The following is a 61936-nucleotide window of genomic DNA, read 5'->3' as shown; positions in this document are numbered from 1 at the left end:
CCGTCCCACGGGGCCCCAAGCTCTCCCCAGCCGACTCCAGGGCAACCCCCCAACCCTCTCTCTCGCAGGACTCCGCCGTTGAAAAAGATCCCTCCTCCTCCGTCCGCTGAAATCGTCTTCCTCTTCCTCAGTTCGCAACTCCTCTCGAAAATCTTCGGACAAGGGGGGGGAAACTTCCCGTGGACCTTGCGCCCCGCAGGGCTCCCCAGGTCCCCGCCCGGCATTTGCCCTACGGCCCACGGAAAAACCACGGGTCAAAAACCGTGGGCAGGCGGTCTTCTTTATGAAGTCTTCGGCTATCGTTGTTGGTGACGACACCGTAGAAGCTCTGCTTAGTGTTTCTCTCTCTCAAAAATCATAGAAAACTTCTTTCTGCGAAAGAACAAACATTATACGCAGAAACTCGAACACACAAAAAAAAGTTTTTTTTTACACAACTTTATTCCCTTCTATTCCTCCTCCTCTTTCCTTTCTCCATTATTCCTCACGCTCCTATCCTTCCCCTCCTCAAATTGCTTTTCAAAATCCCTCCTTTCCTCAAAATTTCCTCCTAGTAAAATTTTAACGGCCTTCGCCCTCTCTATGGCCAACTTCAGTGAGGTAATCCCTTCTAGCTGAAGAGTTCTTTTAACAAATCCGTCCGAAAGGGAAGAAACAAATTGAGCGCACGCGATCTTGTCTCGAACCACGTAGGGGCACTCAGGATAAGCTAATCGAGAAAGCCTTTCGAGCTCTGCTCCGAAAGAAGCCAGATCCTCACCATATCTCTGTCTACGGCTCGTAAACTGAGTATAAAATTTTGTGATAAACCTCCCTCACCAAAACGAAGCTCTAATTTAGATTTTAATTCCCCGAAATCAAGGCTCTCTAAATTTTCCACTGACTCTAATACTGCCCGCGCCTTTCCCCTCAGATTTGTGGCCAACGCAACGGACTTCGACGTGTCATCCCAACCGTTCGCGCGCGCGATCAAAAGGAATTGCGAGAGAAATTCTCGCAGCGGGGTCGTTCCGTCAAAAGTGTCGGGCTTTAGCTTATAGCCCAGCTCCGAACGCGCGTCGTTCGCTCCCGGAAATGCGGTACAAGCCGCCGGATACGCTTGCGCGCCGCTCACTCCCGGTAACACGTCATAAGCCGTCGGATACGCTCGCGCGCCGCTCACTCCCGGTAACACGCCATAAGCCGACGGACCCGCGCGCCCATCACCCGCCCCGGGAAACGCAGAACGCACCCCCGAACTTCGTATTTCCTCGGTCGCTCTATTAATAGAAGGACTTAGCTGTACAGAGCTTCGGAGACGTTGTAGCTCCTCATCGCGGCGCCGCAGCTCCTCCGTATGCTGCGCCTCCCTCTGTGCCCGCTCTTCTCGCAGCAGCCGCACTTCCTCAATTACGCCCTGTAGAGTCGCCGCTAACGACGTCACTTCCGGGGCGTCCGGCTGCGGTGTCCTCGCTCGTGCCCGCTTCCTCAAGGAAGGCGCCGATGAGGCCATTCCGTCTGTCTGAATCACTGTCACTCTCCCGTTCCGCGGTCGCTCGTCTGATCCCGGACGAGCCCCCAAAATGTTACGCGCGCACTCGCGAACGCGTACGCGTGCTTCCGGGATCGCAGAAATAACCACTCTCGTTATTACAAAAGAACTCGGGTTTATTAAAGCTCAGAACGGAATACAATAAAGAGATCTGGGAAAACTGGTCCGAACGAAACGAGTCACCAGATCGATCTGACAGGCGGTAATTAAATCAATAATTGTCCCGTTGTCAAAGGACCGCTTCGCGACTTCTGCGGAATGACCGCTCGCTTCAGCTCGGAGTTAAGGGCCGTTTCAGCGCGGGCGTAACAATATGATTATTTTCTGCAACAAAATATTTGCAATAAGGCGTTCACAACATACATAAAAATTCCACAATTGTCGAATGTTTTTGTAAATTTGCTTTCAGTTCTCGGTTGTGTCTTTCTGAAATATTATTTGTTTTATGTGTTTCATTAAATATAGAGAACGAATTGGGCTTAAAGCCATTGATCCACGTTTCCTTGTAATAGGAGAAAAATGGTTGCAACATCTTGCAATCCTCAAAAATAACATGTGCTATTAGGTGGAAGCCTTCTACTATTAATTTTTCAGGTAAATATGCCAAACATATTAATAATTTTGTTGCCGCCCAACCTAATTCTTTTTCTTTGCCTTTCAAAATTCCACGTTTATCAGCATTATGCACCAATGCCTACAATGCGAAACTAGCATGAAAAACATTGGATGCGCATTGTATACACATTAATGTATATGTATATTGTTATTATATTTTTTATTACCTGACTGTAATGGAAAAAGCAGCCAATTACTTTCACGTAGGGAAAAACAATTTTTAATGCCTTGTGTTCGGCTTTCTCGAAATCACATATCGCTGTATCTGGTTCAATTTTTATAATATTTACAACAGTTCTTAAAATGTCTACATAATTTTCAGTTTTTCGTCCTTCCATTATTGCATACACAATTGGAAATGTCTGAAATTTAGATAATATGTAGAATGCCTTTTGCAATTTAATACTGTATACATTAATTAAATCATGAACTAATAAATTATTTGTTTTGCTTACTCTATCATTGTGTCTCATTACAATAGTCCATAATTGACTGTTGGTATTTTTAATTGTGGTACTGTTGCAAATGTACCATCAACAAAGATGATAACTTTTTTCTTATTAACATTCATAAGTTTTTCCGTTAATACTTGATCAATAAAAATAATAGCTTTTGTATTGTTATTTTTTATGACGAATTCTACAACTAAGGAGGTGTCTGCCGCATCTAGCTTTAGTAATTGCCTCCAGTTATCTTTTTGCAAACAACAATGCAAATTATTCAAATCTTGTGGAATCTGTCCAATATGTTTTTTTTTATGTCGTTGAATAGATCTTTCTATGTTCCCAATAGTCGTTCCGTGCAGCAAATGATCGTATCTATGTACATTAGTTACTTGTGTTTATAACAGCATTTACTGTCTACTAAGTCTACTTCATCGCTTCATACTCACTTTGTAAGTATTCTTTTTTTAATCATTCTTGTTGTTTCATACGATGGGGAAGCTTCGATTTGTTTTTTCAGTTCGCCCAATTCAGGTACAGACTTTTCATGCCGTTATGTCTCCCACTTGTAATAAATTCATTATTTTTTATTGTTAATCGCGCTGTACATTTTACGTCTTTGTTTTTCCGGAAACTGCATTCGTAATATCTGCGAGAAAATTATTCATAATTAAATGCAACAAATACAAGGATGCGTTATGAAACTCAACCGGACAACCTTTCTGTCCATTGTACGTACTTAGTATCTCCGTTGGAGCTGTTATAATGGTAATTATATCCCTCGTATAACAGTTTTGGCATTTGAAGCCTTGCTGTATTATATTTTCGCCTTTCTGCCATATTAAACAATACAGCAACAACAAACACAATATAATTAACACTTGTGCCTGGGAAAGATTGCACACAACAATGGAAAAAAACAAAAGCATTCTTAAAACAGCAGGCATATTTTTTCCCGCCTGTATATAAACGACTATTGGAACATATATTGTATTTGTTGCATTTAATTATGAATAATTTTCTCGCAGATATTACGAATGCAGTTTCCGGAAAAACAAAGACGTAAAATGTACAGCGCGATTAACAATAAAAAATAATGAATTTATTACAAGTGGGAGACATAAACGGCATGAAAAGTCTGTACCTGAATTGGGCGAACTGAAAAAACAAATCGAAGCTTCCCCATCGTATGAAACAACAAGAATGATTAAAAAAAGAATACTTACAAAGTGAGTATGAAGCGATGAAGTAGACTTAGTAGACAGTAAATGCTGTTATAAACACAAGTAACTAATGTACATAGATACGATCATTTGCTGCACGGAACGACTATTGGGAACATAGAAAGATCTATTCAACGACATAAAAAAAAACATATTGGACAGATTCCACAAGATTTGAATAATTTGCATTGTTGTTTGCAAAAAGATAACTGGAGGCAATTACTAAAGCTAGATGCGGCAGACACCTCCTTAGTTGTAGAATTCGTCATAAAAAATAACAATACAAAAGCTATTATTTTTATTGATCAAGTATTAACGGAAAAACTTATGAATGTTAATAAGAAAAAAGTTATCATCTTTGTTGATGGTACATTTGCAACAGTACCACAATTAAAAAATACCAACAGTCAATTATGGACTATTGTAATGAGACACAATGATAGAGTAAGCAAAACAAATAATTTATTAGTTCATGATTTAATTAATGTATACAGTATTAAATTGCAAAAGGCATTCTACATATTATCTAAATTTCAGACATTTCCAATTGTGTATGCAATAATGGAAGGACGAAAAACTGAAAATTATGTAGACATTTTAAGAACTGTTGTAAATATTATAAAAATTGAACCAGATACAGCGATATGTGATTTCGAGAAAGCCGAACACAAGGCATTAAAAATTGTTTTTCCCTACGTGAAAGTAATTGGCTGCTTTTTCCATTACAGTCAGGTAATAAAAAATATAATAACAATATACATATACATTAATGTGTATACAATGCGCATCCAATGTTTTTCATGCTAGTTTCGCATTGTAGGCATTGGTGCATAATGCTGATAAACGTGGAATTTTGAAAGGCAAAGAAAAAGAATTAGGTTGGGCGGCAACAAAATTATTAATATGTTTGGCATATTTACCTGAAAAATTAATAGTAGAAGGCTTCCACCTAATAGCACATGTTATTTTTGAGGATTGCAAGATGTTGCAACCATTTTTCTCCTATTACAAGGAAACGTGGATCAATGGCTTTAAGCCCAATTCGTTCTCTATATTTAATGAAACACATAAAACAAATAATATTTCAGAAAGACACAACCGAGAACTGAAAGCAAATTTACAAAAACATTCGACAATTGTGGAATTTTTATGTATGTTGTGAACGCCTTATTGCAAATATTTTGTTGCAGAAAATAATCATATTGTTACGCCCGCGCTGAAACGGCCCTTAACTCCGAGCTGAAGCGAGCGGTCATTCCGCAGAAGTCGCGAAGCGGTCCTTTGACAACGGGACAATTATTGATTTAATTACCGCCTGTCAGATCGATCTGGTGACTCGTTTCGTTCGGACCAGTTTTCCCAGATCTCTTTATTGTATTCCGTTCTGAGCTTTAATAAACCCGAGTTCTTTTGTAATAACGAGAGTGGTTATTTCTGCGATCCCGGAAGCACGCGTACGCGTTCGCGAGTGCGCGCGTAACATTTTGGGGGCTCGTCCGGGATCAGACGAGCGACCGCGGAACGGGAGAGTGACAGTGATTCAGACAGACGGAATGGCCTCATCGGCGCCTTCCTTGAGGAAGCGGGCACGAGCGAGGACACCGCAGCCGGACGCCCCGGAAGTGACGTCGTTAGCGGCGACTCTACAGGGCGTAATTGAGGAAGTGCGGCTGCTGCGAGAAGAGCGGGCACAGAGGGAGGCGCAGCATACGGAGGAGCTGCGGCGCCGCGATGAGGAGCTACAACGTCTCCGAAGCTCTGTACAGCTAAGTCCTTCTATTAATAGAGCGACCGAGGAAATACGAAGTTCGGGGGTGCGTTCTGCGTTTCCCGGGGCGGGTGATGGGCGCGCGGGTCCGTCGGCTTATGGCGTGTTACCGGGAGTGAGCGGCGCGCGAGCGTATCCGACGGCTTATGACGTGTTACCGGGAGTGAGCGGCGCGCAAGCGTATCCGGCGGCTTGTACCGCATTTCCGGGAGCGAACGACGCGCGTTCGGAGCTGGGCTATAAGCTAAAGCCCGACACTTTTGACGGAACGACCCCGCTGCGAGAATTTCTCTCGCAATTCCTTTTGATCGCGCGCGCGAACGGTTGGGATGACACGTCGAAGTCCGTTGCGTTGGCCACAAATCTGAGGGGAAAGGCGCGGGCAGTATTAGAGTCAGTGGAAAATTTAGAGAGCCTTGATTTCGGGGAATTAAAATCTAAATTAGAGCTTCGTTTTGGTGAGGGAGGTTTATCACAAAATTTTTATACTCAGTTTACGAGCCGTAGACAGAGATATGGTGAGGATCTGGCTTCTTTCGGAGCAGAGCTCGAAAGGCTTTCTCGATTAGCTTATCCTGAGTGCCCCTACGTGGTTCGAGACAAGATCGCGTGCGCTCAATTTGTTTCTTCCCTTTCGGACGGATTTGTTAAAAGAACTCTTCAGCTAGAAGGGATTACCTCACTGAAGTTGGCCATAGAGAGGGCGAAGGCCGTTAAAATTTTACTAGGAGGAAATTTTGAGGAAAGGAGGGATTTTGAAAAGCAATTTGAGGAGGGGAAGGATAGGAGCGTGGGGAATAATGGAGAAAGGAAAGAGGAGGAGGAATAGAAGGGAATAAAGTTGTGTAAAAAAAAAACTTTTTTTTGTGTGTTCGAGTTTCTGCGTATAATGTTTGTTCTTTCGCAGAAAGAAGTTTTCTATGATTTTTGAGAGAGAGAAACACTAAGCAGAGCTTCTACGGTGTCGTCACCAACAACGATAGCCGAAGACTTCATAAAGAAGACCGCCTGCCCACGGTTTTTGACCCGTGGTTTTTCCGTGGGCCGTAGGGCAAATGCCGGGCGGGGACCTGGGGAGCCCTGCGGGGCGCAAGGTCCACGGGAAGTTTCCCCCCCCTTGTCCGAAGATTTTCGAGAGGAGTTGCGAACTGAGGAAGAGGAAGACGATTTCAGCGGACGGAGGAGGAGGGATCTTTTTCAACGGCGGAGTCCTGCGAGAGAGAGGGTTGGGGGGTTGCCCTGGAGTCGGCTGGGGAGAGCTTGGGGCCCCGTGGGACGGTGCCCGAGAAAACCTGCAGCAACAGCTCAGGTAGGGGCAGGAAGCCGTTCTGGGTCCCGGAAGCTTCCTTCCTGGGAAAGCTGATTGGGAGCCTGCCCTGGAGCCCACAAGGAAGAGGACTGAGTCCTGGACTTCCAAAGTGCGGTTGGGACCGAGAAGAGGACGACGCCCGGTAACCTGTGGCAGCAGCCCAGGGTAGGGCAGGAGTCGTCCCGGTACCCTGGAATCGCACGACAGATTGCCTAGTCAGGAAACTGCCCTTCCGGATTGTCGGGACGACAATCTTGGAGAGGGAGGGCAGTGTTACGCCCGCGCTGAAACGGCCCTTAACTCCGAGCTGAAGCGAGCGGTCATTCCGCAGAAGTCGCGAAGCGGTCCTTTGACAACGGGACAATTATTGATTTAATTACCGCCTGTCAGATCGATCTGGTGACTCGTTTCGTTCGGACCAGTTTTCCCAGATCTCTTTATTGTATTCCGTTCTGAGCTTTAATAAACCCGAGTTCTTTTGTAATAACGAGAGTGGTTATTTCTGCGATCCCGGAAGCACGCGTACGCGTTCGCGAGTGCGCGCGTAACAATATACTTCTCAACATTAAATATTATTTACAGCGTACCTTACCGAGCATCAAAAAACTATACACAGTTTTTTAAGGCACCCGAAATTCTGGGCGAGAGTGGAGCGTAAAAACGTAAAAGAAAAAGAGGACACACTGAAAAACATTTGGCAAGAAATAGAAAGAGATATAGAAAATGTAGATTTATTATTAATGTTGAATAGACTGAGTGAACTTGTCGGAAAAAAAGAAATAAATATATTGTAATACATTCTATTGTTATTTTAATATTCCATATAATATCAAAGGCTTGTGCACGCATAACACATTTATAAATATTAGAAGTTAAAGCTAGTTGAAGTTTGGAACGTTCCTGGAGCGATTTTTTAAAAATAATTTGTCCCATTTCTAAAGGAGAAATAATTCCGCAGGGTGTATCGGTTCGGTCTCTTATGTATTTCGTATTTGTCACTCAGAAATGTCTCTGTGCCAAAGGAGAAATGGGACAAATCATTTTAAAAAAATCGCTCCAGGAACGTTCCAAATTTCAACTAGCTGAAGTTAATTGTGTTGAGAGCAATATGGAAGATTCGTATTTATACGGACTCGCGTTAAAATTAATTGGCAGCTTTTAAACAGCATAACATCACATTTCAAAGAGTATCCGGACGAAAATGTTTAAAGGTGTGTGATAGACCAAAATAAATCATGCACACAGATCTCTGGTCATCTCTGGTTCCACACACTTCTCCGTTGGATGCAACCTGATGGCTTGTTCGCTGTTCAACCTCATTCCAATCTGAGTCCTGCGAAAGTGACTGCTTTCGACGGGATCGACGTGGCTCAATACGCGTCTATATGTATCTCCTGGAAGGTTCTGCCTTGCTGGCTGGATCGTTTCTGTTATGAATTAATTCCACAAGTTTTGGAGAGCATTATATCCCAGAGCTGGAACAAAAAAAATTAATCGAAGGAAAGAATCGATCCAACATAAAAAATTATAATGCGCACATACACCCAGAGAGCAAAATATGTTAATTTTGAACTCATATTGTATTTATGCACCTTCGAAACATAAATAATATACATCGATATGGGTTTAGCTACTTATCTGACATTTGTCTGTTCTTCATTTTGCTCCTTTCTATCCTCCTTTTCACGCTAGCTCGCACAGGTTTTAAGCTACACTTGACAATAATGACAAATTTGTTCCAATTTGAAGAACGTCGAAGCTGCAATTAACAGTGAATTGCATTTACCTAGACATGTCACTGTGAATTTCATATTGTTTATGTACGTAATATTCTTATAGAAAATAAATACTGATTGTAATACATTGGCCAGTGATTAATTATTATTGCTCATTAATGTTGTTACAAAAATAATAAAATTGCAAAGCAACAGTAATTTGTCACTCGTCAATTTATTACAGCACCAGTATTAATTTCTTATTATCCTACTGTATAATTTATCCACACATCTATACATCTTTTTATTTATTTTATAATACAAGTTTTCTCACCTTGTTATTGTACGATTTTTTATTACATTTATTTTAATTACATGCCACGACACACATATATCCTATCTAAAAAAAAATGTTTATAAAATATTTATTATTTTATATACGGCGAGCACGCATATGTCAAAACACGCGCTTATGGTGTCGGCTAACCAACATATTACTACTTATTCAGTGTTACAAATCCACGGAAGTTTAATTTGAGTTACCTAGGGATTTTCGTTCGTGCCAACCCTATCCCCTCTCTTTTTATGGAAATTGTCTTGTAACCTTCCCGCGCCAGCGATTGTGCCAAGATTGTTATCCGCTTCGTCGTCGCTCAGCTGTGGGCTATGAACGGAGGCGGCGTTGGCAAGCAATAATGACGGACTTGCACGGACTCGAAGTTAATAAAAAAAACCAGAGTGTTGCGAATGTTACGTCCAACCTCGGGATTAGGATAAGAAAATCTGGGAAGCGAAGGAAAGGCTAACCAGAGGGGTCGGGGTAAGGAAGGACGCAACTAGACGCTTAAGAATACTGCTCGCAGGTACACGCTCTGAGGCGGGTGGCGCGAACCGAACGCACTTTCGATAGCTCAGGAAGGTCAACGTCCGTAGGGACGCTAGGACGCCTTCCGTGAGCGGTGCGATCGTCGGTCCTCTTTTAAGTCAGGGAATTTAATCCCTTTAACTCAGGATCGGACCCCGTGCGATTTCGAGAGGAGGATGGTACTGAGGGTGAGGACTTATTTAAAATAAAGAAACATTTAATTAAATCTTATAAACAAACTAAACATTTATTACAATAATATAAGCTAGGTGAACAATAAATGAGAATCAGGCAAAATAAAATTGAATACATTTATAGGTGTGAATGTCGGGCATGTGTGTGTGTGTGTGTGTGTGTGTGTGTGTGTGTGTGTGTGTGTGTGTGTGTGTGTGTGTGAATGTCGGGCATGTGTGTGTGTGTGTGTGTGTGTGTGTGTGTGTGTGTGTGTGTGTGTGTGTGTGTGTGTGTGTGTGTGTGTGTGTGTGTGTGTGTGTGTGTGTGTGTGTGTGTGTGTGTGTGTGTGTGTGTGTGTGAATGTCGGGCATGTGTGTGCGTGCGTTCGTGCGTGCGTGCGTGCGTGCGTGTGTGTATGTGTGTGTGTATAGCTACCGCGGGTGTTACATTGATGCGGGGGTGATCGGGCAGGATCTTTGAAGGGGAAACCAATTCGATGCACATCCTGCCCGCTATTATTACAATTAGGTTAGGATTGGAGTTACATGAATTTAGCTAGGTGTGGTGTATATGTGTATTTGGAACTAAATTAGGCCGTAATTAAGAATAAAATATAAAGAAATGTTTGCGGGGTGAAAACAGAGGGACAAGAATTTATGCATGAAAAATAATTGTTAATCTAAGGTGACTATTTCGGGATCGACCATTTCCTCGAGAATGTCAATGGTCGAGGCGGTTGACGGCGTGGGGGATGGTGGTGTGGAAAGTTCCCCGGGGCGAACCGGCGAATATGAAGGTTCGAGCAGGGAGGCAGGATCGGGTGTATCGGGGACCACGCGATAAGGAGCCACGCGACAAACAGGGCGAATCGGGGAACAGGAGGGTTCGAACAGGGGCGAGGAGTCGGGAGTATCGGGAATCACGCGGTATGAAAGGGGGCGAGAGGGCGAATTAGGGGGAGGCAGCGATGGCGGCTCCTCCGGGTGAGCGGGTGGAGGCGGTGGAGTGGCGAGACGCGGAGGATCGGCGTTGATTTGTTCCTCCCTTTGCGCCCGCTTATTCCGCCGATTCCTCTCGTGTTTTGCGGCGTTTTTCGACCTCTTGCGGGTGGGACCGCCCGAATCCACTACAAGTTAGCGGATTGTTAAGTATTAAGTTCGATAACTTCGGGGAAGTCACCTCGGGTTTTGGAGGTTAAAGGAATCAACAGAATACCTTGAGTCCACTGACGAGTCAGCTAACTCGAATTAATAGGGAGAAGGATTATTCCAAGTCCACCGATAAATCGGCTAATCTCGAAACAATAGAAGACTATCCCGAGTCACCTCGGGTTTTGAAAGTTAAAAGAATCAACAGAATACCTTGAGTCCACTGACGAGTCAGCTAACTCGAATTAATAGGGAGAAGGATTATTCCAAGTCCACCGATAAATCGGCTAATCTCGAAACAATAGGAGACTATCCCGAGTCACCTCGGGTTTTGGAAGTTAAAGGAATCAACAGAATACCTTGAGTCCACTGACGAGTCAGCTAACTCGAATTAATAGGGAGAAGGATTATTCCAAGTCCACCGATAAATCGGCTAATCTCGAAACAATAGAAGACTATCCCGAGTCCACCGATAAATTGGCTAATCCCGAAATAATAAAAGGATTATCCCGAGTCCACCGATAAACCGGCTAATCTCGAAACAATAGAAAGATTATCCCGGGTCCACCGATAAGTCGGCTAATCCCGAAACAATAAAGAAAGATTATCCCGAGTCCACCGATAAATCGGCTAATCTCGAAACAATATAAAGATTGTCCAGAGTCCACCGATAAATCGGCTAATCTCGAAACAATAGAAAGATTATTCTGAGTCCACCGATAAATCGGCTAATCCGGAATAAACGAGATGATCAAAAGGAGTTAGAGGGATGTGAGGGTTAGTGTATGACCGAGAGACTTCCCGAACACGAGGATAATAATATAAAAAGGGGGAACCGCTATATATGTATATATATAAGTATAGGACTTACTACTTAATGAGTTTCAAATGTGAGAGCGGCTCCTTCCCGAATGGACCTTGTTGGAGGATGAGTCGGGGCGACTGATCTGCTGTCGGATTTCTTGCACTGACTCTAAGTGCGGAATCGACTCAAAGACGGAAGAGATCACGATTATAATGCTGAGACTGAAGCACGAGACTTAGGCTTGAGACGTTTGAAGAGAGTCGAAAGCTTTTTTTTTTTTGAGAGGCAGTGCCGCAATGTCAGGGTTTATATAGGAAAATGTAAGGAATGGAACAGAGTGTCTACTATGAATTATATATATTTTTGATAGTATCTGGGGTGTGATAATAAAAAGGCCCTATCAACCATGCCCATGACTGTGCCTCTTTTTTAGGAAACAGGATGTTGCGACAAAAAATTAAGATAACGGCCTGAAAACGTCGGTTTGTGGAACCAATCAAATTCCAAACCGTTGCCGCCTTTAATCAACGTTACATCTAGAAAATTTAATTTGTCTCCCCCCAATTCGACAGTAAACTGCAACTTCGGATGATAAGAATTAAATGCTTGTAAAATTGTGTCTTCTTTCTTTTTAAGCACTGCACGTACGTAAAATTTTAGCCAAATCGGGGATGACAACGTCGTGCCCTCCCCTTGTTAGGCTTGAGACGTTTGAAGAGAGTCGAAAGCTTTTTTTTTTTTTGAGAGGGAGTGCCGCAATGTCAGGGTTTATATAGGAAAATGTAAGGAATGGAAGGGATGGGTTTCGTGTGGGATGTGTCTGGTTTTCATTTTGGGAACTTCTGGTTGGCGGGATGTTTCTAATTTTTGTTTAAAGGATTTCTTATTGGGCGAGATGTTTCTCAGCCAAGAGCTGATTCCTAAGTCTTCGCCTATCCTAGAGAGCTAGAGACGGTTTTCGATTTTTCCGGCTGTTCATTGGTGAGTCGTCTCGTAAGGCCCCCACTGTCTTATCGGGGGTGCAACCCAGCGAGTCTTCCAGTGACTCATTTGTTTTCGACTATCGCCGATTTCTCTTTTTATTAGGGTCCCTTATTTATCTCGCGACCCTGCTTTCAGTATCGACAGACTAATGCATTCCATCTAATCTTAATTGCAGTTTTATTGCAAACAGAAACTTCCGCCACGTGCTCTTACAAGATTTCCAAAAGCACGTTTTAGATCTCGTCTCTATTTGTTGGAACATTGCGCGGGCAATTTTGAGCTAGTCGCGCGATGCAATAAAGATCCTAAGCAAACTCCGTCTGGGATTAAGGCCCCTTTTGGCGCGTCGTGGCGCCGGGTTTATAGTTATGGGCCAGACAAGGTTGATAAAGACCGATCACGTATGCCGCGTCTGTCAGTAGTTTGTCATCTGGAAGGTTGCTTTTAGTTGCCCAAGCAAATAGGTATTTTGATCATAAAAAAAAGGAATGTGAGGGGATCAAGGCTCACTCGCCGATCGATAACCGCCCGTACTCAGTTTACTTATCTTAATCTTAAGGCCTATCTTAGGCGCATAGGAATTTCCGCGGAAAAGGGAAATCGTGGAGTTCGCAGGACGTAACACGAATGTAGAAAAGTTATTTTCAAAATAAGGCCAGTGAACCAGTGCCGCAAATGTATAGGGATGTGGCTAGATTATGAAGAAGTGTTTAAAAAATTCGACAGAATCTGGAAAATCACGAAAAGGAGTTGTATCCGTGAATACATAAGAAAAATATATAAAATACATAAAAAAAATGTTGAAAATGTTTATCTCGCGTTCCTGACGGTCAATTACTTTTAATTTGTATAGACGTGTAGATACCGCATTTATTAATACATAGTAAAATTTTTAAGGATTCGCTTAACTTCAAATCTAACGACAGACATTTACCAGACCGCGTGGCCCTCGGTACTCGGCTCGGCCAACGGAGTAAGTAGCCTCCTTCATTCCAAAAATAAAAAAAAATATTTTACATCTGTTTTGTTTCAATAAGGATTGGGTACACATCATGCTCCCTAATACGTAAACACTACTTACGAAAAAAGGTCATGTCACCGTGACAGTCCGACTTTGAGTATCGGGGACCGCGCGAAATTTATAACCGTAAACTCTACTGTAAGTTAAAAACACGACACGCAATATATTAATCCACGTATCATGTAATAATTTTTTGTATATTGATTAGTTGCTGAGGAGGTCCAATCATAGTACCGAAACGTATGAATAAACTATTTTCAAGAAAATTCTGCGCACTGAGTACCGCGCTCGGCTCATATACAGGGTGTCCCATTTTAACTTGGACAGCAAAATATCTCAAAAACTAAGCTCCACATACAAAAATGTTTCAGACAAAAGTTGTATGGTTTCAAGGGGGACATAAGATGGTACCATTGGTTTGACCTTGAACAGTTTGTTGAAGGTCACGTGAAGGTGACTTTCAATTTCTTAAATGGAACGTACCTTTTCTCATTACATATTCTTGTAGATTATCTCGAGAGCTTTCCAAAACACTATAATTAAGTGTACTTCTACCAAGTACTTTTCGAGTTATGAGGCCCCAAAGTAGTACTTTGCAGTATATTGGCACAAAGTGCAAAATATCTTGTATGTTGTATTGTTATGGGGTCAAGTTGATCCTTACGTATCATTCAGGTTGATTTGACTGACAAAAGCAAGATCGAGGTCTAGCCAAAGCAAGATCGAGGTTGATCCGGCTAGCAAAAGCAAGATCGAGGTTGATCCGGCTAGCAAAAGCAAGATCGAGGTCTAACCAAAGCAAGATTGAGGTTGATCCGGCTAGCAAAAGCAAGATCGAGGTTGATCCGGCTAGCAAAAGCAAGATCGAGGTTGATCCGGCTAGCAAAAGAAAGATCGAGGTCTAGCCAAAGCAAGATTGAGGTTGATCCAGCTAGCAAAAGCAAGATCGAGGTTGATCCGGCTAGCAAAAGCAAGATCTGGACTATAAATGTTCAAAGTGCCCTCCTTGATTATTCAAACACAAAGTTAATCTTTGCCTGAAATTTTGTGTGATTTCTACAAGTGTTTCCTGCGTAACCGTACGACAAGCTCTCCTTATTCTATCCATCATGTCAGCTCTTGTTGTTGGAGCTATTTGATACACAAAATCTTTTGCATATCCCCAAAAGTAAAAATCAAGAGGGTTCAAATCAGGAGATCTTGGAGGCCACAATACTGGACCGTTGCGGATGATCAGACGATCCTTAAACCGCCGTCGAAGAAATCTGCTAACACGTTGATAGTAATGGGCAGGAGCACCATCATGTTGGAACCACATTCTTTGTCAAACATCTAAAGGAATTTCTTCCAAGTAACCAGGTAAGTCGTTTCGGAGGAAATCCAAATACATTTCACCATTGATCGTTCGCTCAAAGAAATGTGGTCCAATAATATAGCCATTTATTATTCCTACCCATACGTGAAGACTCCATCGGTGCTGATTCATTCGCTCTCTCATCCAGTGAGGGTTAACGGGCGACCAATAATGACTATTATGCCTATTCAGACTGCCAGTACTGTGAAATGTAGCTTCATCACAGAAACAAACGAACGAAAAGAAATCTGGATTTTTATTTAATATATTCAGGGCCCACCTACAAAAATTGACTCTCAACAGTCGATCATTCTCACTCAGTTCCTGAACAAGTGTAATATGATAGGGATGATAATTAACGGATTGTAACAAACGATGAGCGGTTGATCGAGGAATCCTTAATCGACGTTCGATATGCCGAGTACTAATATGAGGATACAGATGAACCATACCCAAAACAGCGAGAAGCCTTGGGTCATTATTATTAATGTTTCGGTTTCGTTGTCTTTGGCGACGATTTACTATTACACGAGATTTTCTCTCAATATTTATAATTTGTTGCGGTCCTGGATGACGACGATTGGGATAACGTTGAGCATAAAGACGTGAAGCATTTCTGTAATTTCTATGGCTTTCGCCAAGAACTGACAAAATATCAACTATTTCATTTGGTGTATAGCCTGCCATGGTACACAACTTCCTATTCAAATACAAGGTAGTTGACAAGGTAGTTATCGATCATGAATGAGAAAACGATAAGGAATTATGTTTACGTGTGTGCGGGAATATCTCATTTCTCACGGCCTCGAGTGAGAAATCTCTCGCGCGTGCGGAATCGGCCATCCGTCGCACAGATGACGCGCGCGCAATAGGCCAGTTTCACGCACTTGTAATATAAAATAGTGTGTGTACACAAATAACTATTTCCTTACGTGGCCCTTGCTCGCATTACCCTTTCACAGAAATCTTGAAATAACCAATTCAATAAAGCGAATATTATCTGCTATTTTTGAAATATTTTTTGAAATGCATTGGTAATTTGACAATATCAAATTAGCAGATTGTGAGAGGCAAAGAGACTCACGTTAATCAAGTACCCCAAAAAGAACGGAATTCTACTACGTTCACGTAACGAGTGGCATTCACTTGGAAACACTATGGATTGTACGGTTCCACGTGGGCGGTGTAAAAACTGAGCGGTGTACAACTTTTACCTAAGTCACGGAAGACTTAAGTTACGAACATCAAGTCTAACTCGTGAACCCTTCGTTGGAAGCCTCGCAGACCACAAAGGTATCAACCTCGATCTTGCTTTGGCTAGACCTCGATCTTGCTTTTGTCAGTCAAATCAACCTGAATGATACGTAAGGATCAACTTGACCCCATAACAATACAACATACAAGATATTTTGCACTTTGTGCCAATATACTGCAAAGTACTACTTTGGGGCCTCATAACTCGAAAAGTACTTGGTAGAAGTACACTTAATTATAGTGTTTTGGAAAGCTCTCGAGATAATCTACAAGAATATGTAATGAGAAAAGGTACGTTCCATTTAAGAAATTGAAAGTCACCTTCACGTGACCTTCAACAAACTGTTCAAGGTCAAACCAATGGTACCATCTTATGTCCCCCTTGAAACCATACAACTTTTGTCTGAAACATTTTTGTATGTGGAGCTTAGTTTTTGAGATATTTTGCTGTCCAAGTTAAAATGGGACACCCTGTATAATTGTTACGTCCTGCAGACTCCACGATTTCCCTTTTTCGCGGGAATTCTTGTGCGCCTAAGAGTGGCCCTTAAGATTAGGATACACAAACCGAGCACGGACGGTTGTCGATCGGGGAGTGAGTTTAGATCTCCTCACATTCCTTTTTTTTATGATCAAATAAAACCAACCCTCCAGATTACGAATTGGTGACGGACGGGGCGTATGGTGACCAGATTCTCAGCAACCTTATCGGGCCCATAACTATAAACCCGGCGACACGACGCGTAAAAGGGGCCTTAATTCCAGACAGGGGTTGATGGGGATCTGTACTGTATCGTGCGACTAGCTCAGATTTCCCACGCAATGTTCCGACAAACAGAAACGAGATCTAAAACGTGCTTTTGGAAATCTTGTAAGAGCACGTGGCGGAAGTTTCTGTTTGCACTTAGCAATAAAACTGCAATAAAACTGCACTTGAGATTGGAGGGATATGCGTCGTCTGTCGGTAATTCGAGCAGGGTCGCGAGATAAATAAGGGACCCTAATAAAAGAGAAATCGGCGATAGTCGAAAAACAGATGAGTCACTGGAGGAAACGATAGGTTGCACCCCCAGCAAGACAGTGGGGGCCTTACGAGGGGACTCACCAATGAACACCCGGAAAAATCGACAACCGTGTCTCTAGCTTTCTAGGATAGGCGAAAACTTAAGAATTCAGCTCTTGGGTGAAGACCATCCCACCCAATAAGAAATCTTTTAGACAAAAATTAGAAACATCCCGCCAACCAGAAGTTCCCAAAATGAAAACCTGACACATCCCACACGCAATTCACCCTTCCCATCCTTAGAACTTTCCTATATAAATCGCGACATCGCAGGACTTGCTCTCTTGCGCAGCTCCTCTTCAGCCAGATCATCTCGTCGCCTCCTTTCAATTTACTGCGCCAGATTCAAATCTCATCTTGAGTTCAAGTTAAATTCTGTGCGTGAACTTAAACCCATCGAGTGCCAACGAGAGCCTATCCACAGCACCCAAGGAGAGCCAGCGATTTCAAAAGAACCAGCTATTCGATCACCGACAAGTAGTAAGTTCCACACACACACAATATATATATATATATATATATATATAGGCTCCCCTTCTTCTTCATATATCCACGCGTTAGGGAAGTCTCCCAGTATAGCCCTTCTATCCCTCTTGCTACCCCTGTTCCGAATTAGCCGATTTATCGGTCGATTCCGAACAATCTCCTTTGCTTTGAGTTAGCTGGCTCGGTGTACTCGGGGTATGTTGCTTTGAGTTAGCTGGCTCGGCGGATCCGAGGTATGTTGCTCTGAGTTAACTGACTCGTCGGTGGACTCGGGGTACACTGCTTTGGGTTAGCTGGGTAGGCGGACTCGGGGTATATTGCTTTGAGTTAGCTGACTCGTTGGTGGACTCGAAGTACTCCTTAGATTTATTCTCCAAAGCATGAGGAGACTTCCCCGCACGTGACGGACTTAAATTTTAACAATCCGCTAATTCGTAGTGGATTCGGCCGGTCCCACCAATAAGAAGTCGCGAAACGCCGCGAAACACGGGAGACGTCGCCACAAGCGGGCCCGCAGGGAACCGGAAGAACCTTGTCCCACACAGCCCGGTGCTTCGCGTCTCGCCACTCCACCGCCCCTATCAGCCTTCTCAGAGGAACCCTGTTCCTCACAACAGCGTCGCCCCGTCATACAATCTCGCCCCATTATCCTCATCTCGGTTTTCCCCCGCACCTTATCGTCCGGTTTGTCGGGTGGCCCCATTTCGCGTGGTCCCCGTCAACCGCGATCCGGTCGCCCTCCTCGAACCTCCCGACTCCCCCTCCTCTTCCCGAGGACCATCCCCGACTCCGTCGACCACCTCCACCGTCACCCTCGAGGACCATATCGATCCCGAGATCGTTACACTAGATTAACCCATGAAACCTGTTGGAATAAATTTAATTTATGTGTGTTGTGATCTTATATGTTTTCACAACCATATACATCTCACTGCATCCGACTTAGTATGTTTGATTCAATTTAATAACACACATACCTTACATATATGTCCGACCTTCACTTTCATAAATGTATTCTACTCATTTGCCTAATTCTCATTTATTGTTTACCTAGTTTATATTGTCATAATAAATGTTGTCTTATGTTAAACGTTGATTTTAATCTGCATTCATTATAACTGAACACCTCCCCTACTCATCTCCCTCTCGAAATTGCACGAGGTCCGATCCCGAGTTAAAGGGATTAATTCCTTGACTCGAAAGAGGACCGACGATCGCACCGCTCACGGAAGCCGTCCTAGCGTCCCTACAAACGTTGACCCTTCCTGAGTCATAAAAGTGCGTTCGGGCTCGCGCCACGCGCCGCAGAGCGCGTACCTGCGAGCAGTATTCTTAAGCTTCGAGTTGCGTCCTTCCTTACCCCGACCCCCCTGGTTAGCCTTTCCTTCGCTTCCCAGATTTTCTTATCCTAATCCCGGGGTTGGACGTAACATAATTAACCCGTTCCTTCCAAAAATCTGTCTTTCTTCCTATTTGATTCTAACCATCTTTTTTTGAAGTCGGATGTAAAACGAGAAAGTCTCTTATGTAGATCAGGAAGACTGGATACTGGATAACATGTACGTTTATTGATATTATTTTTAAGATATTCAATTTTACTCTCTAATTTAATATTGTTAGACTATTCTAATATTTCAAATAAATCTCTTCTTGAAATATTTAATTCTGTTAAGTCCGATCCTAGAGAAAGAAAAATATATAATCATGAAAACTGGTTTAATAAAACAAAATTGTAAAGAAAGTTATAATTAAATAGAGTCGGACCAAAACTGAAACCGAAACTTTCATGGAATTCTAAAAAAGCCATATGTATATACGCACGCACATATCTATTATATATTCTTTCTTTATAGATATTATGTTTAATTATTAAAATAATAATTAGATATTACACAATCTTATGATTACAAGCCTATTATCACAACCTGTAGTTTCGGTTGGACTCTAGGTCAAGTTTCGGTTCTCTGTTTCGGTCGAACTCAATATGATTGTAATAGTAGGATTGTGATAATATGTGTAATTATCACAATGTGTAATTATTTTAATAATTAAATATTATAATATTTATTAAAAAAAGTGTATAGTATATATGTGCGCGCGTATACATATGGCTTTTCTACGATTTCTATGAAAGTTTCTGTTTCGATTTCGGTTGGACTCTAGTTATAAAATATTAAATAATTTTAAAAGGCACACGAAGGCGCAATATTTTCTTTCACGATATTATAGGCAAATAAATGTATTAACAAGGGGAGGGCACGACGTTTATATCCCCGATTTGGCTAAAATTTTACGTACGTGCAGTGCTTAAAAAGAAACTTTTATGGACCAAGTCGTAGGACGCACTTCTCAAGCGTCTTCGAGAAAAAGCGATTTGAATATTTGCGTGCATCACTAGTAGCTTGACAGTGCACGAATCTCCAACCGAAAGCGTGGCGCAGCGGGCAGCGCGCCAGTTTCATAACCGTGAGATCGCTGGTTCGAGTCTCGCTGCTGGCTCTTTTTTTTATGTTTCTTTATATATTCAATATTTATGCTCTGATTTCCTGCGACTCGGGAGCTACGCGTTCTCTTTTTTTTTCTTTTTTTAAAGGGAGTGAGAGAGAAAGAGAGAGTTTCATATTTCATACTTCTATTCTTTTTTTCAATCCTTTTCAAAGAGTGATCGGTAGAGAATACTGGTTGGAAAAGGTGTAGTAGAAAGGAGGAGTAAAATCAAGTATTGAAAAATAGAAAACTTTATTATTTATTGTTCACATGTGTGCACGCAATATTTATTACACTTATTGATCGTCAGAAGGCGGTGAATTAGTACATGAGTCAGGATGATATTCATCGTAGAAACATGGGAAACAATATGTCATGAAGCATCGTGCTTATTGTACAAAAGCTGTTTTTTTACAGGCACAAGGATTTTTAAGAATGTCAATGAGGAAACGCGTGGTTCGCTGCAAAACTTTCCGATGAAAGAGATGTTTTTATGAACGTAAATGAAGTATGTTTCCCCATTTCATGTCATACTTTTGCAGCCGCAATAAAAACAGCCGGCCACGAACAAGAATTAAATACAAGTACGTGGCAAGCTACAGCAGATTTTGCAGAACGCATGAATAACATTATCAATGCTTGCAATTCTTAGAGTCTGAAGGTGAAATTTGGCGGAAAACGACCATTATCTTCTAAAAATTCAGATCTTGAGATTTTATTAACTGAATTTGTGTAATGGTGCTCAAGATGGTCAAAATCAGCAGAAACAATAATTCAAGTACCTTGTTTTAAGGGCTTTGTTATAACGATAAAAGCTATTCTTGCAACTTATAAAGCACTAATAAGTAAAAATGAAACATTTGAACTAGCAACAGGATTATGCAATCAAGACTCAGTGGAACATTTATTTTTTAATAAACTTCGACAACGCGCAGGATTTAATCCTAATCCGACCGTAAGAATGGTGCGACTTTTCATCAGACACATACTTTCTACGGGATATATACAAATGAGTGACAAAGGCAATGTACAATGCCCAGAAACAGAGACTCTTATTAATCAACCGAGTAAACTTACTAAGGTGATAGAAAATGTTATGAACACAAACAGTGCCACTCCAGAATATGATGTAGATGAGGACAATAATTTACTTGCGGCAGATACAAGTATAATCGAAAAATATTTTGATTACGAAGATATTGAAAATGAGCAACGCAGTAATTATGATGACAATGCTATAGCATTTTTTGCTGGATTTGTGGCACGACGAAGTGTTGAAAGAAGTAAGTATAATAAATGCTACGACATTATAATGAAAACGCCAATGGAATCATGAGACTCTTCTACAACCGCGTTTCCGAGGAATAAGCTGGAGTAGGCTTGATTTCAAATTGGGAGTCTCTCACCCCCTATAGAGGACTCCATCCTTGAGAACTAGAGCGTCCCAGTAGAACCAGTAAACTCGGGGTGAAACGTTCTTTGCAATTATCTCGGAACGCGGAGGTCGTTCTCCCGCATCTTTGGGTCGAAGAAAGATAGAAACGTCAGGGTCTTCCTCCTGGTCTCTACGCCAGTCTTCAAGACTTTCACATCCAAAAACTATGCGAGCAACGGACTTTGCTTGCTCTTCAGCACTTTTCTTTACGACCTTGGCGCAATACCCACAGTCAGACATCTCACATTGCCGTCTAGACAATCCGTCGGCATTCTTGTGAGTCTCACCTTTCCGATATAGGATTTCAAATTCGTATTGCTGGAGTCTCTCCAGCCAGAGTGCCAATTGCCCTTCCAATTCTCTGAAAGACATCAACCACCTTAAAGAAGCGTAATCTGTGCGGATCAGAAATTTCCGTCCTAGGAGATAGTGACGAAACGACTTTAAAGAATCTACTATAGCTAGAAGTTTGCGTCGGGTTATGCAATAATTCCGCTCAGACCTGGTGCACCCGACTAAAATAGGCGATTACCCTTTCCTCCCCTTCCTGTATTTGCGAAAGAACCGCGCCAATGCCAACATTAGAGGCATCAGTATCTAGAATAAATTCTCCCTCTCCTTTAGGAAAAGTTAAAACCGGGGTAGAAGATAAAGTTTGCTTTAATTTCTCAAAAGCTTCTTGGCATTCCTCTCCCCAAACAAATTTGGAACAATTTTCCGTTAAATAGTATAGAGGTTTTGCCAAGGAAGAGAATCCCTTCACAAATTTGTGGTAATAGGAACAAAATCCTAGGAAACTCCGCAATTGCTTTTTATTATGTGGGACTGGCTAGTCTCTTAGCGCGGAAATTTTTTCGGGGTCTGTGGTCATCTCCTCGGCTGAGATTATATGTCCCAGATATTTAACACTTCTTCCGAAGAGAACGCACTTCTTTGGACTTCACAAAATCGTTGAAAATTTTTTTTTAATTCTCTAGCATTTCCGAAAAATTTTTTCTGAAAATGATCACGTTGTCTAAATAAACGAAACAAATTTTTCCCAAAAATTCTTTTAAAACTTTTTCCATCAAACGCTGGAATGTCGCGGGGGCATTACACAAACCAAAAGGCATTACAGTGAACTGCCATAAACTGTTCCCAATGGAGAAAGCGGTCTTCTCGCGGTCTTCGGGGCGAATTTTCACTTGCCAGTACCCACCTTTTAAATCTAGGATAGAAAACCAACAGTTACCTGTGAGCTGGTCGAAGATGTCGATTCTAGGGAGCAGAAAGGAATCTTTTTTAGTTACAGCATTCATTCCTCGATAATCCACACAAAATCTTATTGATCCGTCTTTCTTTTTCACCAAAACGACTGGCGAGACCCAAGGGCTTTGGGATTTCTCAATTACTCTTTGTTTCCTTATATCCTCAATTATTTGATACATCTCGCCACGCATCTGGATTGGAAAATCCTCTGAGCAAATAATGCTTGAGGAATTACAGCTGGGTCGTATGGAGCAGAATTGCGGGTCGGTAGAGGAGTGCCTTGAGCGTGTTGTCGCTAAAGGTAAAGGATAAGAATCTTGAGCGGAGGACGCTAAGGTTATTCGAGACAGGAATAGAAATAAAATAGAATGGCTATTATAATTTGCGACCTACCCTTATGAAAAAGTAGTACTGGTTTTAATACTGGAAAAAGTATTGGTGAAAGTACTGGAGACATAAGTACTCAAAGTACTACTAAATTCGACCATACTGACTTCGTCAGTACTCCTTCCCAGTACTTGTCCAATACTCATTCAGTACTCCCTTCAGTGTACTCCCCCCAGTACTTTCTCCAGTACTCCCCCCAGTACTCCCCCAGTACTCCCCCCAGTACTCCCACCAGTACTCCCCCCAGTACTCCCTCCAGTACTCCCTCTAGTACTCCCTCCAGTACTTTTTTAGTACTTATCGAATACTCGTGGGATACTAACGTGTGGTACAGGCGCAGTAGGGGAGAGTGGGCACCCTTGAACCACGTTTTTTCAAATCACATTAAAAATGGTTTTTAATAACTTCATTATAATATAAATGAGACTATTCGATGTTTAATATAATAAACTTTGTTTGTAAATGATTTAAGAAGTAAATTTTCAGAAATATTTTGCAAAAATAATGATATTTCGAAATGCTGCGTTTGTCACAGTGGACCCCACGCGTGGGGTCGATTGAGCCATAGCGTAGGGTACACTGTGACATGTAATATGAAAGGTAGGGTACTCTGTGACATGTAATGTGAAAGGTAGAGTACCTGTGACACGTAGTCTATTAACTCTTCTCTCTACAAAAAGAAAAAACCAAGACTGTGCTAGAGAACCAATTTATCAATAATCTGTCATATTTGTTTCATCAGATGACCTAAGAAATTGAAAACTGAAAACAAAGTCCTATAACCTCACTTTTTGTCGTAACCTAGCAGAGATCAACGAATATTGCCTCACAGCGACTCGATTACATGTGATCTGTAACTAAAGGGTGAAAAAAAGAGAAAATGAAAGTGTGGATATGATTATCGATGGAAATTATTTCATTTTATAGGAAAATTTAGGCACTAACATTTACTATTCCGCGATCGAAACACACTACGGAAACTCGCGCTGTCACGTAGGTAGGTTAGGTAGTTCTGTAAGCGTGGCACAGAGGACCCCATTAACCTGCGTCACATTGGACCCCACTGAACATCGATATTATTTATCGTAAATATTTCAGATACAGAACAATTAAACGTTTTTGTGCGCACGTTGGTATTGAACATAGATCCCGACGAACGTCTTATGAATCTTTTTTTAACTGTAGAATCCCTAGAAATCCATATTATACATATCAAAAAGTTATGACAAGTAAAAATTTACTTTGCAAGGCTCCAATTACATATCTGCCTTTAACTAAAGTATATATGCTTATTTCGGCATAATTTTTTGATGGAAGTTATATGTTTTGAAAACGAAAGTTTTCATACCCACCGTCACTATTTTGCAGAACGTTAATACAGAAAACTCGCACTGTCACATTGGACCCCGTGGCTCAAGGGAACCCACTCTCCCCTACTTGCGCAGTACTATCCAAGTAGAAACAAAAAGTCAAGATGATATCAAAATAACGTCATATTGATAGTTTAGTGTGTTAATTTAGTATTTTATTAATTTAATATTTCCAAGATACGTTACGAAAAAGTAGTACTAGCAATCAGTACTCAGTACTGAGTGATCAGTACTCGTAGTATTGACAGTATTAGTATGTTAATACTCATGAATATTGCAGAATGGTCAGTACTGTGCCTATTAGTTCTTACAGTACTGGCAGTACTATCATGTTAGTACTCCGAATATTAATCTGATAAAGTACTGACCACTTCAATACTTTGAAGTACTAATGAGTATTATTGCTTGTACTGTAAGCACTGACAGACACAGTACTGACCATTCTGCAGTATTCATGAGTATTAACATACTAATACTCTCAATACTACGAGTACTGATCACTCAGTACTGAGTACTGATTGCTAGTACTACTTTTTCGTAAGGGTATAGGTATATATATATATATATATATATATATATATATATATATGTTACGCCCAAACACTAAAATCGCTCAGTGAGCGAAAAAAAACATCCATAACGCGTTGTGGACGGTGCTGATCATCCAAATACCGAAATGAGATATTTTTCCGGTGTGTGGAAGTTTTTATTATCCACAACGCGATATGTGCATTTGAGAAACGTCCACGACGCGTTCTGGATAACTTGAAATGCTCACAAAGCGATGAGTCATCTAAACTTATACCAACACTAAACATGCCCTGCGGCCACATGCGCATGTTCAGTGGCCGCACGCGCATGCAAAAGTGCGCGAATTTGAAACGTATGTATACTTATAATGCATATCACTTATTGTTAACTTTCAATGATGTGAATATATCTTATGTAATATATCAAAGTACATGCGTGGGCGGGAGGGCTTTGCTCCCCTGCACCCCCCCCCCCATGCATGTACTTTATAATTTCGCTTTACAACTTAGCATGTACTTTAAGTTGTAAAGCGAGGTCCACGCTGCCTACCGGCGGAGGTGGGTGCGGGAGGGGGGGCCGAAGGCCCCCCTTGCACCCCCGCGCGCGCGTGTGTGTGTGTGTATGCATAATATCTACAATTTAATATAGTCAGGATAAACTAATAAAATCTACTAATTTATCCTGACTATATTAAATTGTAGATGTTATGCACACACACACACACACACACACACACACACACACACACACACACACACACACACACACACGCACACGCACACGCACACGCACACGCACACGCACACGCACACGCACACGCACACGCACACGCACACGCACACGCACACGCACACGCACACGCACACGCACACGCACACGCACACGCACACGCACACGCACACGCACACGCACACGCACACGCACACGCACACGCACACGCACACGCACACGCACACGCACACGCACACGCACACGCACACGCACACGCACACGCACACGCACACGCACACGCACACGCACACGCACTCGCACACGCACACACACACACACACACACGCGCGGGGGAGTGCATGGGGGGAAACCTTGTTAAACGTACCTACGCGACTCTTCCCGAATCCACATAAAATGTATAACAACTATTTACATAAAGTCTCCTTTGTTTTTATATATATCTATACATTCTATACATATTTTATATTTTACACAAACGTCTAGCTTGTAATTATTTTTTTTTATATCGGATAAACATTCTTTTATGTCTAATAAATATAATAAATACTTATGTTAAAGAAATCTCCATTCATTCATTAAGTTAAGCCCTCGCTCTCAGCTCCGTACCCTCTCAAATCGCACTCGGTCCGATCCCAGGTAATAGGGAGTAAAATCCTTGACCTAAAAAGGGGCCGACGATCGCACCGCTCACGGTGCTAGGACGAAGGTGTCCTAGCGTCCTTACGTACGTTGACCCATCTTGAGCCACCGACAGGTGCGTTCGACTCGTGGCACGCGTCTCTGTGCGTGTATCTGCGAGAGACAAAGTGAGTACCTGTTACCGTCCTTCCATACCCTCACCCCTCTAGTTAGCCTTTCCTTCGCTTCCCAGTCTTTCTTATCCGAATCCTGGGGTTCGGACGTAACAATTTGATTGGTAGAGTTCTCTTCCGATCGTGACGTAGGTTTCGGTTTTCCGCCTATCGGCCCTTGGCGAGTTACCTAAAAATCGTCATTGTCTATGAGCAATTTCTAGTTAGCGGCTATTTATTGGCGAGTACGTTATCACCTTGCCCTTTGACAGTCCCTTCCAGAGGCTTGGCTTTATTAATCGCTGCTAGGCGTGGGTCTTAGGTCGAATCCGCGTTTCACGGAAAAGCGTGTGTTGTGTGAAGATCTGATTCGTGTTGCGCCGAGTAAAATTAGGAATCAGGAATGGTAACGGTTGACAAGGATGACAAGCTCGTAGATCGCAAGGATGACAGGAACGTAGAACGCAAGGATGAATGGCGCGCAGAGCAAGGATGTCTAGCGCGCAGGTCACAGGAACGACAGGAACGTAGAACGCAAGGATGAATGGCACGCAGATCAAAGATGTCTAGCGCGCAGGTCGCAGGAAATCAGGAACGTAGAACGCAAAGATGAATGGCGCGCAGATCAAAGATGTCTAGCACGCAGGTCGCAGGAAATCAGGAACGTAGAACGCAAAGATGAATGGCGCTCAGATCAAAGATGTCTAGCACGCAGGTGATGTCGTTGAGCTGAATGGTTATCATGGGATAGCGGTAATCTCAGTCGCGGTGTATCAATCAGTCGTGGGTATCACGTAAGTCATCAGTTGCGGTTATCAGATCAAAGTAGCGTAAACAATAATCGCGGTGTATCATACAGTCCTCAGAAATCTCCCCGGCAGCCGAGTGCCACGCGGTAAACTCGGGCAGCTGTGTGTTAAGCGGTAAACTCGGGCAGCCGTGTGCCCCGGCAGCCGTGTGCCAAGCGGTAAACTCGGGCAGCCGTGTGCCCCGGCAGCCGTGTGCCAAGCGGTAAACTCGTATTTTTTGGAGCACTTCTCGTAATAGATGAATTATCGGAAACGCTCCACAGGAACAATGTCAAAAAAAAAAAACAATGCTCGTACGCATAAGGAAAATACCGGGTCACTCGACACAAACGTATACATTGTAATGCGGATATCGTATCAAGAGTTAAATCAATGTCGAACATATCACGCGGGCGCGTAACGTTAAAATGGCGAGAATGATTGTACAAGTACTGCACGTAATACCGCGGAGATTTAAACGAGAAAATTAACAATGTCACAACCGACTGCGAATACACGCAATAGAAGGAAATCGAAAGTGACTGCTCACGAAATGCACATATAACGAGGATGTCAAACCGAACTTTACGTAGTCGCGCGGTAAGATAATGGCGAGAATGGCGACAATGCGTTTCTTGAAATACCACGGCAATCGAATCGGGTAATCAAACCTGAAGCCTCTCTCGAGGTAGAAGCGACGTCGTTCAAACTTTCGGGCGTCTCGTTTACGTATCCGTAAGGAGTGATTAACATCAAAGCGTCCCGTCCGGCCTTGTGAGGTCTTTGGAAGAGGACGGGAGCAAATCACGTCAGAACTCTGAGGCTTTTCAAGATCTTAGTAACTCCTCGCTCCAAGATGCAATTCTTCAGGTAACTGTGAAGGAAGCTTTCTTGGCGACGATACGCGCACTCAACCCGTCTCGCGTTACTATCTTTTCTCGATATTAATGACTAATAAAACTCGTGAGAATGAAAAGCTCAGGCAAAAACACAAAGGAGACGAAGAATAATAACCGTTGCTAGGGCCGGTGCATGACCGTTGCCGCGCTCGTTGACTGTCGCGCCTTTCCCGATCGCGCTCGCGACGTCTGAGCCGATGTTACGGCGTTTATTTCAAATCGTCGCTTTAACGATTTCGAAACAGCGTGAGATTAACCCGCCCGTGACCCGAGAGTTCACCTAGATCTTTATGGCGTTTTTAATTTATTGCGACCCGTGCCACGAAATTTTGAGATAATTGAAATTTCGTGCTTTATTTCGTGGAATTAGATGGAATGCGACAAACAAGTTTATAATTTTCCTATTTTATTAGGCTCGAGTCTTGTGGAAGGTTTCGTCACTTACTCTTTAATGAGCGATGACAGTTGGAGTGCATCCGCTTCGTCAATTGATAACCGCTATTTTATGGTTTCCATCTATTTTGTGTGATAAAATGAGTGATTCCACGAAAAAAAGAAATCGTGAAGTCAACTGGACGTAACAGTTAGATAAGAAAGATTACTATTATAATGGCTTTTAGTAGTATAAGAAGGCCGGTTCGAGGCCATGGTGCTCGCGCGGGGTGCGGGGCGAGGGGATCTCGGCGGGGAAAGGGGCCATTACGCGGGTACGAGTACAAAGGCGAGGTTTAGGTTATAATTATCGAAGACCATTTTTTCTAGGTCTGCGTTCCAAAAAAATCAACAAAAAACCATATTTTACGTGACTTAAATTATAGATTTTTAGTTGAATTCTGGAACGCAGGAAGAGATTCTTTCAAGATTGCTGCCGGATATTTGTTTTTTGCGTGTGCGTCCGATAATTTTTCAAGAAAGAGCCATACAGCAAACAAACTGCGTTATAGGATCGAGCGCCGATGACAGGCTGCTAATTTATGACCTACAATTATCATGTCCTCTTCCCTATGAAGAGCTACGTGTCGGGACATCTTTCACGACGCCATTTTGGATCATGTACAGAGTGCCTGTCTCTTCGCGTTCCGTTTTCTTTATATATTTTAATAATTTTATTAATTCTTTAAATTTATAATAAATCGTTTATATAATTAAAACGGACATTACCGCAACATATATATTGTTGCGCCCGTGCTGAGACACCCGTTGTGTGCTGAACTTCGCTCACGAGTAGCTTCAAGCCAAAGCGCGTTCCCTAACGACGGGATGTATTGATCTGTGTAATAACAACTTCGACTGTCAGATCTACGGGGAGACTTTGATCGTTCGGACGTGTTCTCCACCTGAAACGCATTCTTGTACAGAGTTCCTAAAAAACCCTTGAGTTTCTTTTGTAATCAAGTGTTGTCTATTTTACGCGAGTCCGGGAGTGCGCGGCGCGAACGCGAGTGTCTTTGTGATTGCGGGGCGCAGCGCAACAATATATATAATTTGAATATAGAGGAGGTTAATGTTAGAACGCGTTGATGGAAATAAAGGTATGGAGGAAACGAAAGAGATAGATTAAAAAATAATTTTGCCACTATTTATACTGATATTCAATTTATTTTCATTATTTACATTTTGCTTCATATACTCATAAAACTCATAAACTATCTTTATTGCTTATCCCCGCAGGGTTTGCAAGTCGTTTTTGTAAAGAACGTTACCCAAACCTTTACTCTACTACCCTTTCTCCTCTCACTTTAATCCTCTTTCTTTTTGGACCAACGGTTTAACGTCTCTTCCGAAAGACGGAGCCTAGTTTACCATCTAGGGATACTGTATCATACGAGATCTATCCACCAGATGGGGGGGGGGGGGGGCAGCGTTTTGCTGAGAAAAATTCTCATCGGCCTAGCGGGATTCGAACCCGGCTCTCCGGATTACGAATCTGGCGCTCTACCCACTAGACCAGCCGTCTCCCCTTTTGCTTCATATACAATATTATCTAATGCAAAAGCTAATAGTTCGTAATCTATGAGCAAACTTCTATCGGACACCTCACTCAGTACTTTCCTTGCCTGACATTTATCCGTGATACAATTTTGCTGTAAGATGGTTACAAAATGTTTATACTTATTACTAACATACTGTATATTCTGACATAGATGGAAATATACATGTTCGACACATTGTTCGATTTCGAACAAAAATAATATAGTTGCTGGTATCATGTATAAGTATGTATCGTGCAACGTAAGTTTTGCGATATTAACGTCACGCATTTTAACGAGTTCTATAACTAGATCTCGAATAGATAGCGATGAACCGACAGTCGACTGCATGAGTTGTTCGATATCCATGCGCCTTTCGATGATCGTTGTCCACGTTGCATGAGGCAGCGCGATCTGATTTCCTCGATTATCGCTAAGAATCAGTTCTACAAAGGATGTAGGTCTCACATTGATTCCGATATTCAAATACTTGTAAGCCGTGACTGTCAAAGCAAATCGTCTGCCTAAGATACGAGGCGTATAACGAGGTTCCGATTTATTGAAACTGTAGAAAAATAAAGTAAATAAATGATATATGGAAAAAATAAATTTTGAAAAATTTATGCAAAGTAATACATTTCAAGATTTCACTTTTGGTCTGTGTGTCTGGATTTTTTTGCGTGGGACGTGTTGAGAGATACCCACCATGATTTTTTCAAGAAAAGATGTCCTTTTATTTTTTCTATGAAGAACCCTTCATCGGAACTGTGTGTCGGGACATGGTTTATGAAACCATTCGGTGTCGAAATTTTTTATTAATAAGCAAATAGCTTACAATTGAGACTACACGTCTAAGGGATGTCACCTCTCTGCGATGTAGAAGTAGAAGAGGAAGAAACGATAGAGAAAAGAGAAAAAGCGATAGAAGAAAAGTATAAAACGATGAAGAGCGTTAAAATCACAGTATGCTCAAGCAAGCGACCAATTTGTGAAATCTTCGAATATGGCTGATATCAATTTTGAGTAAGAGCTGCAACAACAATCCGCTCGACTGAGTTCGAGGGACAAATTCAGTGCGTGGGAGCAGCGGTGCAACGAGTTTATCAATTCGTTGAAGGAACAAAGCCGAATTAAACGACCGCGATTATCGATCGGTCACCAACAGTCGTTGATTGCTCGTATCGCGCGAATCGAAGGTCTAAAAGATTCGGTACGTCAACGTTTCGTGCATGTGGGTGCCGGATACTCAGATGGCGCGAGATAGATACGGCTTTCGAAAGTAGTATATTGACTGATGCGGTAATAAATACCGATTACATCGAACCGCGACAATTTCTCGAAGATGCGAGAGACATTGTACTCGATCGTGTGCGGAACGTCATACAACAACATGACAGTGTAGAGATAAACACAGTGTTCAACGGCGAGTTTGTTGCGGGTGATAAACGTGCGAATAAAAGTGTCAATACGAGAAACTGTGAACTCCTTCGTTTGTCTGATTTGCAAGAGTGGTATGAGTTGCGCGTTATCGAGCCCACCTTAGCATCGCTGGAGGAATTCCAGAAACGCGTAGCGGGTGGGCTTTGTCACGTATACTTAATTTAACACTAAATATAAACAAATATGATCCATTGCGCGCGGGGTGTTTCGTAAAATTGCCGGAAGAAATTAAAATAAAGAGAGCGGTGATCAACGTAAAATCAACGGACAATGCGTGTTTCACGTGGTCAGTGGTGGCTGCTCTGCATCCAGTCAAGAATCATACATATAGAAAATCTTTGTACCCTCATTATGAAACAGTATTAAATTTACAAGACATCAAATTCCTAATGTCGTTGAGTCAAATTAAAAAATTTGAAAATCTTAACGGCATTTCCATCAACGTATATGCCATCAAGAAAAACAAGGATCAACTTGTAATCTTACAATACGGCTTACCGACCGAAAGATAAACAACAAACACGTAAATTTGTTGTACGTGGAAGACCCGCGAGATGCCAACGTAGGACATTTCGTCTGGATAAAAAATTTATCACGCCTCAGGTGAGCTCGCAGATTAATAAGAAAGAACACAAAAAATACTTCTGCGATCGGAGAGTATATTTTTATTCTATGATATTTTATTTTTTTTCATGAAAAATAATAAATTATTCTTTTTCGCAGATGTCTACACTATTTCAATTCGAGCGAAAAATTGGCAGCTCATGGCGTAGACTGCTAAAAATTAAACAACTGCGCCATCCAGCTACCAAGTGAGGATGACAAGTGGCTACAATTTCAAAACTATGGCAGGAAAGACCGAGTTTCGAGTTCCGTTCATCGTGTACGCGGACCTCGAGTGCACCCTGAAGAAGACGGAAGCGGATCCAGGAACGTCCACCTATACCTACCAACATCACGAGGTATTCAGCGTCGGGTACTACGTGCGGTGCTCGTTGACGACGACTCGTTATCCACGAATCGATTTCGTCGCGATAAAGATTGCATCGTGTGGTTTGCCGGAGAACTCGAGAAATTAGCCCATAGCGTAAAGTCTAACTTGTCTGATAATGTTTACACACACATACATGATAGATTTAACGCCAGACGAGTGGGAGATATTTCACAGTGCGACACACTGCTATATATGCGAGAAACCGTTCGCGCCAGACGACACGCGGGTACGCGATCATTACCATCTAACTGGTAGTTACCGAGGTCCTGCACATTCCAACTGTAACTTAAATTACAAAGATTCACATTATATTCCAATAGTTTTTCATAATTTGTCCGGTTACGTTTCACGTTTTATCATAAAGGAAATAGCTACCGCGTTCAAAGGCTCGATCAATGTACTGCCGATAACAAAAGAAAAGTACATATTGTTTACAAAACACGTTATAAATACCGATAAAAAATCACACTCACAAAATTGCATAAAGTTATGGTTTATCGATTCATATAAATTTCTGAATAGCAGCCTCGATAAATTAGCATTTTTTCTATGCAGAGATAAGTTAAAAATTGTACGTTCTCAATTTTCACAATTATCGATCGAGGATTTTAATCTTTTGACGCAAAAAGATATATTTCCATACGAATACGTGGATTGCGTGGACAAGTTGCAGGGCCCATGCTTACCGTCACGCGAATCGTTTTATAGTTCCTTGACCGGTGACACTGTATCCGAGAGCGATTACGAGCACGCCGCGAACGTTTGGCGACGGTTTTTCATTCAAACCTTGGGTGAATACAGCGATCTGCATCTAAAGACCGATGTCTTGATTATTAACATAAAATAAAGACAAAAAAGTGTAATAAAAATTCTTTCTAGTAACAACGGGGGTTTTCAAATAAACGCCACAAATATCTTTAATTTTGTCAGCTACTTGAGTGGATTGATTCTGCTTGTTCCACAATTTTGTTAATTTGGCAAATGTTGATCTATACTTCTTTTTATATAAAGCACTTTTCAAAGCTTTTTTGGAGTCTTTGACTGCAACAAGGCTAAGCGTATGGCTAACACACCTATGGTGTAGTGGAAGAGTAATGAAATCTTCTGCGTCTAAATCTTGCATTTCATCCGTGATTAATAAATCACTCAAATTATGGAATTCCATGTTAACAGTCTCGTCGTTATCATTTTCAATATTTTCATCTCTTTCAAAATCTCTAAAAAAAATTTTAAAATTTTATTTATAAATTAAAAAATTTAATGCGTTATTTAATATATATGTTATAGTCAAAGCCCGAAACGCGGGCATTCCTAGGATTGACTAGTCAATCCTGGGGAACGACCAAGCGTCTTGGTCAAAGCCCGAAATAAGTTTTGCGTTTCGGCTTTTGACTAGTCAATCCTAGGAATAACTAATACAGCTGGTCAAAGTTAGAAACTTAAGAATCACTTCGGACTTTGACCAGTCAATCCTAGGTGTGGCTTAATTCGGACTGTGTGACTGTTAACAAATAAAATCAAGATTTTTTTTACTAAGTTAAGTTCTTATTGTTAACATAATGTAGCTTTTTATTTACTTTTTTACTCTTGTACATAGTTTTTTCTTCTTAAGTTTAAAAATGTAGCTTTGGTAAAATATTGGTAAATGTCTACAATTAGGGCCCCAACGAGAAATCAATTAAAAAGAGGTAAATTCTATGTATTTTTGCCCCCCGAATCCAAAATTGTTGATAAAATTTGGGGGTCGCTTGTATTTACTAAGATATTGTGGTAAATATTGACATAAAATCATTATTTTCAAAAGTTAATGACTTTGTGGGGTAGACCTTGCTTCACCTTGCACAGTAAACATAAATCTGGTGTTCTCACAAAAGTTATAACGTCACAGTGTTCGACCGACAATCGAGCAATGAAGTCTATCGTCAGTAGTCCTGTGTTATAACAATTAATAGAACAATGAAATTATTTCAGTTTCTATCCATGTGTGAAAGGCAAAATGAATTAATAGAGTTTTTGCGAAAATGTGGCGTAATTAAAACAGAAATTATATGTCCGCGTCACTAACCTATGTAGGTTAGTGACGCGCTTTAAAAGTATTTAAGTGTTTAAAGCGCGTCACTACCCTGGTGGAAATAATTTTACAAATTTTCACGCAAAAATTATGCGAAAACTACAATTTCTTATAATATAATTACAACTTTTCACGCTATTTTCACGTAATTTTTACGTCAAAAGTACGCGATTTGGGCCATGTTTGTAATTTTTCATAAATTTACGTAGAAATTTTTATGAATAACTACAACTTTTTGGATATACTACAAAATAAAATATAAAATTTACTTAAATTCTCTCGTTGAACATTATTTTATTGCTGAAAATCTTGATTACGTGCAAGCTTAATTAAATAAATTTATATTGTACTTAGAAAATTTGCTTACCACCGCTGGATTTGAACCTGAAACCCCTGGCTCTTGAGTCAGTCACCTTCCGCACTGTGCTACAACAATGATTGATGAAGACGTTTCGTAATGTCTATATATGTTACACTTATTGTTAGCAGACGTACGGAAGGTGTCAGCTCTTAATAGGGTCGGCTCATTATATATATATATATATATATATATATATAATATATATATATATATATATTTCTTACAAAATTGATGTCGGTCATCTATTCGATATCGAATCGATGACTTATCGACATCGAATTTGACATTGAAAATCAGCCGATTTCAATCAAATTGTTTTGGCATTAAGTTGCTTCTTTCTAAGTTACTTGTGTTCAAAACTCTAAAAATTTTGTCTAAAATTAAGAGACTATCACCATATAGTATGCAGATAGTCATCGATTCGATGTCGATCGATATCGAACCGATGACTATGCATACTCTCATATGGTGACAGGCCGATATTCATAGTCGGTTCTTATATTCAAGTCCGTCTTAAGTTGAATCTTAAAATGTCATGAACCAATCGCATAGCCGTATTAAGCCTCTTGCACAATGCCAGGCAACAGGCAATAGGAACAGAAAATAACAAAAAAATCGTTAATTACGACCTAAAAAATTCGAATACTATGATTGGTTGGCAACAGGCAATAGGCACAGAATTTCCAACGTGACGGAAACTCTGTGTCTATTGCCTGTGTCACTGTTTATTCTGTATTTATACATGTATTTATACATGATTTCTGATTTCTATTCCCTGTTCCTATTGCTTGTTGCCTGGCATTGTGCAAGGGGCTTTGGCGTCTTAAGACATAACTTAAGACGGTCTTGAAATAAGATCCGACTATGAATACCGGCCATTAGTCTCTTAAGGGGGCATATACCTTTCTCGGACCAAAAAAACAGCATATTTCACGATTTTTTTCCGACGAAAATATAAAAGATACGAGGATCGGGTTTTTCGCAAATGAAAGTACATATTTTAAAGTGCATTTCCTGATTTTTTTTTAATTAGTGATGGAAACCCCTTCCCCTACAGCCCCTCGCCCTAGGCCCTGCTTGTCGTGGAGGGTTTTGCGGTACCGGCGGAATCTCCAAGCTGGCTCATCTGAAGACAAAAAATAAAAAAGGGTCTTAAAGTTTATGATATTTTCTAGTCCCTGACGGATGGGATTTCCCAAATTTTGATTTTTAACAAAATGGCGGACTTCCAAACTTGAGACATCGATTTTTAGTCAAAATTTTCATTTTGTTTCTTAAAAAAAAATAGAAATAATTAAAAAATTGCAAAAAGCATCCGTCAGGGACTAGAAAATATCATAAATTTTAAAACTTTTTTTGATTTTTTGTCTTCAGATGAACCAGCTCGGAGATTCCGCCGGTACCGCAAAAACATGCAGGGCCTAGGGCGAGGGGCTGTAGGGGAAGTACTTTCCATCGCAAATAAAAAACAAAAATCAGAAAATGCACTCTAAAATACGTACTTTCATTTGCGAAAAACCCGATCTTCGTATCTTTTATACTTTCGCCGGAAAAAAATCATGAAATATGCTATTTGTTTTTGTCCGAAAAAGGTATATGCCCCCTTAATTTTAGACAAAATTTTTAGAGTTTTGAACACAGGTAACTTAGAAAGAAGCAACTCTTGATGCCAAAACAATTTGATTGAAATCAGCTGATTTTTTTATGTTAATTTCGATGTCGATGAGTTTCCGGTGAATCGACGTTGAATTGACGTCGATTCGACATCAACCTTCTCACTGGATAAACATACTAAATATGCGACATGTTCGACATTTTTACATCAGGCTATGCTGAAATCTACAACTTTCAATAAGATCTGTTTCTATTCCTGCACTGCTAAACTAGTGCACACTGATGCAGTATAAGTTAGAGTGGGACAAGTATATCTTACATTTAATCATAAAAATATTTTTAGAATATTGTAGAAAGTTGTAAATAGTTGTAATTTTTACAATAATTTGCAACTTCTACAAATTACTAAAATTTTTATAAAAAATTTTGTTAGAACGTTGTAGAAAGTTGTAAATAGTTGATTTTTACAATAATCTACAACTTCTACAATTTACTACGTTCTCATAAAAAATATTCGCAGAATGTTGTAGATAGTTATAAATAGTTATGATTTTTACAATAATCTACAACTTCTACGATTTACTACGTCTCATAAAAATGTTCGTAAAAAAGTTGTTACAATTTTCTATTACTTTTTACAACTTACTACAATTTACTACAATTTACTACAATTCACCATGAATTTCTACAATTTTCACAAATTTGTAGAAATTTGTGATTTGTTGTAGAAGATTGCAATTTTTCATAGAAAATGCGTAAATTGTTGTAAAATTATTTCCACCAGGGTAACCTATCAACATTCCACGATACGGAACGCGAGAAAAACATCTCATCGGATACATGGCAGAATTTTTTTTTAAACGGCGATACAAGTTTAGCGACAGAATAGTTGCTTTTTTCGAAGCCATCGGAAAATTTTTTCCACCGAAAGAGAATACAACCGACAATGAGTAATAATTAATCCGTATTTGATAAATAAAAAAACCAAATATCCGAGTTTAGTGTTTTTTTTCATTTTCTTAACGATATCTTAAAAAATACAAGCGACCCCCAAATTTTATTAACAGTTTTGGATTCGGGGGGCAAAAATACATAGAATTTACCTCTTTTTAATTGATTTCTCGTTGGGGCCCTAATTGTAGACATTTACTAATATTTTACCAAAGCTACATTTTTAAACTTAAGGAGAAAAAAACTATGTACAAGAGTAAAAAAGTAAATAAAAAGCTACATTATGTTAACAATAAGAACTTAATTTAGTAAAAAAAATCTTGATTTTATTTGTTAACAGTCACACAGTCCGAATTAAGCCACACCTAGGATTGACTGGTCAAAGTCCGAAGTGATTTTTCTTAAGTTTCTAACTTTGACCAGCCGTATTAGTTATTCCTAGGATTGACTAGTCAAAAGCCGAAACGCAAAACTTATTTCGGGCTTTGACCAAGACGCTTGGTCGTTCTCCAGGATTGACTAGTCAATCCTAGGAATGCCCGCGTTTCGAGCTTTGACTATAACATATATATGAATCAAGAAAATATTGTATAAAATATCATATAAGATAATATTAATTTACCGAAATGCTTTAACAAAGTTTGAGCCATTATCTGTTGTTACACAGCATACTTTATTCTATATATGATATTCCAAAAACACGGAATTAATTGCTTTTGCCAAAACATCAAATGTATGCCGTCCTTTCATTCTACGGCAAGCCAGTGCAGCTGATTCCCTTTTTAAAGTTCCTGGATTAATCCAATGAACCGTTATTCCTAAATAACTTCTATAAAAAATTTAGAGATTTAATTTAATTATAATAAAGTAATAACGTATTAAAGAATTAAAAATATACCTTCATAAAAAATAAAATACTAATAGAAAATATTAATGTAGAAATTAAATAAAGTATCAAGATAATATCTACTATCTACCTCTTTGCTTTACTCCATAAGTCTGCTGTAGTTGAGATAGTTTCTACTTTAGCCAATTCATTTTCAAGAGCAGTTTTCATGTCAAAATATAATTGACTAAGTTTTTCTCTTAACGTCTTTCTGCACATTATTCGAAATGATGAAGGCAATCCAATTTTAACCAAATCAATAAAAGCAGGACTCTCTACAACTGCGAGGGGCTGAATATTTTCAATGACAAATCACAATATAGCACCATCTAATTTTTTTTTGAGTAATTCCAGATATTCCAGAACCCCATTTTTGTCATACACATTGTCTTTTTATAACACTATTATTGGAGATATCTTCATTTTCTTTTTGACGTTTGTTATTTGCAAGTTTAGATTTGGCTTCGTCTATTTTTTTCAAGTAACGTGGATGTTTTGCCTATTAAATTAACATGTAGAAATCAGAATAAAATAATGTGATGTTTATGTGATGTTGTATGTAATAGGTAGATGATAATGTTATAATATAATATGTATAGGGTAAGGTGGTATAATAATAAGGTGGAAAATAATACAATCCAATGCTACTAAAAATTATGTAAAAGCCCAATAAACCAAGAAATTTTTTGATCATAGGTAGAAGTAAAAAAAGGCAAAAAAGCATATTTAGAAGCATATTTAGAAGGAAAATAGTTATTATAAAAGAATTTATAACAAAATAGATATATAGATATTGTTACGTCCTGCGAACTCCACGATTTCCCTTTTTCGCGGAAATTCCTATTAAGCGCTTAAGATATCCCTTAAGGTAAGGATAAATAAACTGAGCACGGACGGTTATCGATCGGCGAGTGAGCTTTGATCTCCTCACATTCCTTTTTTATGATCAAACTACCTATTTGCTTGGGCAACTAAAAGCAACCTTCCAGATGACGAATTACTAACAGACGGGGCATACTTGCCCAGATTCTCATCAGCTTTGTCTGACCCACTACTATAAAACACGGCGACATGACGCGCCAAAGGGGGCCTTAATCCCAGACGGAGTTTGCTTAGGATCTTTATTGCATCGCGCGACTAGCTCAAAATTGCCCGCGCAATGTTCTGACAAACAGAAACAAGATCTAAAACGTGCTTTTGGAAACCTTGTAAGAGCACGTGGCAGAAGTTTCTGTTTGCAATAAAACTGCAATTAAGATTAGATGGAATGCATTTGTCTGTCGGTACTGAAAATAGGGTCGCAAGATAAACTAAGAACCCAGACCCCTAATAAAAGAGAAATCGGCGATAGTAAAAAACAAATGAGTCACTGGAAGAAGCGATGGGTTACACCCCCAATAAGACAGTGGGGGGCCTTACGAGGGGACTCACCAATGGAAAAACCGGAAAAATCGATAACCGTCTCTAGCTCTCTAGGATAGGCGAAAACTTAAGTATCTACCTCTTGGGTGAGAAATATCCTGCCCAATAAGGAATCCTTCAAACCAAAAATTAGAAACATCCCGCCAACCAGAAGTTCCCAAAACGAAAACCAGACACCTCCCACAACGAAATCCACTCTTTCCATCCTTGGAACCTTCCTATATAAACCCCGACATTGCGGCACTCCCTCTCAAAAAGCTTTCGAGTCTCTTCAAGCCTCTCAAGCCTTAGTCTCGTGCCTCAGTCTCCGCATTATAATCGTGATCTCTTCCGTCTTTGAGTCACGATTCCGCACTTAGAGTCAGTGCAAGAAATCCGACAGCACATCAGTCGCTCCGACTCATTCTCCAACAAAGGTTCATTCGGGAAGGAGTCCGTTCCAACGTTTTGAAACTCATCAAGTATATATATATATATATATATATATATATAGTAAGTCCTATATACTTATATATATATAAATATATCATTAGACTCGTGAAAATGTCAACAAATTGATAGACAGGCGATACGAGTCAGGCGCGGTACGTGGTGCGCAAGTAAAGAAATTAATAGTTACAGAAGTAACGAATTACAGTGTATATATATATATATATATATATTCCAACTTAATAATATATATATATATATATATATATCGGTTCCCTTCTTTATACATTCTCGTGTTCGGGAAGTCTCTCGGTCATACACTAACCCTTCCATCCCTCTAACCGCTTTTGGTCATCTCGTTTATTCCGGATTAGCCGATTTATCGGTGGACTCGGAATAATCTTCTATTATTTTGGGTTAACTGACTCATCGGTGGATTCGGAATAATCTTCTATTATTTCGGGTTAGCTGACTCGTCGGTGGACTCGAGGTATCCCTTTCGTTGTCCCGGATTAGCCGATTTATTGGTGGATTCGGAATAATCTTCTATTATTTCGGGTTAGCTGACTCGTCGGTGGACTCGAGGTATCCTTTCGTTGTCCCGGACTAGCCGATTTATCGGTGGACTCGGAATAATCTCTATTATTTCGGGTTAGCTGACCCGTCGGTGAACTCGGGGTATTCTCTTCCTTATTCCGGATTAGCCGATTTATCGGTGGACTTGGAATAATCCTTCTCTATTAGTTCGGGTTAGCTGACTCGTCAGTGGACTCAGGGTATTCTTTTGATTTCTTTAATCTCCAAAACCCGAGGTGACTTCCCCGCAGTTAACGGACTTTAATATTTAACAATCCGCTAACTTGTAATGGATTTGGGTGGCCCCACCCGCAAGAAGTCGCGAAACGCCGCGAAACACGAAAGGAATCGTCGGAACAAGCGGGCGCAAAGGGAGATTGAAAAACAAGCGTTGGAATTTCGCCAGGAACAAGTTAACGGCGGTCTTCCGCGACTCGCCACTCCGCCGCCTCCACCAGCTCTTCCGGAGGAACCACCGTCGCCGCCTCCTCCTAATTCGCCTTCTCGCTCCCTTTGTTATCGCGTACTCCCCGATACACCTGATTCTTCCCCCCTGCTCGAACCTTCGTATTCTCCGGTTCGCCCCGGGGAACTTCCCGATTCCCCCCCCTCTCGTTTGCCTCCAGTCCTTCCCCCATACAGGAGAGATCATATTCCCCTGTTCCTTTCGAGGAACTTCCCAGAGGACCATCCCCGACGCTGTCGACCGCATCGACCGTTGAGGTTCTCGAGGAAAGTCCTCAACACCCACATTTCCTTCGTAATATACCCGCGTATTTCCCCCCTTATACTAAACACATTCCGGAAGGGACTTTTACCATTGGTCCTGGGAAGTTCGACATTAACGAACTCTGCTCGGTCATCCTCAGGGCCGATCCTCGCCACTTCACTCTCGTTTTTATCCCCAACCATGAATTCCCGTATAAAATTCCCGTTTACCTCCTAAAAGAGTTATTCTCTCGCTCCACCGTCACCCTCGAGGAAGTAGTCGATCCCGAGGTAATCACCATAGACTGATAATTAACACGCCCTATAGTATAAGTATTAATTATTTTCCTTTTATATTTTAATTTAATTCAAATACTCATATACATCCCACACATACATAGTTAAATCCATGTAACTTCAATTCTAAAACTAATTGTAATAATAGCGGGCAGGATGTGCATTTCCAAATAGGTCTCCCTTCAAAAATCCTGCCCGATCACCCCCGCACCAATGTAACACCCGCGAAGAACACACACACGTTACACACATATCCGACATTCACACTTATAAATGTATTCAATTTTATTTTGCCCTAATTCTCATTTATTGTTTACCTAGCTTATATTATTGTAATAAATGTTTATCTTATGTTAAATATTAATTTCAATCTGCTTTCATTTATAACTCAAGACCTCACTCACTACCATCTCCCTCTCGAAGTCGCACGAGGTCCGATCCCGAGTTAAAGGGATTAAATTCCCTGACTCAAAAGAGGACCGACAATCGCACCGCTCACGGAAGGCGTCCTAGGGTCCCTACGGACGTTGACCCTTCCTGAGTCATAAAAGTGCGTTCGGCTCGCGCCACGCGCCTCAGAGCGTGTACCTGCGAGCAATATCCTTAAGCGTCTAGTTGCGTCCTTCCTTACCCCGACCCCTCTGGTTAGCCTTTCCTTTGCTTTCCAGGTTTCCTTATCCTAATCACGGGGTTGGACGTAACAATATTAAACCTTGCAAAAAGTTTGTTATAATATTTGTATATATTAAAGAAAGAAATTTTGACAGAAAATACAAAAATAACTATATTATTAATTCATTAATTAAGGATCGTTAATCTAGTCATGCTTTTGCATGTCATGCTTTTTATACCTACTATTCTATGTTGCACATTTGATTCAATGTAGAACATAGGGTAGAATTGTTTAAATTTCTTGGAAATCTAAAAAAATAAAAAATTTTTTTTTGTAATTTTGATTAATTAATATTATATATTATCTAGTTCAAATTCTTATCTAATTATATTAATATCTAGTTTTATTTTATATATTATATATGTCTCAATTAGCTCAATCTTAATTCATTAAAGTTATAAAATTATAAAAAAAGCAATTACATTTAACATTACATATATAAAAATTATGTTTTGCAAATAAAAATAAACAGCTAATATTGAGTAATACTAATATACAAATCGTAAAATCGTATATGGTCTGTGCAGTATCGTTTTCAATAAAAAGAGAAAAGCTTTGTTCTCGGATTATGACTACACAGAATTAATAATTAATATCGAAAATACATTATATAAATAAATAACACTTACTTTTTTGTGTTTCCTCAAGTTGGATGTAGAGGTTTTATTTGCGTGAATAATTTTTCTGCCTAAGCATAACTTGCACGTAAATGCAAAATTTTTTTCATTGCTCAGCTTCGGTTCGAATGTAAAAATTTCTGAATATGCCGGCCATGGTGTTTCACAATCTGTTTCACTCGCGGATTGAGACGTATTCGCTTGCGCTTCTTCTGCTTCTTCAGTGTCAGTCATTGTTCTCAGACTTTTAAGCGTTGATTGTCCTAACTCGGAGTGATTCCTAATTCAAAGAAATAACAAAATGTCTGGCAGCGGTCGTAATACTCGTATAACTCGTAATCTAGATTCTAGATTTAATTCCTGAATTCTTCCTACCGATGGAGGAGAAATGCTTCTCTCACTACGCGCAACACGAAACCGGAAACAGATACAAAAGAGCTGCGCCGGGTATTAATATTCAACTAAAATCGGAAAGATAAAATTGGATTGAAATGATTGGATTAGGAATAGAAATCCTTGACTGTTTTTCATTTAGTGACAACAGTTGACATAAGTGTCGTCCTGTCTTTGTTACTCAATAGGCCTATTCTCTTAATTCTCCTTAGCTAAACTTTAAACTTGGAGAGAAAAAGAGGAAAGTTGAACGATGCAAGAAAATAGAAATTCAGCTAAAGAGAACAGCCAGGCCTATTGAAGACCAAGAAAGATAAAGATAGAACAATGATTGTGTCAACTTGTGTCATTATTGTCATTAAATGGAAAGCATTCCTTATTATCTTATTTGAAAATTAGAAGTTTATCTACAATACGTACAAAACATTGATTCTGCGGGTCCGTCGTGCAAAATTCTGAATATTGAGTACAATACGTCAATACTCAAATAACCACTTTCCTTGAATCACGCTATTTAGCGAAACTTTTTACGGAATAGTGGATCCCGATAAGAAAAGACGGCACGATGTAACACAAATGACACGTAAGTCACGTAACACACCTTCACAAACACTTTTAGGACTTTTAGCACATGAAAAATCTACCATGTACACGTGTGAAGAAGAAACCGAAAAGTCAGCCATGGGTTATAACAAAAACAAGCGCAGTAGCGAGCGCGCACCGCGCGCGGCATCAAAGCCGGTGTTCATAAAGTTATTAAAGTTCGTTTTCATGCCAAATACGGCTCTGTGATTGGTTTATGATTCTAGGAGATGGCGTTTTTCCCTCCGAAGCTAAATATAGAAAGTAAAGGTAAGTTTACACACGCAATGATTAGTGGCGGCAGTCGATAACGCCAGTAAAAATGCAAGTGTAAACACTTGATACAAACTGGCGCTAGTAATGTGGCGGTTATTGGCCAAAGCATATAACCTCAAAATTTGAGGAGAAACCTAACACTAACCGCCTAACCACCAAATGTCCTGACTGACTGACTGACTGACTGACTGACTCACTCACTCATCAACGCCCAGCCCAAACCCCTGAACCGAATTTTTACCAAAAGTATATGAAATAGGGGTAGAATTTTCCGGGGAGTGCCACTATGTGTATAGTTTTTTGTTACCGATTTTCTGGAAACCGGTTTTTCTAATTCTTCTAATTTTTCGGGATATAATTGATCGAATCTCAAAGAATTATAGATCAAACATGGGTAGAATTTTCCGGGGAGTGCTATAAAGTGTATAATTTTTCGTTACCGATCTTTTTGGAACCCAGTACCGAAATTTTTGTCAATTTTTCGGGAATTAATTGACCGAATCTTAAAGAATTGTATATGAAGTAGGGGTAGAATTTTCCGGGGAGCGCCATGATGTGTACAGTTTTTGGTTACTGATTTTCTGAAAACCGGTTTCTTTAATTTTTCCAATTTTTCGGGAAATAATTGATTGAATCTCAAAGAATTATACATGAAGTAGGGGTAGAATTTCCCGGGGAGTGCTATAAAGTGTACTATTTTTTGTTAGTGTTAAGTATAAATTTCTTGCAGAAATCGGTAACCCTTTCCCCGATTCTCGCCAAAGTAAATCGGTTACCCCTTCAACGATCTTCGCCAAATTCAATAACAACCTTCCTTTAATGATGATATATAAGAATACATGTATAACTTATACTCTATTTAAGCATAAATCGGTATCCCCTTCACCCTATTTTTATGAAACCAGTACTAAAATTTTTCTAGAAAACAAAGCTAAATCTTTAAAAAAAATTCGGATGAGATGAAATTTTAGTAAACGCAGCATTGAATTTTGAAAAAGAACAGGACGTATTACAAAATATTTTAAAGGAAGAAAATCAAAATATAGAACTCAGCGATAAGAATAATGAAGAGGATTTACAAAATAATAAGCATGGTTTGGAAGATAAAATATTTAATTTTGCGCACACATGCACGCATGCACGCATACCCCTATATACACGCACAAACACACACACACACACACACACACACACACTCGCTCATTCACTCATTCACTCATTGACATACACAAATACGCTGTAAAAAGTAGAGGCGACGTAGATAGAAATAAATGTTTATTTTAAATGACATATAAAAATAGCTATTATTTTAATTTTTAGTTTTTCTTCTTTTTATCTTTTTGGTTTTTTCGGTTTCTTCATCATTATCTTCCTCTCCATGCTTTTCATCTTTCTCTCCATGCATGATATTTTTCAAATCCTCTTCAGTTTTTTTCTTGCCGTGTTCTAAATTGTGATTTTCTTCCTCTTTCTGTTTTTCATCTTGTTCTTTTTCAAAATTTAATGCAGCGTTTACTAAAATTTCGTCCCAACCGTCTTCCAATACTATAATTTTCAAACATCAATTTTATTCTATTTATATTTATATTAAAATTAAACATATTAAACATGCATATATAGATACTAACTTACAATTCTTGGTATTTATATAGAATAGCTACTGCACCTCAAAAATTAATAAAAATAGGCTCATTCGACGCATTTTGGCACGAAACGAAAGAATCTGGCAGAAAAATGCGGCGGTCTGCCCCGCGACGCGAGATATTAAACGTTAAAGTTGACAGAAATCAGGTTATGATTCCTGTCATACCGACGACATGTAGCGACTACGAACATGCCCTACAGCCATATGCGCATGCTCAGTGGCCGCACGCGCATGCAGCAGATCACGTGACAACTGTTTGGTTGATAAGTCAGAAGTGTAACATAATTCGAAATGATATTCTTTCGGCGTATAGATTAGTGACGCTTTAAAAGTATTTAAGTGTTTAAAGCGCGTCAACTAACCTATGTAGATTAGTAACGCGCTTTAAAAGTATTTAACTGTTTAATGATTTTTGTTAAAGCAGGGCACACACACACGTGTGTATGTCCTGCTTTATAGAAGTTGTGATTTTCGTTAATAAAGCAGAGCACACACACACGTTGTGTATGTCCTGCTTTATAGAAGTTGTGATTTTCGTTAATAAAGCAGAGCACACACACACGTTGTGTATGTCCTGCTTTATAGAAGTTGTGATTTTCGTTAATAAAGCAGGGCACACACACACGTTGTGTATGTCCTGCTTTATAGAAGTTGGAACGTTTTCAGAATCGACACTCTTAATGTCTACTCTGTGGTTTAAATGTTTATTTATTCTAGTTCACTTTGATTTGAACACACGTATTTTATTTTGAAAGTTACATCGCATTTGAGTCTTTACTCGATACATATACGCACTAAATCTATTGATTGATCATTAACTATTCGGAACGCCTTTTCGTCGAATTGTTTCGCGACTCGCGTCGGACCCACGCACTCGCGAAAACGCCTAGACGCCGTTCCGAGATCGCGATGACGCCTCAAGCTTAAGCCTGGATCGCGATAACGTCTTCGGAACGACCTGGTTCGCGACAATGTTTCGTTTAGAAGTCCGCGTTCGTATAGCGTTTTCCTCGGCTAACTAACTCGACTGCGAATTCGATCGCTTGAGATTGACTGTGTCCTTCGCCTGACCGACCTCGAATGCCTCCTTCGACTTACTGCTCGACTGCGTCGCGGCAGCCGTGACCCCCGCTACCGCTTTTGCGAAAACACAAATCATTCTATTGGTGGATCTTAGATCCGCCCGCCGATTCGCTCGTGTTCGGCCGTGACTGCTAATATTGGTTGAAAGGAGAAGACGATAGCGGAAGCCACGATTCGAAGATCCTAGGCGCCGAAGACGCCTGAAGTTATGCCGCCCGGCGGCTAGACAGATATATATGTATGTGCGGGTACGTGTGCGTGCGTGGGTCTGCGCCGCGGATCTTTTATTGTGTATTTATTTTTTGTATGGCCTACGTCGTGCACGACATTCGCTAGTTGCTACGCAACATGCTCCCCCCGTTGAGGGTGTAACGCTCAAGTACTGTATTGTTATGACGTTTGCAACGAATTAACATAAATTGCGTTGGAATTGTTACGTATTCCGCGTGACGATACAATGTTTCATATGATAACGCTTTGCGATCTCGTGATGAGATTTGCATGACTAGTGGTCGATCGGTAATGGGCATAGGAGCTTGACTGCCCGTTTTAATTCTCCGGTTGCGGTTTTGACCGTGGCAGTTCGTGCTACTTCGTCTTCACCTGGGTGTAGTGCGGTAATTTTGCCTAGTGCCCATTGTAAACACGGCTGATTTTTCTCTTTCAGAAGCACGACTGTCCCTATATTCAGCTTCGGTCCATCTTTCGTCCACTTATAACGTTTTTGAAGCTCGTTCAAATACTCAAGATTCCAACGAGCCCAGAAATCTTGCCGGACCTTCGTAATATGTTGCCATGTAGATAGTCGATTGGCTGGAACATAAGATAGATTTCCCTCCGGGAGGGTGGTTAGCGGCTTGCCAATTAAATAATGAGCGGGTGTCAGTGCTAACGTGTCGTTCGGATCGGATGAAAGGGAGGTAATGGGTCGGGAATTTAGAATTCCTTCGATTTCGATTGTAAATGTATTTAATTCCTCGAACGTGAAGAGGGAATCGCCAACAACGCGTCGGAAATGATGTTTGAATAGCTTTACTGTAGACTCCCATAAACCGCCGAAATGCGGCGCTATCGGAGGTATAAAATGCCACTTAATGCGGCGTTCGCTGGAGAATCTTTCTATGCGATTCTTATATTCATCTGAGTTGAATAGAATATATAGCTCTTTCAATGTATTGTTTGCACCTACGAAGTTCGTCCCGTTGTCAGAGTAAACATGGTTCGGTACTCCTCGTCTAGCAACGAATCGACGTAACGCCGCCAAGAAACCGTCGGACGATAGATCACTCACTAATTCGAGGTGTATTGCCTTTATTGACATGCATACGAACACACATATATACACCTTGATTCGCGTTTTGTTCCGATATTTTTTTTCCTTTATAAAGAAGGGACCACAAAAGTCAATTCCCGTATTTGCAAAAGGTATGGCTTCGCATACACGGACCGACGGAAGATTACCCATTCTGTATTCTATTGCCTTGGCGTCGAAACGAAAGCAACGCGTGCACGCGCGTATCACCTTTCGAACCTGATTTCGACCGTCGAGTATCCAAAATTTTTGTCGGAGAATATATAAGGTAGTCTGAATTCCCGTGTGATAATGGGTTTCGTGAATTTCACGTATGATCTGATCAGTCAAGCGATGCCGACTCGGTAGTAAGATTGGATGTTTTCGTGAGAATGTCAATTGCGATTTTTGTAGACGCCCTCCTACGCGAATTAAATCGTTTTCGTCTAAAAACGGGTTTAAACTAGCGAGTTTACCTTGGTTTATTACGCGCTTAATTTTAAGGATTTTGATCTCTTCTGAAAATCGCGTAGCTTGTAGAAGCCTTAAAATACGTATCTCCGCTTCGTTGATTTCCTCCGCGCACAATGATTCGATGTATTTGTTGTCAGGTCGAAAACGACGACAATATGCGATGATTCTAAGCAATTTAGAGTAAGAGGAATATTTTTCGAATAATTCTAAACTACCGTTTATCGTTGTTAAACACGTGTTTGTTCTTATTTCGGGTATTTCGGTCAATCGTATCTCTCCGTTGGGCCACTTGCCTTCATTTTCAACCAACCACGGAGGTCCCGTAAACCAGGTTCGGTTTTTTAAGAAGACGTGGGGTAATTGACCCCTTGAGATCGCATCCGCCGGATTGTCTTCCGACCTAACGTGTCGCCATTTGATCCCGCTGGTGAGTTCTTGTATTTCCGCGACTCGGTTCGCCACGTAGGTTTTAAGCATGTGAGGTGACATTTTCAACCATTGCAGTACGATGGTTGCATCGCACCAGAAGTTTGTTTCATCGATATTGATGCCTAACTCATTTATCGTTTCACGGTATAGTCGTGCTAGCAATAATGCACCGCAGAGCTCGAGTCGGGGAATGGTGATTAATTTCAGTGGCGCGACTCTGGATTTAGCGCATAGTAATTTACTAACAACGCTTCCGTCATTCCCCTTTGAACGTACGTACAGGCACGCACCATAACCGACATTGCTAGCGTCGCAAAAACCGTGCAGTTGAACCTTTTGATGATCATTTATTAATAATCTGCGATCGATGGAGACCGTATTTATTAAATCTAATTGCCGAGCAAATTCCGACCATTCCGTGTATATACCTTGTGGAATAGATTCGTCCCAGTGTATTCCGCATCGCCATACGTCTTGCATTAATTTCTTCGCATATAGAACGACAGGTCCCAATAGTCCTAACGGATCGAAAATTTTTGCGATTTCTGCTAATATTCTTCGCTTCGTTATTTTTTCCGTGGGTTTAGTCGTTTGGGCTGAATAGCATATTTTATCTGTACGCGTGTTCCACATTATGCCTAACGTGTTCAGTGATCGGTCTATGGTTACTGTAAAATTCGCGTGTATGTCGCCTTCAGCTAAATCCTCTATGACCTCCTTCTCATTAGAAGCCCACTGTTTAATTGTAAAACCGCCCTGGGATAATAGATTGATCGTCTCATCTCTAGTTGCGCAAGCCTCTTCGACGTTTTTGGCGCCAGATAATACGTTGTCTACATACATGTGTTCCTTGAGGACTTCGGCTGCCCTGGGGTATGCCTGACCTTCATCTTCTGCGAGTTGTACCACGGCGCGGATTGCGAGAAATGGAGAGGCAGTGTTACCGAATGTGAGCGTATTTGATTGCAACGTCTTTATCTCGCCGTCCCTACGCCAAAGAATCTTCTGATATCGTCTATCGTCTTTATGGACCAAAACTTGGCGATACATTTTTTCTATGTCCGCCGTAATTACAACTACGTATACACGGAATCGGATTAAATGTGAGAATAGTTTATTTTGAATCGTAGGTCCTGTCATTAATATGTCATTCAAAGACACGCCGTTGCTTGTTTTCGCGGACGCGTCAAATACCACTCGAACCTTAGTGGTGTGGCTTGATTCTTTAATTACTGCATGATGAGGCATGTAAAATCCATCCTCTTCGGGAGATTCTACGATTGACATGTGACCTAATTTTAAATATTCTTCTATAACTTGCGTATATTCCGTTTTTAACGTTACATTTGCATTAAGTTTGCGTTCCAATGATATTAAGCGTTTAAGCGCGATAGTTCGCGACTCGCCGAGACGGTGATTTACTTCACGGAATGGCAAACGAACTACATAGCGTCCGGTGCTATCGCGATACACGTTGTTTGAGAAATGCGTTTCACATTCGATTTCTTCTTTAGATTTCGGTTTATCTGTCGCGATCTCTTCGATATTCCAAAATTTGCACAATTGATTTTCTAAAGCCGTTAAGTGGCATATCATTTTCGTCGCGCCCTTTGTCGTCGCGCCGCCAGCAATCACCCATCCGAGACGCGTCTTTTGTATATATAAGTCATGGCCTTCGTGGGATAGATTAATTTGACCGACGGAAAATAACGATAACGTTGTTCCCGAACCTATCAATAAATCAACCGGTCTCGGTAGATGAAATTCTGTATCGGCTAACCTAATATTTGCGGGTATTCTAATCGCCTCTCGGGGAAAGATCTCAGATGGAATTAAATCTGTAATAGTCGGTATCGTTAAACATGTTAGTTCTTTACGAAACTCGTCGATTGTGGATTGTATCGTGATTTTTACTAAGCCTCTCGACTCGGTACTCGTAGCGTTAATCGCACCGATAGGTATTGCGTGTGCAATCGTTCGCAAACTTAAACGTTTCACGACGGATTCTGAAATGAAATTCGCGGTAGCGCACGTGTCTAATAAAGCACGGACCTTGATGTGGTTATTCTTCCGATCCCGGATGTATACCATTGCACTCGTCAATAATTGTGGTGCTGATATGGATGATATTGTAGCGAGGCTTATTGCTCTCCCCCCGGTCGAGTCGGTTAGTCATTCTATTTTGGCGGTCGCAGGTTTCGGCGCATCCTGTTTACTCGTGCTCGCGTACTTATCATAATGTAAGAGCGTGTTATGTCGCTTTTGGCAAATGGTGCAATTAGAGAACTTGCAGGGAGTGTCCCGGTGGGAGCGCAAACAGTTGTAGCAAATCTTCGCGTTTTTTACTGTCTCGATGCGTTTAGGTACGGGTAATTTTTTAAATGTATCGCATAAGTAAAGTGGATGCTTCTTAGTTTTGCATACTATGCAATTACGTGAAGAATTTATAAGGAAGGCTTGATTTGATGAATAACGCTTCCTTTTGCTTGGGGGCTCGCCTATTCCCTTTTCCGTGTCGCTTATCCTGACTCTTTCCCGTCTCGATGCACAGACTGCGGACTTGTACAAGAATTCGTACATTTGATCGAGTTTTGGAAATTCGTCTCTATCTAAACTTGTCTCCCATCTATCTAACGCGACTTTCGGCAGTTTACTTTCTATAATATGAACGATCATTTCGGATCCAACGGTAACATCCAACGCAGCCAACGAAGCGACATGTTGTTGTGTGTCGTCCGCGAGCTTGGATAAACCGGTCGTCGTTTCTTTGTCCAACACGGGTGTATTCAATATTAGTGAAAGATGTCGTGAGATTAATACTCGCTTTACTTCGTACGCGCGTTCTAATAACTCCCATGCGTTCGCGTAGTTTATTCCGTCGATGGCAAAAATTCTTATCTTGTTAGTTGCTTCATCAATTAACGCGGACTTTAAATAGTGCAATTTATCCACGTCGGATAAATCTGTTTGTGAGCTTATCATGTTACGAAACGCGTTTTTAAATGATAGCCAATTTTCGTATTTGCCGTCGAACGTCGGCAACGGAGCCTCGGGTAATTTGATTCGCCTTTTTTTGACCGAAACGACGGTTCCTATATTATCATTTCGTGTTTCGTCGTTTGATCCGCCTGCGACCGAGTTCGTATTTTTTGCCGCGTCTAAAATGTTTTCGATCTTGCCCGCGAGAGAATAAAAACGTTCTTCGAGGTGCGTGAATTCGTCTTGATGTCCTTCGTCCGGCTCTAATACCACGAGTTCGTCATTGAGTTCTTCGAAATTCTGATATAATTCTGTTAGGCGGGCAATTCGTAATTTTAACGTGGCGTTATCCACTTTACCCTTGTCGAGAAGATTGTTTACGTTGGTAATCTGAGATTTTAAGGAGGTACGTTTTTGCACGAGAAGCTTAATTCTATCCGACATTGTTAGGCGATTCGGATTAGGATTGGGAATGAACGACTTACGTTAGTTGACCGTAATGGAGATGATACGGTATGCTGTTGCACCGCTCTGGCGGTCCTGGCCTCGCGGACAAGTGGCAGCGGTCTCTGGCCGTCCCGGTCTCGCGGACACGTGGCAGCGATCTTTCTTGCGTATGAACCGTCACCTCACAGGAAGCACCATGGAACGTTTTCAGAATCGACACTCTTAATGTCTACTCTGTGGTTTAAATGTTTATTTATTCTAGTTCACTTTGATTTGAACACACGTATTTTATTTTGAAAGTTACATCGCATTTGAGTCTTTACTCGATACATATACGCACTAAATCTATTGATTGATCATTAACTATTCGGAACGCCTTTTCGTCGAATTGTTTCGCGACTCGCGTCGGACCCACGCACTCGCGAAAACGCCTAGACGCCGTTCCGAGATCGCGATGACGCCTCAAGCTTAAGCCTGGATCGCGATAACGTCTTCGGAACGACCTGGTTCGCGACAATGTTTCGTTTAGAAGTCCGCGTTCGTATAGCGTTTTCCTCGGCTAACTAACTCGACTGCGAATTCGATCGCTTGAGATTGACTGTGTCCTTCGCCTGACCGACCTCGAATGCCTCCTTCGACTTACTGCTCGACTGCGTCGCGGCAGCCGTGACCCCCGCTACCGCTTTTGCGAAAACACAAATCATTCTATTGGTGGATCTTAGATCCGCCCGCCGATTCGCTCGTGTTCGGCCGTGACTGCTAATATTGGTTGAAAGGAGAAGACGATAGCGGAAGCCACGATTCGAAGATCCTAGGCGCCGAAGACGCCTGAAGTTATGCCGCCCGGCGGCTAGACAGATATATATGTATGTGCGGGTACGTGTGCGTGCGTGGGTCTGCGCCGCGGATCTTTTATTGTGTATTTATTTTTTGTATGGCCTACGTCGTGCACGACATTCGCTAGTTGCTACGCAACAGAAGTTGTGATTTTTGTTAAACCAGGGCACACACATACACGTGTGTATGTCCTGCTTTATAGAAGTTGTGATTTTCTATATAAATATGTGCTTTTCATATACCAACTATTCTCTGCTTTAACAAATTATTTCTGTTTCATTAACTTCAACGCTTAATATCTGTAGCAGAAATAATTTGTTAAAGCAGATAATAGTTGGTATATGAAAAGTACATGTTTGACGACTTGACAAGTTATGAAATCTCTGTCATACCGACGAAATGTAGCGACACAATCGCGAAATTTTAAACAAATGAAGCGCGCCAATACAATGTCTGATATGTGTCGTATGCACCCGTACGCAAAATAAGAATCGCAATAAAAATAATCTAGAGAAAATGCTGTTTTTCGAATTTATACAATTAATGGCGAGTCATGAAAAATTAGTGGATTTTTTGATTCAACACGGTGTGTTGCCATCAAAAATTAATTGTGGGAATTGCGGTGTAGAATTAATTATTAATAAAGAGACATTATTGTTCCGATGTCAAAGAAGATATGCTACAGCAACTTCTTAAAAAAAAAACGTGTCTCCAAATGCTGTAATTTGTTTAAAAGTGCTAAAGTAAGCACTTGGTTCGGAAACAGCAATTTGGAACTCGCTACAATTTGTAAGATTATAGCGAGTTTCCTAATGCTACGCCCTCCTCGACAAGAAGACCTCGGGGAAGAACTTGGTGTTTCTCCCAACACGGTTGTCGACTGGTTCAGTTTTTGTCGCGAGGTAATATACTTTAATTTTATGCACTAATTTAAATATCTACATATATTATTATTATTTTTTTTATATTTACAGGTCTGTGCGTACTGGGCTGATAAGTGCAGTGAGAAACTTGGTGGTCCAGGACGCACCGTTGAAATCAACGAGGCAAAAATTGGCCATCGTAAATACAACCGTGGTCGCCTTTTAAAAGGCAATTGGATATTTGGAGGATACGAGCGAGAGTCGAAGAAAATTTTTATTGTTCCAGTAGAGGATCGTACGGAACAAACGCTCCTGGCATGCATTAAGGAGTGGATCCTGCCAGGAACAACGATTGTTTCAGATTGTTGGAAGTCCTATAATTGTCTTAACAATGAGGGCTTCCAACATCTGACAGTCAATCACACGTACAACTTCGTCGATCCAGATACTGGTAAGTAACGACAAAACATGTGATAGTTACAAGTACCTATATGTTAAAATAAATACTTCTTTAATTTACAGGCGCCCATACTCAGCACATTGAACGTGTTTGGAGAGAAGTTCGAGCAAATATTCCAAAGTACGGGACTCGACCGTACCATGTCGAGGGATATTTATTCGAATTTTTATTCAAACACGCTCATCCTAGGGCTGAGAGAATAAAAATCTCCTTCGACGTCATCGCTCAGATGTATCCTCCATTGTCTACTGTCGAGGCCGGGCAAGCAGATTAATTAACATTTGGAGACACATTTCGACATCGGAACAATAAGAAAACTGTGTTGCAACATCCGCATTTCTCACAATTAATGTTTGATGTATCCCGTTGTGAAGTCTAAGTCAATTTCATATTTCAATTAATAATCTTTATTCTATTAACATGTTATATATATATATATATTAGATGTTTAAATAAATTAATTTTTATTATTTATGCATTGGGTTGAAATTTAAATCCAACATTTTTTTCTCATAAACGCTGTAGCTGTATACATTGCTGCGACGAATTTGCCCGAATTCCTACAAAGTATAAAAAACAATAATACTTATTTGATCATATAATTATCAATTAAAATTAAGTTACCTCGTGATTTAAATAACGGAATCTATCCTTAATATTCCGTTTCCTCTTCTCTGTGTATGCGTTTCTCAATGTAAAACTTAGGATATCGTGCAAAAAATCTTCCGAAACGTGATTTAAAATTGCAAAATTTACAATAATCATTCTATTATGATCTTTAAAATTTTTCTCCCAAAACATCTTCCGAATAAATTTGGGCCATGTTTTCGCATCGCCAACAACATCTTGTACCAAGAGCCACGGATTATTATATATTTGCTCGACTGAATACATTTGGAGGTTGTAAATAATAATTTGAACGTCGCTGCGCTTGTGGCCACAGAGCTGACAGAGTATGCGCGTGTGGCCGCGGGGCATGTTCATGATCGCTACATCACGTCGGTATGACAGGATTTCTAACCTAAGAATCGTCAACTTTAACGCTAAATATCTCGCTTCGCAGAGCAGACCGCCGCATTTTTCCGCCAGATTCTTTCGTTTCGTGCCAAAATGCGTCGAATGAGCCTATTTTTATTAATTTTTGAGGTGCAGTAGCTATTCTATATAAATACCCAATTCTTATATTCTTCCATTTCTTAAGTATCCTTTTTCGCCTCTCGTATAAATATATTGAAAATCGAAATAATCTGTATATTTTCCAAATGACATATGATATGTGAAACTAGCAACTTATGAAGTTGTCTTTTCTATTCTTCTTTCTCGTCGTATCTTCATGTCTGAAGAGTCGTGACATTATGGTCATGTACAGTGGCGAATCCGATTGGGGAGCTATTTAGTCCTGCGGAAAATTTTACGCTGAATGAAGCCATAATGTTCTCTTGGGATAAATGATGAAGGTGGTTTCCCGTTTCCTTCCTTCATGGACCAACGGTTTAACGTCTCTTTCCGAAAGACGGTAGCGCCGATATCCCCTCTCTCCCCATCATACCCGTCAACGGGGCAGGTGAGGGCGAGTCCCCTCTTAGGAGGGAGAAATTGACTTGATGGCGTCCCCCGAAAATTCCGAGGAGGCGCGCATCCTGTAGCCCCCGCCGCCCTCTACTAGACCCACCACGAATCACCGGGAAAAAAACCCCAGAGGGAGAGAGGGAGAGAGAGAGAGATATGGTCATGTACAGTGGCGAACCACACGCTGAATGAAGCCATAATGTTCTCTTGGGATAAATGATGAAGGTGGTTTCCCGTTTCCTTCCTTCATGGACCAACGGTTTTACGTCTCTTTCCGATAGACGGTAGCGCCGATATCTCCTCTTTCCCCACCATACCCGTCACGGGGCGGGTGAGGGCGAGTCCCCCATTAGGAGGGAGAAATCGACTTGATGGCGACCTCCGAAAATTCCGAGGAGGCGCGCATCCTGTAGTCCCCGCCGCCTTCTACTAGACCCGCCACGAATCACCGGGAAAAAAAACCCCACCAGGATTTTGTGTACCCGGCTGGGATCGAACCCGGATCTCCGGAGCGTGAATCCAGCGTCTAGCCTAGGAGACCACTGACTCGCTGTCTTTTCTATAGACTGAATTTTTGATCGATTGAATTTAAAATCGCGCATAATTTCGTACTGTAAAAAAGAAATAAAGGATTAAGAGATCGTGATAGTAAGAGAAACGGGTTTATATTTTGACAGTATATTCGTATATTAGAAAAGTTATTGCAGTTTGCAATCGGTTAAAGACGCGAGAGAGAGAGAGAAAGAGAGAGAGAAAGAGGGAGAAAGAGAGGGAGACGGAGAGGGAGAGGGAGAGGGAGAGGGAGAGGGAGAGGGAGAGGGAGAGGGAGAGGGGAGAGGGAGAGGGGGAGGGAGGGGAGGGGGAGGGGAGGGGAGAGGAGGGGGAGAACAGGAGTGTGACAAAGAAAAAAGGTAAGGGTGTATTTTAAATTCTCAATCTATTTTTGTCAATCTGTCTATCCTTTTTTGCATTTTCCGTTTCTTTGCTTTGATATTGTTCCTTTTATAGCAAAATCATGAATGTGCCAAACATTTTATATGTTGTTTCACTATTTTGCAGTTTGCAATCGGTTAAAGACGCGAGAGAGAGAGAAAGAGAGAGAGACAGAGAGAGAGAGAAGGAGTGTGTATACTACAAAGTATCTTTCACGTTTATTTCGTGTTCGCAGTTATTCAGGTAATTAATTAGTTTGTGATAAAGAAGGAGAGGCAATAGGATCGTTTTTGCTTTAATTGTACAGTTTCATACCAACTATTCTTTGCTTTCATAAATATAATGTATTCTCTGCTTTAATTTAATCAAATCATAAACTGTTATCTGCTTTATTTAAAGCAGTAAAACGCTGATATATTGAACAGTCTTTTTGTGTTAAAGCAGAGAATAGTTGGTATAGAAAAGTATATGTACAATTTTATGATTATATAATTGTATGATTATAATTGTAAACTACCTTTAATTGTACAGTTTTATATCAACTATTCTTTGCTTTAATAAGAAGACTGTTTAATATATTGTTACGTCCTGCGAACTCCACGATTTCCCTTTTTCGCGGAAATTCCTATGGGCCCAGGATAGGCCTTAAGATTAGGATAAGCACGAACGGTTGTCGATCGGCGAGTGAGGCTTGATCTCCTCACATTCCTTTTTTTTATGATCAAAATACCTATTCACTTGGGCAACTTAAGCAACCTTCCAGATGACAAATTACTGACAGACGAGGCATGCGTGATCGGGTTTTTGTCGACTTTGTCTGGCCCATAGCTATAACCCGGCGACACGACGCGCAAAAAGGGGGCTTAATGCCGGACGGGGTTGATGAAGATCTTTATTGCATCGAGCGAGGATTCTTCCGGCAAATAGAGACAAAGCCTAGAACGTGCCTAAAATCGCTCGTGCGACGTTGTAAATACACGTGGCGTAAGTTTCTGTTTGCCTTGTACCTACTATTAAGATTAAAAGGTATGCACCGTCTGTCAACACAAAAACAGGGCCGCGAGATAAAAAAGGGGGCCTAAAGGCTAATAAAAGAGAAATCGGCGATGGTCGAAAACAAATGAGTCACTGGAAGAAGCGATGGGTTACACCCCCAATAAGACAGTGAGGGCCTTACGAAGGAACTCACCAACGGAAAGCTGGAAAAATCGATAACCGTCTCTAGCTCTCTAGGATAGGCGAAAACCTAAAAATCTACCTCTTGGGTGAGAAACATCTCGCCCAATAAGAAATCCTTTAAACAAAAATTAGAAACATCCCGCCAACCAGAAATATCCAAAACGAAACACCTCTCTCTCAACGAAACCCATCCCTTCCATTCCTTAAAACTCCCTATATAAACCCTGACATTAGATCACTCTCTCTCTCTCTTCTCCTTGGACTTCAGTCTCGTGCATACCTTGGGCTTCAGTCTCTCCAGTCAATTTCGGTCTTAGAGTTTTGTCGCTCGAGTTGTGATCGACCAAGTTGTGCGCGTTAAAACTACGAGTGCTCACCGAGGAGCTGAGAATCACGAGATCTCACTTCACTTAGACCAGCACCAAGAAGTAAGTCCTCTAGATACATATACACATATTGATATCGGCTTTTGTCCTTGTCTTATCCCCTTTGTATTCACTCGATCACTCACGCGTTCTGGAAGTCTCTCGGCCAAACATTAATCCTTAAACATTAAACGTTAATCCTTCCGACCTTCCAATTCCCTTCACTATTCCGAATTAGACGACTTATCGGTGGATTCGGAGTAATCTTTTCTTTTATTACTTCCGAATTAGCCGATTTATCGGTGGATTCGGAGTAATCTTTTCCTCTATCACTTCCGAATTAGCCGACTTATCGGTGGATTCGGAGTAATCTTTTCTTTTATTACTTCCGAATTAGCCGATTTATCGGTGGATTCGGAGTAATCTTTTCCTCTATCACTTCCGAATTAGCCGACTTATCGGTGGATTCGGAGTAATCCTTTCTTTTATTACTTCCGAATTAGCCGACTTATCGGTGGATTCGGAGTAATCTTTTCCTCTATCACTTCCGAATTAGCCGATTTATCGGTGGATTCGGAGTAATCTTTTCCTCTATTACTTCCGAATTAGCCGATTTATCGGTGGATTCGGAGTAATCTTTTCCTCTATCACTTCCGAATTAGCCGACTTATCGGTAGATTCGGAGTAATCTTTTCCTCTATTACTTCCGAATTAGCCGATTTATCGGTGGATTCGGAGTAATCTTTTCCTCTATCACTTCCGAATTAGCCGACTTATCGGTAGATTCGGAGTAATCCTTTCTTTTATTACTTCCGAATTAGCCGACTTATCGGTGGATTCGGAGTAATCTTTTCCTCTATCACTTCCGAATTAGCCGATTTATCGGTGGATTCGGAGTAATCTTTTTCTCTATTACTTCCGAATTAGCCGATTTATCGGTGGATTCAGAGTAATCTTTTCCTTTATTGGTTCCGAATTAGCCGATTTATCGGTGGATTCGGAGTAATCTTTTCCTTTATTACTTCCGAATTAGCCGAATCATCGGCGGATTCGGAGTAATCTTTATTACTGTTAGCAAGCTCAGCAGACCCTCTCCCCTTAATTCAAAATCCTACAAAACCGAGTTGACTTCCCTGCGATCAACGTACTACAATAATTAATCCCACCAATTTATAGTGAATTCGGATGGTCCCACGGAAAACCTTGCGAAGTCCCAAGGCGCCGCGAGACACGCCCGATATCGGCGGAACAAGAGACTCAAGAAAATATTTGAGTCCCTCCGACCCGAACGCGAGAACCCCGGTCCTCCGCGGGTTGCCACTCCGCCGCCCCCACCAGCTTTTACCGAGGAACCCTGCTCGTCGCAGGAGAATCGCCCGGTTGTTCCACTTTCTCGCCCTGTCGTCCTACCTTCTCGCCCTGATACCGCACCTTCTCGGCCTGTTTGTCGCGTGGCCCCTTTTCGCGTGGTCCCCGTCAACCCCGATCCCGCCCGCTTACTAGAACCTCCCGATTCCCCTTCCTCTTCCCGAAGTCCGTCCCCGACCCCCTCGACCGCCTCGACCGTTGAGGTTCTCGAGGAAGAGGTCGATCCCGAAATAGTCACCTTAGATTAATAATTATTTTCCATCCATAAATTCTTGTCTCTCTGTTTTCACCCCGCGAACATCTCTTTATATTTTATTTTTAATTGCGACTTAATTTAATTTCAAATCCACATAATGTACAATAACCGTTTACATAGAATCCTTTTTTTTAAATATATATATATATATATATCTCACACTACGCCTAGCTTGTAATCATTTTTTTTATATCAGATGACACTTCTTTTTATGTCAAATAAATATAAATACTTATGTTAAAGATATCTCCATTCATTCTTTAATTTAAGACCTCACTCACCACTCATCTCCCTCTCGAAATTGCACGAGGTCCGATCCTGAGTTAAAGGGATTAAATTCCTTGACTCGAAAGAGGACCGACGATCGCACCGCTCACGGAAGGCGTCTTAGCGTCCCTACGGACGTTGACCCTTCCTGAGTCAGAAAAGTGCGTTCGGCTCGCGCCACGCGCCTCAGAGCGCGTACCTGCGAGCAGTATTCTTAAGCGTCTAGTTGCGTCCTTCCTTACCCCGACCCCTCTGGTTAGCCTTTCCTTCGCTTCCCAGATTTTCTTATCCTAATCCCGGGGTTGGACGTAACAATATCAACGATTCACTGCTTTAAATAAAGCAGATAACAGTTTATGCTTTTGATTAAATTAAAGCAAAAAATACATTATATACCAACAATTCGCTGCTTTAAATAACATATTTATCAAACATAATTTTAATTCTGAGCTTCTTTGAGTTTTTGCTGTCGATTTTTAATAAGCTGCTCTTGAGCAACGCGATTACTTAAATTTGAGTTTTCCGAAAGGCTACGCCCTCTTGGACTGAGGTTAGGCGGGCTATTTTGGTTGCCCTGAGATCCATTACGAAGTATGCATACAAAGGAGGTGATGTCGAAGGGAAACTACGTAGAGAAGGGGATGGTTCGAAATTAAATCTCAGACTCTTTTGCGACCTTCCGGAACTAGGAGTGCTTGAGAGTGTGGGGAAGGAGCTCGAGGAACTGAAATCGGGGAGTGGTGATGGATTTTTTTTAACTCGGTTACGAGCTTCTAAGTAGGATATATTTCTCTTGCGGCTATTG

The 61936-nt window shown here is 40.9% G+C and overlaps 3 protein-coding genes and 2 pseudogenes across 3 annotated transcripts; 1 reads left to right on the top strand and 4 right to left on the bottom strand.

The window, feature by feature from the left end:
* Positions 1 to 1883: 1883 nt before the first annotated feature.
* On the bottom strand, positions 1884 to 3138 carry LOC139785599 (uncharacterized; annotated as a pseudogene).
* A 142-nt stretch (positions 3139 to 3280) lies between these two features.
* Positions 3281 to 4974, top strand: LOC139785598 (uncharacterized). The gene is made up of 4 exons (XM_071724777.1): positions 3281 to 3320; positions 4018 to 4256; positions 4350 to 4544; positions 4633 to 4974. The coding sequence occupies exons 1-4, from the start codon at positions 3281 to 3283 to the stop codon at positions 4972 to 4974; spliced, it is 816 nt and encodes a 271-aa protein (XP_071580878.1).
* A 28667-nt stretch (positions 4975 to 33641) lies between these two features.
* On the bottom strand, positions 33642 to 43645 carry LOC139785597 (E3 SUMO-protein ligase ZBED1-like; annotated as a pseudogene).
* Positions 43646 to 47349: 3704 nt separating this feature from the next.
* LOC139785596 (uncharacterized) lies at positions 47350 to 50895 on the bottom strand. Its single transcript, XM_071724775.1, has 2 exons — positions 49473 to 50895; positions 47350 to 47468 (listed from the first exon to the last, which is right to left on the bottom strand). The coding sequence occupies exons 1-2, from the start codon at positions 50893 to 50895 to the stop codon at positions 47350 to 47352; spliced, it is 1542 nt and encodes a 513-aa protein (XP_071580876.1).
* An 885-nt stretch (positions 50896 to 51780) lies between these two features.
* LOC139785595 (uncharacterized) lies at positions 51781 to 53031 on the bottom strand. Its single transcript, XM_071724774.1, has one exon. It carries the CDS (start codon positions 53029 to 53031, stop codon positions 51781 to 51783), a length of 1251 nt encoding a protein of 416 aa, XP_071580875.1.
* Positions 53032 to 61936: the final 8905 nt, after the last annotated feature.

Source organism: Temnothorax nylanderi, unplaced genomic scaffold (assembly GCF_030848795.1).
Source record: "Temnothorax nylanderi isolate EJ_2023f unplaced genomic scaffold, tnyl_v1.0 TNYL_tig0838_pilon, whole genome shotgun sequence".
Lineage (NCBI taxonomy): Eukaryota > Metazoa > Arthropoda > Insecta > Hymenoptera > Formicidae > Temnothorax > Temnothorax nylanderi.
This window is presented reverse-complemented; position numbering and strand designations above follow the sequence as displayed.

Bases quoted from the DNA above. Each gene is read 5' to 3' on its own strand.
- LOC139785596 (XM_071724775.1), bottom strand. From the start codon at position 50,895: ATGTCAATCGTAGAATCTCCCGAAGAGGATGGATTTTACATGCCTCAT. The intron at 47,469-49,472 runs GCAAGTGGCCCA...TTTTCGCAAAAG, and splicing joins GTGGTTGGTTGAAAATGAAG to CGGTAGCGGGGGTCACGGCT.
- LOC139785598 (XM_071724777.1), top strand. From the start codon at position 3,281: ATGCGTTATGAAACTCAACCGGACAACCTTTCTGTCCATT. The intron at 4,257-4,349 runs GTAAGCAAAACA...TCTAAATTTCAG, and splicing joins TAATGAGACACAATGATAGA to ACATTTCCAATTGTGTATGC. The intron at 4,545-4,632 runs GTAATAAAAAAT...TTCGCATTGTAG, and splicing joins GCTTTTTCCATTACAGTCAG to GCATTGGTGCATAATGCTGA.
- LOC139785595 (XM_071724774.1), bottom strand. From the start codon at position 53,031: ATGTCGGATAGAATTAAGCTTCTCGTGCAAAAACGTACCTCCTTAAAA.